The sequence below is a fragment of the Microtus oregoni genome, unplaced genomic scaffold, assembly GCF_018167655.1.
Source record: "Microtus oregoni isolate MIOR12 unplaced genomic scaffold, Mior012 000036F_ref0000092, whole genome shotgun sequence".
Taxonomy (NCBI): Eukaryota; Metazoa; Chordata; class Mammalia; order Rodentia; family Cricetidae; genus Microtus; species Microtus oregoni.
This window is the reverse complement of record NW_024543095.1, coordinates 17,943,272-18,015,360: the sequence shown is the minus strand read 5'-3', so window position 1 is coordinate 18,015,360 and position 72,089 is coordinate 17,943,272. Positions and strand designations below refer to the sequence as shown.

The following is a 72,089-nucleotide window of genomic DNA, read 5'->3' as shown; positions in this document are numbered from 1 at the left end:
GAAATTCCAGGACAAAAAATATTTTTTGCACCCATACGCAGACAAACACTCCCACACATACAAAGACACGTGCACACACAAACACACAGATATACACACACACAAACACTGAAATATTGGACCAGCACCAAGCCACAGATGACATCTCCAACTCTAACCTTAAAAGCTTTGACTAAGAGGAAGGAGGAAAAGACAAGACCTCCTGAGTAAATTTGGAGCATGGGAGTTATGGGAGAAGGTAGAAAGGGAGAGGGGAGTAATGGAGGGGAACGGAGAAAAATGTATAGCTCAATAAAAACAATAAAACAAAGATGAAAGGTGGGCGTGGCCTTCCTGGCATCAGTTCTCTGTGGAGAGAAGCAGACTCCCACTCCTGCATCCCACCCCTAACCCTGCAGACACCCACTGTCCTCATCATCCCTCTTCCCACACATCTGCCATGCTGGGCTCCAGAGCAATAGAACCAAGAAGGACTAGATAGAAGCAGATTGCTCATAAGTGAATGGCCCACGATTATGGAGGCCACAGAGTTCTGCAACTTGATATCTGCAAGCTGAAGGCCCAAGAAGGGCTCGGTGCCATTCCAGTCTGAATCTGATGGCCAGAGGAGCAGGTGTGAGCATCGTGAGCCTGAAGACATCAGGATCAAGAGAGCAATGATAGGGTCTCCGTCTAAACGGGAAGATTCGGGAGCAGGGACTCCGGGTCTCCATCTAAACCGGAAGGTCCAGGAGCAGGGACGCTGATGTCTGAGGATGGCAGGAGATATCTGTAGGCAGAGACTGCTCATTTATTTCCAGACTGCTCAGTCCCAAATAACCACACAGTAACTGTATTACTTACAATACTGTTTGGCCTATTAGCTTAGGCATATTTCTAGCTAGCTCTTACATCTTGAATTAACCCATTTTTATTTATCTGGGTATCATCACAAGGCTGTGGCTTACTGGGTAAGGTTCTGACTGGCATCTTTCTTGACTACATAGTGTCTCCTTGACTCTGCCTACTTTCTCTCTATATCTCTGTTCGAATTTCCTGGCTGGCTTTATTCTACTAAGTCATAAGCTGAAACAGCTTTTTTAAAAAATAATCAATGATAATAAAGCATTTTCATAGCATACAGACTGGAATCCCACATCATCTCCCCCTTTCTTTCTAAATAAAAAGGAGGGTTTTAACTTTAACATAGTAAAATTACATATAACAAAACAGGTATCAAGCAAGAAATATAGTTACAACATTTATGTCTATTTTATCTTTTATCATGACTAAGGAAAACTATATCTATTCTTCAACTCCATCGAAGACCCCAGAAGGATATAATATTACCTAAGTTAACAGGAAGTGTATTGTAAGCAACTTCCAAAACTCTAGAATTGACAGAGACATCCTGCTGCCTGGACAGTCACCCAAAGTTCTTCTGTAACATTGGGGCATCCATAATCAGCCTACAGGCCCATAGTGTCTATCAGACTTTTCCATGAAGCAGGAAATCTGAAAGACTGTTTTGCCTCTATTGGCAGTTTCTTCTGTGTCCTGCAGAATGTCTGGCAGACTCTTTCATGAAGCAGGAACTCTGAAGGACTGACTCACTTTTAGGCATGTTCAGCAATTATTTTTTATGTGGGTCCTATATGTCCAGCTTAAACAGCATACCATCAAACAGTCCAGGCAAGAGCAGTTTCTTGCACAAACGGCTAAAAAATTCCATAAGGAGCTCCTTTGGTGCCCATCATCCTCTTGAAGTAGATTGGTGCTTCCAGGAGCAGATGTGCCTCATTGTCAGGAAAAGTATTAAGATCTTAAAACATTTTAAATGCCATATTGTTAGTCTTTGAAAGGTTTAAAACTTATCCATCTGAAATATATCTCTGTACATCCAGAAAACCTAACTAACATGACTATAGCCTTGACTATTATAGATAATTATCTATTAACCTATATTTCTCTTTTTCTTTTTTTGGATTTTTCGAGACAGGGTTTCTCTGTAGCTTTTTGGTTCCTGTCCTGGAACTAGCTCTTGTAGACCAGGCTGGCCTCGAACTCACAGAGATCCGCCTGCCTCTGCCTCCTGAGTGCTGGGGTTAAAGGGGTCAATTTTGTTATATGTATATTTCTTCTCTTGATTAAGATATTGTTTTCATACAGCTCATTTAAAAATGCATAATTAAGAAATACAGGTTAAGCTGGGCGGTGGTGGCCATACAAATGCAAAGTATTCATCTCTATAATATATCCCCCCTTTAAATGTACATACACATTTATAAACAATAATTTATGGAATTTGGGTGTTGTTCTCTAGACTACTTCCTGCTGATTGGGGCACTGTTAATCAGGTCTCTACCCTATAAGATAGGGTAGACATATATAGGGTAGAGACCCGATATAGGGTAGAGACCTATCATGGCTCTTGACATGAGACAGAAACTCCAGAAACTCTGGTTTTTTTTTTTTTTTTTTACCAACAGGCTTGCAATTGGAGAGGGACCGAGCCAGAGTCCAACTTCAAAACCAGTTCTATATATTTATAAATAAATGTACATTAATACATATTTAAATATAAGAGTAGAATAATTTTACTTACGAGACCTATTTGATTTTTTGCCAATTTTTATTGGGTTGTAAATAGTTTTCATCTGTTAGTATTTAAACATCCAGGGTCCCTTGAATTTTTTGAAGATGAGTGTTTTCCTGCAGAGATAAGAAGAGAACCCTGCCCCCGTACTATATGTTTTTCTTACCACCTGTATGAATATCATCATTGTGGATGAGCTGTCATTTCTCCTTTCCAAGAGGTTTCTCCTCTTTAAATCGAGAGACTACGCGGGCCTGTGAAGTTTAAATCCACGTGGAGAGGCAAACGATAGGGTGCGTGGGGACTTGAAGTCAATCTGAGGTGTCTATTGGGAAAATATAAAGAACTACAGCAAGAAAAGCTGGCTCTATGCACAAGGCACAGGCCGCTGCTGAGGGAGGGAGGGCTCACGCCAAGCTGAGCTACTGCAGGCAGGCAGCCGAGGGGGGGGGGGCTAAAACCAATCGTTGGGTGCCAGATGAAGGAGAAGGCGTAAGTCACAAACAATCCCACACCAGTTTGGAATTATGATTAATAGAATGGTTATTTATTTAAAGGAGGAAAAACTTACAGATCACCATCCCAGACAACAGCCCTCTGCGCAATCAGGAAGGGAGTCTAGTTGCTGGAAGCGGAGCAGGAAGTAAGAGAGAGCGAGGAGGGAAGTGGCCGCTTTTTTAAAGAGAGAGACCACGCCCCAATGGGCTGGTATCTCAACGGCTATTGGCTGGAGGAGCGGAGGGACCTTCTGCAACATGTGTGTGTCTAAAATTTCTTCCCAATCTCTCTCAGGTTTTATTTGGATGTAGTTGGGCCATGTTGGCATGCCATTTTGTAGGCAGAGATTGCTCACTCGCTTCCCAACCAAGCGCTCAGACCCAAATAATTACACAGAAACTGTATTAATTACAACACTGTTTGGCAAATTAGCTTAGGCATATTTCTAGCTAGCTCTTACATCTTGAATTAACCCTTTTTATCCATCTGTGTGTCGCTATGAAGCTGTGACTTACTAGATAAGGTTCTGGCTGGCAACTTTCTCCTTCAGCAGCTACATGGCATCTTCTTGCTTCTGCCTACTTTCTCACTATATCTCTGTTTGTATTTCCTGCCTGGCTTTACTCTACAAGCATTGGCTGAAACATCTTATTTAATAACCAATGGTAATAAAACATATTCATAGTATACAGAAGGGAATCCCACATCAGATGTCCCAGCTCACGAACAGAGAGCAAGCTTGCACATCCTCCATGACCTTGTTCCATTCAAATCCAGCAGACTTGATTGCTGGCACATACTGCATTGGCAGGTCTTCTTCACCCAGTAATCTTACCCAGAAACACCTCATACCATTCTTTTGTTGACTTAGAAACTGTGATTTTGTTTTAGCTAACTGAACATCTCCTCACCTAGGCAAGGCAACCCTAGCTATCGCAACATGCAAAAGCTTTGCCACTGTGGTATAGGTTCATAGATGTATTCCTAGAGTACAGCCACTACATCCTTTGTAATTTATGTCCTGCAAGAAGGGCTGGAGAGATGTCTCGGTGGTTAAAAGCACTTGCTGCTCTTGCAAAGGACCCAGGTTCAGTTCCCATAGCCTTATACCCTCTTCAATCCTCCATAGGCACAGACACACGTGGTCCACACAGCTGGGCAAATACTTACACACATAAAGTAAAAAGAAATCCTAAAAAGTCCTACAAGCCAATCTTATTTTTATTTTATATGATCAAATTATAAAGAAGTTTAAAAAAGCTGGGCAGTGGTGGCGCATGCCTTTAATCCCAGCACCTGGGAGTCAGAGGCAGGCAGATCTCTGAGTTCGAGGCCAGCCTGGTATGTAAGAGCTTGGTCCAGAACAGGCTCCAAAGCTACAGAGAAAAACTGTTTCAAAAAGCCAGGAAGAAGAAAGAGGAGGAGGAAGAAGAAAAGAAGGAAGAAGAGGAGGAAGAAGAGGATGAAGAGGAGAAAGAAGTTGAGAGAAAAAAAGGGAAACAATTACCTAGGTTAATACTATTTCTTGTACTCTACTCCTTTCTATATTTGGATTTAATTCTGTTATTTTCCTTCTGTCTGAAAAAGAAATCTTTGGATTTCATGATAGCAGGGATTGAAACAAGGGCTTTGCACATGCTAGGTAAGCAATCCTGCCCCAAGTCTCTCCCCAGCCTTTTAGCATTTCCTTTTGAATGCCTGTTCGTGACATTTCTCTTAGTTTCCTTTCATTTGAAAACATCTTTATTTTGCATCCACCCTTTAGAGGACTTATTTTTTTTACAGATCTAGTATTCTGTATTGATATATTTATTTTTTAGTGATATCTTAACAAGTTCTATTCCATCCTCTCCTGCTCATGTTGTGTCTGACGAGGCAGCCGTGAGAAGACATTGTACATCTCCCTGTGTGTTGTGTGCTGTTTTTCCCCTGCTACTTTTGCAAGGTTTGTCCTTTGTATTTGTCACTTTGTAATTTGTGTGCAATACACTCTAAGACATCCTACTTATTAATTCAAAGTTAATACTTTGAATCTATATGTTTATACTATATACACAATTTCTAGATTTTTATAGATTTGGAGGTTCATGATTGCTCACATTTGAGAAATTCCGAGCTATTGTTACCTCAGCTTTTGCCTGCCCTATTATCTTTCTCATTTCCTTCTGGAATGTTAGACGTACATATCTTAGACTGCTTAATATATCTCAGAGGCTCTGTTCTTTCAATTAAAACAAATCTCTGTTCATTATATTGGATAATTTCTATGAATCTATGTTGCTCTTGTTTATGCTGCATTTGTTTAACTCTGTGAAGCTGTGACTCTTTGCCCATCTAAAACACCTGGTGGTCTAATAAAGAGCTGAATGGCCAGTAATGAGGAGGAGAAAGGAGAAGTGGGGCTGGCAGGCAGAGAATATAAATAGGAGGAAAAACCTGGTAAGAGAGGAAAGGAAGGAGCAATGAGAGAACAAGGGGAGGAGGACATAGAGGGCTGGGTACCCAGTCAGCCAGCCACAGAGTAAAAGTAAGATACACAGAAGTAAGAAAAGAAAAAGTCCCAGAGGCAAAAGGTAGTCAGGCATAATTTAAGAAAAACTGGCAAGAAACAAGCCAAGCTAAGGTTGGCATTCATAAGTAAGAATAAATTTCCATGGGATTTATTGGGAGCTGGGTGGCAGGGCCGTCAAAAGTCGAGTAAAAACCTAACAACTGCAGATCTATCTTCAAGGCTCCTTATTTTTTTTTTCTGTCATTTCCATTTGATGATAAACTTAACCAGTATAGTTTTTAAACTCACTGGTACCTTTTTTCCTGTTGTTTCTGCTATTAGCTAAAGTTTCCTGCCTCAACTTTTTACAAGCACATTTTTAAATTTTTAATGAGGACTTTTTTTTTTTTTTGGTAATTGCTACTTAAAAATTCTTCTGCTAATCCTACATGTAGCTCCCGGCTTTGTTCTCAGTCGATACACTCTTTTGGAGTACCTTCCATTTCTTGGCTGTGTCATATCCTAGACACTATGAATGCTAAATTACAGTGATTTGGGACTCTGTTTCCCCTTAGGGGTATTGGTTCGTTCCCTCCCTCCCTCCCTCCCTTCCTCCCTCCTTCCCTGTACTGGGAGTTGAACCCAAGGCCTTGTGCATACCACATACTTACTCTACTGACCTAGAATCCAAGTTCTTCTTCCTAGATCCCAACCTACCTTCCTCCTTTGTCTTTCTTTAGAGCAGACAAATATTTTTAATGAATTCAAACTACAAACTTTTGGCTAGGACTTAGGATCTCACTCCAGACCTTTTGTCCTCAGCTGGGCTCCTCTGAGTCTATTTTGCAATGTGTGATGTAGGAATCAGGAGAGAGGGGAAGGTTCAATTGGAGCATCCTCTTCTAACCCCGTGTCCTCTGTATGTCTAGTCCATGCGAAAGGCTCCTGATGAGCCCTACCCTTGATAACAGCCAAGCATTCGGCACAAGAAAGAACAGAGAAGAAAGAAATGCCACCAACAGCTTCACAGTGGCACTAACACCCCGGGGCTGCTGGCCTTCCCAGTACAGAGCTCAGAACACAGCTGATCCCCAGAAAAGAGCCAAAGCACCCCCCTTTTATCTCCAGATTCTGAGCAGCTGGGCCCCACATGCCAAGGCAGGAAGGCTTCTGGGTGTAGCATGATTAATAAAAACCCAGGGACAGAAATTGGGGTCCAACCTGAAGGTCAGAAAAACAAAACAGCCAGTCACTGGCTCTTACCTCTAGCTCAGTCTGAAATGGCGAGCCTGCCTCCAAGAAGCCTCAGAATGAGATTGTGTCTGTGAGCTGTCTTCTCCCGTCTAATAGTCTTCTCTAGGGCTGGGATTAAAGGCATGCACTGCCAGGTTTCTATGGCAAATAAGTGTGGCTACTGGGATTAAAGGTGTGTCTCACCACTGTGTGGTCTGTAAGGCTGATCAGTGCAGCTGTTTTACTCTCTGAACCTTATTTATTAAAAGCTTTATTTATTAAAATACAAACGAAATCTCACTACATCTTGGTCTGCCTCTCCCTCTCTACATCTCGTCCTGATCACCTGAAATCAACAGGAGTTGGTGGAAAACAAGGGCTTAGGCTGGTCAAGGGCTCCTTGCACTAACAATAGCTTTAGTGTTTCCGTTCTGGGCACCGAGAAATATGATTGGCATATGGTTCGTCTGGCGATCACCCATTGTTGGGGATGATGTGACCAGGAAAAAAAAAGCAAGCAAGAGTCAGGCCGTGGTGGTTTACACCTTTAATCCCAGCACTCAGGAGGCAGAGGCAGGTAGGTCTCTGTGAGTTCAAGGCCAGCCTGGTCTACAGAGCGAGTTCTAGTACAGGCTCCAAAAGAAGGAAAGAAAGCAGCACTTTTAGAAACCCTGGTTTTAGAGTTACAAATGAACTGTCCTATATTAATGAGGACAAAACTAATGGGAGCAGGTATCTGAAGTTGAGTATGGGCCTGAAACACTTACATCCCACACAAATTGGGTTCTGGGAGCCTCCTACTGAAGGCCCCAGCTGTGCAATGGAGCTAGGGCCCACAGTGATTGGTTGGTTGGTTGATTCCACCTGTTTATGCCTCTGTGGTGTGGGAGGTCCTCCTGTCTGTGTGTTGCTTTTATTGGTTAATGAATAAAGAACTGCTTTGAGCCTATGGCAGGGAAGAACAAAACTAGGTGGGGAAAGGTAGGAGGTATGCTGGGAGAAAAAAGGGCGGAGAGAAGCCATGGAGCTGCTGAAGACAGACGCTGGGCACAGTCACATGGCAATATACAGATTAATAGAAATGGGTTAAATTAATATAAGAGTTAGCTAATAATAAGCTAAAACTAATGGGCCAAGCAGTGATTTAATTAATATAGTTTCTGTGTGATAATTTCGGGTCTAAGCTAGCCAGGTGGCCAGGAACCAACAAGCGGCTCTCCTCCAACACCTCTCCTTGCTGTTCTGGTAACAAGACATGTATCTCAAAATGAGCAAAATTTGAATTGGTATTAGTTGAAAAACAGTTTTGACATCATAAAACACTTTTAGAAACAAGACCTGAAGGCCAGGTGGTGGTCCACCCATTTAATTCCAGTACTCAGGAGGCAGAAGCAGGTGGGTTTCTGTGAGTTTAAGGCCAACTTGGTTTACAGAGAAAGTTCCAGGACAGTCAGAGCTACACAAAGAAATCCTGTCTTAAAAATCAACAATAGCAACAAAAACTTACCTCTATTTCACTAGAGGAAGAGAGCTATGTTTGGGATAAGTAAGCCAATAGACTGAAAACACAGTTTCCAAAGAGCCAAGAGAAAGTGTACTACTGATGGAGGAGAACAATTCAGAAATATCACACACACACGTGCAAGTGTGTGCACGCACACACACATACACAAATGAAAATATAGGAACTCCATTGTTAGCTCTGAAGAAGTCCAGATAATAAAACATCATGTCATAGTTGATGTCTAAGTCAGTGTTCTATTGCTGTGAAGAGACACCACGACCATGGCAACTCTTACAAAGAAAAACATTTAATTGGGGCTGGCTTACAGTTTTATAAATTTAGTCCATTATCTTTCATCATGGTAAGAAGCATGGCAGCATGCCACAGGCAGACCTGGTGCTGGAGCAGTCCCTGAGAGTTGGATGCACAGGTAGCAGGAAGAGAAAGACTGGGCTGTAGGGATAAGTCCCGCCCCTTAGGGGGCGTGTTCGCCTCGGGCTAATGTCTTCCTATAAATTTGGCCAGCGTGCCCCCAGCGTAGCTTCTGCTTTCCTGGTCTCCGCTGGAACGGTGGTTCTGTAAGTCTCTTTCGACATTAAAGCTATATATATATTGTTACAATCTGTCTGCATTCGTTTACGCAGCTACACTGGGCCTGACTTGAGCATTTGAAATCCCACAGTCCACCTCCAGTGACACACTTCCTCCAACAAGGCCACACCCACTCCAACAAGGCCACACCTCCTAGTCCTTGTCAAGTAGTTCCACCCTCTAATGGTGAAGCATTATGAGCTTATGGGGGCCATTATTATTCAAAACACTACATTGGGAGCAATTACTGTTCAAATCACCACAGGTGAATTCTCTAGAGGAGCCACTCATGCAGAATTTGCTATTCAAAATACATTCAGGACTGGACACTAGTGAAAGGAAGGGAGAAGAAAAGGCAGAAGAGCTGAATCTCAACAAAAGCACAGGTTACTGTGGTCCTGCTGCCAACATCTGGGCGTCCTGCCTCTGGTACAGGATGCTGTGCCCTGGCACAAACACGACCTTGAGTGAGGCAACCCTATGAGGGAAAGGGGAGAGGTTATAATGGAAGAATGGACAGAACACTGAGAGAGCCCACAGCCAGGTGTCAGAGAGAACAACTGGACAGAGCGACAGGGCCTGGAAGGCAGACAGGTGCGTGTGCAGAGGAAGGAAGCTCTTGGTGGGGAAGGGAAGCCAATCTTCGAAGGAGCTCACGCTGACTGCCCACTGGGTTTCCTGAAGGCCAGGCAGGAAGCAAGCGGATTCTGGGAAGGGACCTAGACGGTGCAGTTCACATTCACAGATAACTGTACCCCGTGTTCTTGGACATTTTAATTTTGACAACCTCTTTGTCCAAGCCTCTGTTTCTCTTGGGCCATTTTCTGTTCTTCTTGTTAAATAAACAAAGGGCAGTTTGAAGGTAGGGCGATGAAGAAAAGAACCACTCAGGTCTTTTCCCTTCACCTCTCCAGCAGGTGACCTCCCACCAACCCCTGCTGCCACCCGTCCACTCTGCTGCTGCACCTCCTTGCAGTGTGTTTAAAGTCTCAGGACAGCGAAGTGAAAAACTGAAGACCAAACCCCAAATCTCTTCATGACTTTATCTGTTCTCCCTGCAGCCTGTGGACAAGCGTTTGCTTTCGTCTGAGGCAACGCTCAAACTTTTAAAAACCATTTTGTGGGGCTGGAGAGATGGCTCAGTGGTTAAGAGCATTGCCTGCTCTTCCAGAGGTCCTGAGTTCAATTCCCAGCAACCACATGATGGCTCACAACCATCTGTAATGAGGTCTGGTGCCCTCTTCTGGCCTGCAGACACACATGGAGGCAGAATGTTGTATACATAAAAAATAAATTTTAAAAAACCATTTTGTTTTATGCAATGGGCTCCTTGGCTGAAGGGCTAGACACAGGCTCCTTCTGTGTTCTCTGAGGTGTCTGGATAGCATTGGGCACGGGACATGTACTCGTAGGTTCTGGTCCTAAATCAAATGCAACTTCTTTGGGAAGGAATGTTCCAAATGCAATTAAATTACAACCATATATAAACACTTCTCGCTGCCGTGGTTTCCTCTTTGAAGGGAAACAGGCAGTCAATGAAGGGACGAGGGGGAGCTGCATATGAGGACTCAACTTCATTCATCTACAGAACGGGGAGCAGGGGCTTTCTTTCTAGCTTCTCGGGGTGGACTGAATGGTACAAGGACTTAATGGATCCAAGTCAGGATCTGTGACTCTTGAACCATTAAGCCTCAGAGCCCCTCTCAGGTCATTCAAAGTATTAGCAAGCCCTGCCATCTACCTTTAGGTTTGAGAAGGGGCATCAAATAAAGGCGGTGTGGTATCCTCCCGCCTAGCATACTTCAGGTGATTGAAAGTCACCGGAAACGGAGAGCTCCTCAGACAGGTGATTCACTGAATGGAGGACTCTGGGGGCGCCAAGAGCTTCTCGAGAAGCCCAGGAGGCTAAAGCTATTTCATCATCACATCGTCACCTTCTTTCTCTCATGAGCACACAGCAGAGTTTCCCAGAGGCTCTGTGGACTATGACATCGTTACAGTGGTATAAAATGGGATGAGGGTTTGTGCTCCATTGGGTTTCCTACAATTAAAAAAAAAATTAAATTGTGCATATATGTGTGAGTGTGTGTGGGGGGTAGGGACAGTATGTGTGCAGGCACCTGTGGTGGTCAGAAGAAGGCATGGATCTCTTCGAGCTGGAATAAGAGGCTGGTGTGAGCCACCCCACATGGGTGCTGAGAATCAAACCCCAGAAGAGCGGTACAAACTCATGAGTGGACCGTGTCTCCAGCCCCAATCCTACTATTTTTTAAGGTGGTGCACTTTCAAAGGTAACTCAGTTTGATTTCAGTATTTTGAGAACATTCTTAGTACCTTTCATTTTAACCTCTATAATTTCTGTACTTTGTCACTGTGCCAAAGTTGCTTGGTATTTATTTGGAAGCACCACCACCACCACCAACAAAAACAAACTTAATATTTTAAAGAAATATTTTTTCAAAAATTAAACAAATATAAAATTATCTAAACTTACTGCTTTAAGAGTCTGTAAGAAAATAGGAAAATTATTGTATATTTAACTAAGAGGTAAGACTAATTTTCTTAAGTCACACTAGTTAAGACTTAAGTCACACTACATTTTAGATGATGAAGACAAACTAAAAGCGCAGAACCCTTGGCCCAGGGAAGAGGGGTCAGTGTCGTGGAGAAAGCCGTCTTCCGTCCACCTCTAAGGACATTAGTAATTCGCCACATGTGTCTTACACGACAAACGATTTCAACGTCATTTTGAAACTGATCAGAGTTTGAAGGAAAAGGAATATGTCAAAGGTAGATACGATGAAATCTTTAAAGGCTAAAGATAGCTCCATGCTTTCAAACTGGAAGTGGAAAAGATCTTATATGTTGTTATCATATTGTACTGGCTAGGAAGGCGCATGCACAGCAAAGAAACAAGGGCTTGCCTGGCCGACATTGGTGCACGCTGGCTGCACAAAAAGCTATGAGAAAGACACCATTTGAAGGCGTAAGTCATAAACAATGCCACACCAGTTTGGAATTATGATTAATAGGGTGGTATTTATTTAAAGGGGAAAAAACTTACAGATCACAGTCAGCCCTCTGCGCAACCAGGAAGGGAGTCTAGTGGCCCGGTGGAGCAGGAAGTGAAGAGAGAGAGGAGAGGGAAGTGGCCGCTTTTTTAAAGGGAGAGAGACCACGCCCCAATGGGCTGGTATCTCAGCAGCGATAGACTGGAGGAGTGGGAGGACCTCCCGTAACAACCATTGCCAATTCTCTACAGTGTTTTAATATCACATTTCAGATTCCAGATAAACACAAAGATTCAGGTAGTATGTCATTCACAGATTTGCTCCTGTACCTTAAAAATGACCAACTGGGGCTCGAGAGGTGGTTCCAGCACCTAAGCAGAGCACTTAAAAACAGTGTATTCTCCAGAGGACTGAGTTCAGATCCCAGCATACATACCCAGTGACTCAAACCCTGTGTAAGTCCAGGTCCAGGGGTTTCAGACACACACACACACACACACACACACACACACACACTTAATTTATTTTGTTTTTATCCTTTTTTTTGGATTTTTTTAATTGATATTTATTGAGCTCTACATTTTTCTCTGCTCCCCTCCCCACTTCAATCCTCCCCCAAGGTCCCCATGCTCCCAATTTACTCAGGAGATCTTGTCTTTTTATACTTTCTACTTCCCATGTAGATTAGATCTATGTAAGTCTCTCTTAGTGTCCTCACTGTTGTCTAAGTCCTCTGGGATTGTGGCTTGTAGGCTGACTTTCTTTGCTTTATGTTTAAAAACTACCTATGAGTGAGTACATGTGATAATTGTCTTTCTGTGTCTGTGTTACCTCACTCAAAATAATGTTTTCTAGCTCCATCTATTTTCCTGCAAAATTCAAGCTGTCATTATTTTTTTCTGCTCTGTAGTAATCCATTCTGTAAATGTACCACATTTTCCTTATCCATTCTTCGATCCAGGGGCATTTAGGTTGGTTCCAGGTTCTGGCTGTGACACACAAAGCTGCTATGAACATAGTTGAGCACATGTCCTTGTGGCATGGTTGAGCATCCTTTGGATATATACCCAAAAGTGGTTTTACTGGGTCTTGAGGAAGGTTGTTTCCTAATTTTCTGAGAAATCGCCACACTGACATCCAAAGGGGCTGTAAGCTTACATTCCCACCAGCAATGCAGGAATGTTCCCTTTTCCCCACAACCTCTCCAGCATAAGTTGTCATCAGTGTTTGTGATCTTGGCCATTCTTACAGGTGTAAGATGGAATCTCAGAGTTGTTTTGTGTTTCTCTGATGACTAAGGATGTTGAGCATTTTCTTTTTTTTTTTTTTTTTTTAGTTTTTCGAGACAGGGTTGAGCATTTTCTTTCTTTTTTTTTTTTAGTTTATGGTTTTTCATAACTGCTTTCTTTCTTTCTTTCTTTATTTATTTATTTATTTAGGATTTCTGCCTCGTCCCCACAACCGCTTCCCATTTCCCTCCCCCTCCCCCGATCAAGTCCCCCCCCCCCCCCATCTGCTCGAAGAGCAATCCGGGTTCCCTGACCTGTGGGAAGCCCAAGGACTGCCCACCTCTATCCAGGTCTAGTAAGGTGAGCATTCAAACTGCCTAGGCTCCCACAAAGCCAGTACGTGCAGTAGGATCAAAAACCCACTGCAATTGTTCTTGAATTCTCAGTATTCCTCATTGTCCGCTATGTTCAGCTAGTCTGGATTTATCCCATGCTTTTTCAGACCTAGGCCAGCTGGCCTTGGTGAGATCCCAATAGAACATCCCCATTGTCTTAGTGTGTGGGTGCACCCCTCGTGGTCCTGAGTTCCTTGCTCGTGCTCCGTCTCCTTCTGCTCCTGATTTGGACCTTGAAGTATATGCTCAACTATGTTCATGGCAGCATTGTTTGTAATAGCCAGAACCTGGAAACAACCTAGATGCCCTTCAACGGAAGAATGGATGAAGAAAGTATGGAATATATACATATTAGAGTATTACTCAGCAGTAAAAAACAAGGACTTCTTGAATTTTGCATACAAATGGATGGAAATAGAAAACACTATCCTGAGTGAGGTAAGCCAGACCCAAAAAGAGGAACATGGGATGTACTCACTCATATTTGGTTTCTAGCCATAAATAAAGGACACTGAGCCTATAATTCATGTTCCTAGAGAAGCTAAATAAGGTGAATCAAAAGACAAACACATAGGCATCCTCAGGAATATTAACCTTCATCAGGTGATGAAAGGAGACAGAGACAGAGACCCACACGGGAGCATTTTCTTTAGTCTCTTTCAGTCATTTTAGATTCCTCTGCTGAGAGTTCTCTTTTTAGGGCTGTACTCCTTTTTTTTTTATTGGATTATGTGATCTTTTGGTGTCCAATTTCTTGAGTTCTTTGTATATTTTGGAGATCAGACCTCTGTCTGATGTAGGGTTAGTGAAGATCTTTTCCTATTCTGTAGGCTGTCATTTTGTCTTGTTGACCGTATCCTTTGCTTTACAGAAGCTTTTCAATTTCAGGAGGTCCCATTTATTAATTGTTTCTCTCAGTGTCTGTGCTGCTGGAGTTATATTTAGGAAGTGGTTCCCTGTGCCAATGCGTTCAAGTGTACTTCCCACTTTCTTTTCTATAAGATTCAGTGTGGCTTGCTTTATGTTGAGGTCTTTGATCAATTTGGACTTGAGTTTTGTGCATGGTGATAGATATGGGTCTATTTTCATTTTTCTACATGTTGATATCCAGTTATGCCAGCACCACTTGTTAAATATGCTTTCTTTTTTCCCATTTGCTATTTTTTTGCTTCTTTATCAAAGATCAGGTGTTCAAAGATTACACACACAATTTTTTAAAAATCTCGAAAAACCAAAAAAAAAAAATCTGTTTTTTAATCGACAAATTGGCTGGAAGTCGTGGCACAAGTCTTTAATTCTAGCAATTGGAAGGCAGAAGCAGGTGGATTTCTGAGTTTGAGACCAGTCTGGTCTACAGAGTTCTGCTTTCTGCACCCTTGTCAGGTAGTTCACAAATACCTGTAACTCCAGCTTCTGGGGTTCTGCTGCCCTCTATGACCTCTGAGGGGACTTTCACACACATATGAACATGTATACAGACACATATACACACACAAATCAATAATAATTTTTTTAAAAGTCGTTGATAATACAATAAAAATTCTTCACTAAATTTCAACTCTTGAGCACACATCATCTTGCTATTTAAGAACAATGTAGATTCATATATATGTATGTATATATATATTTATCAAATTTTTTTGTTGTTATTCAGTCTTTGTTTTTTTTTAGGTTATTTAGTACTTGTTTGTGAAACGGTCCTACTATGTAGTTCCAGCTAGCCTGTGAACAACTCCCTATGCACTTCCCTGTGTAGGCAGGCTGGCCCCGATCAAGCTCATAGACATCCAGCTGCCTCCCAAGTGCTCGGATGAAATGGGCGATACCACACGGGGCACGTTTTAACCTGTGGAGAGTTCCCATAAAACATCCATCGATCCTGACCTACAATGGGCGGCTCCGAGAAACACCCGTGGGGTTGTGCAGGCTGCGAGCTGAGCATCGTTTTCATCTGAAGAACAGGTGTGGAACTATGGCTATCTGCTGGGTACATTGCCTTTTCCCCTTAATGATGCTCACGGAGAACAGCTGGTAGCACGGGCAGACAGGACAGCAATTATGTGTTTTATCTGCTGGGTACATTGCCTTTTCCCCTTAGTGATGCTCACGGAGAACAGCTGGTAGCACGGGCAGACAGGACAACAATTATGTGTTTTTCAGGAAAAGGAAAAAAAAAGAATTTTGGAAAACCTTCCTTCAAAAATAGTGTCTCAACATTTCAGATCCGTGGAGCTGCTCTCGGATGGGACTTCTCATATTGTCTACTGCAAAGGAGCGCACATGAGGAAGTACTCTACCTCAGTGAGCCAGTACCTCCCGGGTGATGGATGCATGCACTCTCACAGTCCCGGGCAGGGCTCAGCTCTCACTTGCCACCAACCCCTAAGAAACAACCCATAGCCAAAATTTTGTTCTAGCATCAACAGAGCATTTCCATAACTATTTGAAAAGTCTATTAAAATACTCCTCTCCTTTTCCAACGGCATATCTACATGGAGCCAAGTTTTCTTCATATTTTTTAAGCAAGGCAAAATATTGGAGCAGCTTGAAGAGAGAGACAGATGAGACTCTCCAGCTGTCTCCCACGAAGGCAGATGCTCGGGAGACGGGCAGAGATGCAAACAGCCCTGCTCCTCTCGCCGCAGTTCGCCTAAAAGAGGTTCTTCCTCCCCCAAAGGTTATCCGGGTCGCATGGTTTTTGAGTTAGCACATATGTCTCCTGTTTTATATTTTTGTTTCTAATATAGTAAATATTGGTAGATAACTCTTCAAGCCTGGGTAGGGAGTAATCGATTCTATTATAGACTACCATGGGGCTTTTACAGGAAAGTATTTAAGAAATGCTGTCCTGGATGGCTGGGAACCTGTAAAGGCTGGGAATGGGCTCAAGTGATTGGCTGGGAACCTGTAAATGCTGGGAATAGGCTCAAGCGATCCGCCATATGGGCATCCCTAGAGAAGGAAAGGAATTCTCCCCGATTCCATGAAGAGACAAGAGGAACAGACATAGGTGAAAAGCCACATGGCTGTCACCCTTGACTCCTTTTGGTACAACTGGAGGGGACTGAGCTGAGGTTTGGCCATGACTGGACCACTTCTCCTTAGAGAAGTCACTTAATTGGACACAGCCAGTGCCTGTAGACATGAAAAGGGACTTTTATGTAGGGTTAGGAGGTCCCAAATGGGTATTAAAAAATACTTAGTACATCTAACCAAAAGTTTCAAACTGTGTGTTTTATTAGCCGTGAGATTTTATTCTTTCATCCCAAAGCAGAACAAAATAATCATAGGATTAAAAGCCTATCTGTGGTATCACACCTTAAAGAACTAAAGTCACCAGAGAACAGACCAATGATAAAGAGACGAAAGAGCCACTGTCACCCATCCCTTTCCTTAAGGCAGTGGGGGTTGATGCCCCTTTCACAGGGGTCATCTAAGACCATTGAAAAATACAGATATTTACATTATAATTCATAACAGTAGGAAGATTACAGTTGTGAAGTAGTAATGAAAATAATTTTATGTCTGGCAGTCACCACAGCGTGAGGCACTGTATTAAAGGGTCGCAGCATTAGGAAGGTTGAGAACCACTGCCTTAAGGTTTCTGGTTGATGTATGTGAACATGGCATTAGCTAGTGACTTCTCTTTCCTCTTCCCCTCTTCTCCCCCACTCCTGTCTCTTTCATCCCAGGCTGGTTCCGTACTCACTATGTCGCTGAAGATGGCCTTGAATTTCTGGACCCCCTGCCTAGATTTCCCTAGTTCTGGGATTAATGCTGTGTGCCATCATGCCCAGTTTATTCAGGACTGAAAACCCAATCAGGGCTTCATGCATGCCAGGGAAGCACTTTACCAACCCGCTTGTACCCCAAGGCCAGCACCAGCTTTCTTGAACTGGGAAGAGGATGGAGTGATTTACAGTGGACTTGAACTTGGCTTCTAAGGATGCTGAGTGGAGTGGGGTGGAGTTCCTTGTTTACCTTGACTGAGCTGAAAGGAGAAGTGCGTGTCTTGCGCTGATCTGGAGAAGTGCGTGCCTTGCGCTGATCTGGAGAAGAAGTACGTGCCTTGCGCTGATCTGGAGAAGTGCGTGCCTTGCGCTGATCTGGAGAAGTGCGTGCCTTGCGCTGATCTGGAGAAGTGCGTGCCTTGCGCTGATCTGGAGAAGTGCGTGCCTTGCGCTGATCTGGAGAAGTGCGTGCCTTGCGCTGATCTGGAGAAGTGCGTGTCTTGCGCTGATCTGGAGAAGTGCGTGCCTTGCGCTGATCTAACTGTGCCCTCTTACAGTGCAGGCCTGAACACAACACAATAGCAGCAGAGCTTGGAGAAGACTGAACTGGGAAGACTCCAAGCATTGCCACATCTCTATCAGGATGCAGAAATGTGAATTTCCAATCCTGGTCCTATTGATTCCAAAACAAATTCTTCTACTTGGTGGACAGCAAAAAACACTTTGTGAGCATTAAATAAACTGATGAACAGGATTATGGTGTGTTTTACTGTTTCCTACTAATTTTCTAAGTGAGAACTTTTATTCTTCCAATGAAGATCAGAGACAATGTTCTAACATTCTGACTTCTGTCCTTCTGTAAAACTCCGTATTAAAAGCACACAGTCCACAAAACTACAGGTTCAGTTTACTTTTAGTGAAGCCTGTTGTAGAAGGAAGGCTGGATGCTTGGTTAGGAGCTCTGGATTCCAGTATTTTATTTTCATCAGGGGACTGATATGTGCAGATGGGCACAGGAACACAGAAAACAGCTAACATGTGCCAGACACTGTGCTGTGCTCATCTCCAAGACCATCGGCTACCGTGTCCACAGCCACTGCTGGGCAGGCAGGAGAAATCAGGTCTGTTAGAAGCAGGAGACCGACTGGTGAACAGTGGCTGAGTCACAACCCGTTCAATCTGCACAGCTATTGAATAATGTTGAGATCTCTGGAAGAAAACTCTTTTCTACCATAACAATTAAGGATCACAGTTGGTATCTCCTTGGTAGAGCCCTAGCCTCAAATGCACAAGACCTGGCTTGGAAGCCAGAAGCACAAATTTTCACAAGTAAGTTGCTCTGACACACTAGCTGCTATTTGATTATACAATGTCTTTTTTGGTAATGTCACAGAATTCTAAAAATCACTGGTGGTGCTTTGTCTTTCCTCATCTGAGGTAAGGTCCAGATGTGGGTCTGTGAGGAGAGCATCATTTGGTTATTGACAGGAAGGAGAGATGGCTCAGAGGTAAAGAGCACCGGCTGCTCTTCCAGAGGTCCTGAGTTCAATTCCCAGCAACCACATGGTGGCTCACAACCATCTGTAATGAGATCTGGTGCCCTCTTCTGGCCTGCAGGCATACATGCAGGAAGAACACTGTATACATAATAAATAAAAAATAAAATCTTAAAAAAAAGACCATATGAATGGCAAGCACCTACCTAAATCCCAGAACCTAACCGATGCCATAGCCCCACCTCCTTAGGATCTTATAAACACACAGATCATTGCTGGTTTGCATTAAAGATTAAATGACACTCAGTACCATGTAACTTCGAATCTGAGATTTCAGTTTTTGTTGCCCTACCTACATGAAGGCCAGCCTTAGGGCTCTCCAGAACCATTTGCCTTATCCTTGGATTTCCTCATTCTCCATAAAAGTCTCCAAGTTCCTTATTTTCTGCATCTTTTTTTAAAGCTAACTGGATGGTCAACTTCCTGCTCACGCTGCAAGAGAGAGCACAGTGCCCACCTCTACCTTCAGTCCGCTGGATCTCTTCACTCAGTAACCGAGGGTCCAGCAGAGGCCAAGTTTAATGAATGATTGAAGCTGTAATCACAAACCATTTAAAATCACACTGCTCTTTGAAAATTTCTCCATTTCCAACACACCGTGTCACTGTTTACTGAAGTCCTACGTTGCTTCAAGGTGTTAGCATAGAAGAAATTATTTTCATTTTCTGTGTTTGTTAAGCGCAAGGGCACACACACGCAGATGGCTGGTTTTGTGTATCCGAATTCTTAAGTTATCCACAGAGCTTTGAAAAATAAATAACATACATACTTTACAAATCTCTTGACTTATAAAAAAGGAATATTATTTGGATACAAATGTACAGGAATAAGACTGGGGAAGACACAGGCGAAGAAGGGAAACATCAGAGATCGGTCCATTTGCTTGCAGAGAACACGCGACCCCACACTCCCGATATTCGGGCAGGAAACACACCTGTGACCAGCAGCAGTGGTGGCACACGCCTTTAATTCCAGCACTCGGGAGGAAGAGGCAGGTAGATCTCCAGAAGCTCGAGGCCAGCCTGGTCTACAGAGTGAGTTCCAGGACAGGCTCCAAAAATTCCAGAGATACTTGGTCACGAAAAATCAAAACCCAAACAAATAAAAAATTCCAACCAACCAACCAAAAAAATATCCACATCTCTGTTCTTTACATGAAACCAACACCTAAGTGACTTCCAAAATTCACATACAGCATGTGTGATAGCTGTGGTTGGTACTAGCTGTCACCCCAACAGGGTCTGGGGTCATCTGGAAAGTGGGGCCCTGTGCTTATATCTGAGGGATTATCTTGATTGGTGCAGGGAGACTATCCTAACTGTGGGCAGGAGCATTCTCTGGGTGGGAATCCTGGACTGCAGGAAAGCAGAAAGTGAGCTAACAATGGAGGGCGCACACTGAGCGTCGGCATTCCTTCTGGGCTCTGGCTGCAGGTGGAATGCCACCGCTTCCTCGGTTTTCCTGCCACTGTGGAGTGTGCACACTGAACTGTGAATGAAAACCCTTCCTTCCTCAGTGCCTTCTGCCAGCTCATTTTATCACAGACAGGAAAAGAAATTAAGACGCATTGGATTTCAAGGGAAAAAAAATCTTAGTCCGACTTAAAAAAGACTCTAATTGTAATTGACTAGCTATGGCCGTCTAGGTCACTGTGGGTGCAGGCTGGCCTGCAGGAACCACTTCAGAGTGCTTTGCTGAGCAGCGGTCACAAGTTCAGAGTGCATGACTCAAACATAGTGATCGCTTTCACCTAACACGCGCACACACGCAGGTGGGCACAATGGCCAGGCCTATAATCCCGGGACTCAGGAAGCAGAGGCAGGAGATCCCGAGTTCCAGGCCATCTGGACTACCTAGCTGAGTGCCGCCTCTAAATAAATAAGCAAACAAACAGGTGTAATCACATTTGAGATGAACAGAGAACAAAGACAATAAAATACGATGTCGATGGATGAGGAAGAAGTCAACAATCTACTTCCTGTTCTGCTTCTAACCCATTTCTGTGAAAAGCGGAGCATGGGTGAAGGACGACAACAAGGTCACTGTATGTACAAGCATCGGACACAGATTCCTTCCCCAGAGAACTAAGACTCCAATAAAGTACCAATGACTAAAGTATCAGGATGTTTACAGAAGATAAAGGGCACACAGGTGACCAGAGAAGCCACTGTGCCCCAAGTGGGGGATGGGCTTCTCAGGCTGTAGACCCGTGAACTTGACATGCTCCTAGGCCACAGTCTGGGATGGAGCACCAGCAGTAGAGGGTATGCATTGGAATTTTCACGACCCAGCCCGGGGTCACCAGGATAATTTCTGTCAGATTAACCTGACCTTGTTTCAGAGATTAAAAAAACAAACAAAAAACATAAATGGGAAAATTAGGGAAACATATTGGACATGTCCTTTAAAAAAGGATAGGTAATAAAATTCCCATGGTGTTTTTTGAGGTTAGGATGGCAGAATCAATACAAATGGATTTTAATTCACTTGTTTAGAATCTCAAATATCTGTTTGGTAATGGGCAACCATCCTAGGCACTGAAAATAAAAAAACAGCAAAGGCTATAGATATGGTCTTGCTTCTCAGGGGAGAAAGTCACTACTCCAAAGCTGAAATAAGCAAGGTATTGACAAGCTTTTATAATACTACTATGAAGGAAACGAAGGCAGGGTAGAGCTGATAATGGGGGAGCAGCTCCGTCAGTGGGCAGGGTCAGACTGCTACAGAGTGGGAGGGATGAATGGCGCTCCCTCGCCCTGAGAAAGAGTCGGGGAGATGAGTTTCAGGAGGGGACAGGAGGGGCATCTTCTTGAGGTAGAAAAGGCACTGGAGTGTTGTCCCACTTGGAAGATGACTGGGGTACAGGACAGCAGTAAAGGGGAGGAGAGCAGGGTCAGACAAAGTTCGAGAGGTTGGCAGGGACACACCAAATCACAACATGGAGACTATGAGTGGAGGCTGTTATGGCTCGCCCTTTTGACACATATGCTGATGGTTTAGAATCTACTTTTGTTATTTTTTTTTTAAATCTATTTTGTCGGGCTGGAGAAATGGCTCAGAGGTTAAGTGTACTGGATGCTCCTCCAGAGATCCTGAGCTCAATTCCCAGCATCCACATGGTGTCTCACAACCATTTGTAATGATAACTGGTGCCCTTTCCTGGTGTGCAGGCAGAACAGAGTATACATAATAAGTAAGTAAATCTTAAAAAAAAAAAAGTACTGTCATCTTGGAATACAACTGACGAGGACAAGCCAGTGGTGGTGGCGGCGTACATCTTTAATCCCAGCACTCAGGGGCAGAGGCAGGTGGATCTCTGTGAGTTAGAGGCCAAACTGGTCTACCCAACAAGGGCCAGGGCCATGGCCAGGATAGCCAGGACTGTTTCACAGAGAATTCCTGTCTCAATCAGTGCCCCTAAAAAGAAGAGGCCAAAGGAGATACTAAATTTGAATTTAAAAATGAGAATGCCAAGAGTATAACAAGTAAGAGATTGGCCTCTGGCCTAGACTCCTGTTTGAAGCCTGTCTCTGGCATTCCCGCAGTGACCTCGAACAAGGTACACTGCTCCTCTAAAGTAGGTATGAAAGACAAGGGGAGGATTAGACACAGGCAACTCAGATACACCCTGTCCCGTGGCATCTGCCACTATGTCAGGTTAATCAAGGCCTGCTGTGCCAGAAACCGTTCCTGAGCTTCCCTGCCTGGTTTATCCTCGCATGCTACCCAGCTTCTAAAAGAACTGGTTATAGATCAAACATAGGTCCTCCTTCTTATTCTGCTATTACCAGTAAGTGATGTTCTCAGATTATCTGATTTTTCAAAAGATTGAGAAGTTTAGGACAGTCAAATTCTAGAAAATAATTTGAGACTTTTAGATCTCTTACCAGGAAAGAAATTGCTAAAAGCTGAGATGGTATTTCAAAGGTACGATTTATGAATTGTCAATGTTAGATTTACTAAGCCAACTGTTTCTTTACTCTTTCAGAGGGATTAAAATTCAATACTGGCTCAATTACACTTAAGGGCACAAAATATTTGTAAGACAATAAAACTTTAAAAGTATCACAGTTCAGCTGTTTAAAAAAATGACTTTAAAACATTAAAGAATGTTTTAAGAGAACCAGAAATAAAATAATGTATCCTGTAAAAGAGTCAGGATAAAAGCTCCGTATAAGTGAATAATTGCATCCATTTCACAAAGAGGGGGAAAAAATACAAAACCATTCAACATAATGACAAACTTACATTGTTAAATGACAAAAAGAGACTGCCTGGTAACTGTGCACAACCAAGCACTGCTTCCTGCACCAGGCCTACCTACAGCTCCCAGGAATTCTGCTTCAGAAGTGCAGCCTTGCCCAGGCTCCTGCAGCAGGTGAGGACCATAGCATACCTACGCCACTGGGAAGTTCCTACTCAGTCCCACGGGGGGGGGGGAAAGGGATAGCTCCACCCCACCAAGACATAGTCCTGTCCTGAGTAATGTAAGACCTCTACTGAAAGAAGAAAAGCAACTGAACAAAAAGAGACGGTCAACCAACAAACTACTCCAGACCGGAAAATCCAAGTCCAGAAACAAAAGCAAAATAAAAAAACAAGACTTGATGCTTTCAAAAGTGACTAATCCCAACATGACGACATCATCTTGACTCCACTCAGGGCAGTTTTGCTTTCCCTTGTTACAAGTCTTCCATGTGTAATTACTTCTTATCTCATGTATTTCAATTCCCGTTGTATTTATCCATTGGTCCGTGTACCACTCTACTCTCAAGAGAGGTGATGTTCCTCATCTTTGCAATTGATGCTTATTTCCAAAGGCCCCTCCATAACTAGACAGCACAGTCATCGAATGGTTTGCCCATGACTTAACAGTGACATAAGAAAACCTAAGACTTGGTGCTGGAGAGATGGTTCAATTCCCAGCATCCACATAGTGGCTCACAGCTATCTGTAAGCCCAGTCCTGGGGACTCCAATGCTCCTCTGGTACACACATGGTACACAGACATCTAAGCACACACTCAGAGTGCAGCTAAGTACCAGTGCTCTGCAGACTGACTCAGGATCCCATTGTCCCCTCTTCTATTCAGTGTGTCATGCATAGTTTATTACATTCAGCCCTTGTCACTAAAACACCGGGAGCAGTGGAGGTGATTGTTGTGATTACCTCTGAAAGATTGGAAAATAGGAAGGGTACAGGAGTTCAGACCGTTTAGGTTTTTGTTTTTGCTTTTTTTTTCTTTTTAACTTCTTTGAGACTAGGTCACATTATGTACTGCTGGCTGACCTAGAACTCTCTATGTAGATCAGGCTGGCCTCTGCTTCCCAAGTGCTACCATGCTTAGCTTGTTTAGAATTACATAAGCTTGTATTTATAATGTTAAAGTTTGTAGAAAAATAGGTACATAAGCAAACCTGACATGGAGAGTTAAAATTCAATGCAAGGCTTGACTATACTTTTTGAAAACAAGGCCTCTATTGAAGGTATACGGTTAAAAAACAAATAAACAAACAAACAAACAACCGAACTGATACTGTATATCAAGAAACTAAAATGTTACTTCCCTCACAGAAATACTTCATGCATAGGAAAACCATGTTCCCTAAACTGTATTCAAGTACCCAACTGTGCACTCAAGTCTCCCATTGGGGTCAGAGAACCTCAGAACTGTACACATCCAAGGCAAGATTTGATCCACTGTCCAATTTGTTTGTTTTTCTAAAATCTCGGCCAACAGCGTCATTGTCCTCGTTCCTATCAAAATCTGAGTCATTTCCTTTTCCAGACAGATTGTCTGCTGACTTGTTAGGGTGCACTAGCCAGCTTTGAACTCATCAAAACCCTCCTGCCTCCACCTCCCTAGTGTTGGAATGACAGGAATGTGACGCCATGTCCCCCGCTTCTCTTCTGCACAACACCCATTTTTTTTTTTTATTTGACAAGAACTTTTTTTTTTTTGGTTAAGAAAATCTTTTTTTTTTTTTTTAAATTGAAAAAAAATTTCTGCCTCCTCCCAGCCTCCCATTTCCCTCCCACTCCTCTCCCCCTTCCCCCACTCCTCTCCCCCTCCCTTTCCAGTCCAAAGAGCAGTCAGAGTTCCAAGGTCCTCCCCTCTCCATCCAGGTCTAGGAAGGTGAGCATCCAAACTGGCTAGGCTCCCACAAAGCCAGAACATGAAGTAGGATCAAAACCCAGTGCCACTGTCCTTGGCTTCTCATCAGCCCTCATTGTCCGCCATGTTCAGAGATTCCGGTTTTATCCCATGTTTTTCCAGTTCCAGTCCAGCTGGCCTTGGTGAGCTCCCAATAGATCAGCCCCACTCAGTGGGTGGGTGCACCCCTCATGGTCCTGACTTCCTTGCTCATGTTCTCCCTCCTTCTGCTCCTCATTTGGACCTTGGGAGCTCATTCCGGTTCTCCAATGTGGGTCTCTGTCTCTATCTCCATCCATCGCCAGATGAAGGTTCTATGGTGGATATGCAAGATATTCATCAGTATGGCTATAGGACAGGGCCATTTCAGGTTCCCTATCCTCAGCTGCCCAAGGAACTAACTGGGGACATCACCCTGGGCACCTGAGAGCCCCTCTAGGTTCAAGTCTCTTGCCAACCCTAAAATGGCTCCCTTAATTAAGATATATACTTCCCTGCTCCCATATTCACCCTTCCTTTATCCCAACCATCCCATTTCCCCAAGTTCTCCCCATCCTCACCTTTTAACATTTCTCTCCCCATCTCCTCTTACCCTCTTCCCACCCCACTCCCAAGATCCCAATTTTTTGCCCGGCAATCTTGTCTATTTCCATCCATTGCTGGTGGGAATGCAAACTTGTGCAACCACTTTGGAAATCAGTGTGGCGATTTCTCAGGAAATTCGGGATCAACCTACCCCAGGACCCAGCAATACCACTCTTGGGAATATACCCAAGAGATGCCCTATCATATTACAAAAGCATTTGTTCAACTATGTTCATAGCAGCATTATTTGTAATAGCCAGAACCTGGAAACAACTTAGGTGTCCTTCAATGGAAGAATGGATGAAGGAAGTGTGGAATATATACATATTAGAGTACTACTCAGCGGTAAAAAAACAATGACATCTTGAATTTTGCATGCAAATGGATGGAAATAGAAAACACTATCCTGAGTGAGGTAACCCAGACCCAAAAAGATGAACATGGGATGTACTCACTCATAATTGGTTTCTAGCCATAAATAAAGGACATTGAGTCTATAATTTGTGATCCTAAAGAAGCTAAATAAGGTGAATCCAAAGGAAAAAATATAGTTATCCTCCTGGATATGGGAAGTAGACACCCAATTGTTTTGCCACCAAAATACACCCTGACACAATCACCAAGCCTCCCAAGCTCCCACAGTCACACCTAATAAAATCCCCATCTTCTCCACTGCCAGTTCTCCATCCTCCAAAACAATGGCAAGCAACCATGCCACTCCCCTACCCAGAATCCATCAGGTCCAGAGAAAATCTAAACTCCTTAAGAGCACAGCCCTAAATGGTCAGGATTTTTGCCAACTTCGGTGTCTTACATTTTCCCAGCCAATTTGTGGGTGTTTTCTCTACATGTGAACTCACTCCTGTTTTGGGAAAATAGCTTTTATTTTCTCTTCATCTAGGATGCTTTGCTTTTTAGTCTTGGTGTTTTTTTATCCCACCATTCAAGGTTATTATTCCTCAGTGATCCTATCAACACCAGACTCTCCTCTCAGGTTCTGCCTCAGCCTGCTTGGTTTTTGAGACTGTATTTCTTAGCTGTCTTCCCTGCTAACAAGCAGGAAGCCCCAGAAGGAAGTAGTTTACTTTGTATTTTGATATCTACCCATTCCAACGACTGGTACATGAGCCGTCGGTGAACACTGAGGAAAGAATGACAGAGGTATTTAGTCAAGATTCTCAGGCATGAAAACAACTGCCTCGGTGGACGCAATGGTAACGGCAGATGCTATGCTGCCTGCAATCTGTCAATCACCTCCCACAGAAATCCCACTCAGGACTCCTGGAGCATTTCTCCATTCTCTTCCACGGCTGCTGTTACAGTAGGAGAAAACCCCACCCTCTTATATTGGCGATATCCCCGTCCCTCTCCCCATTCCCAGTTCTTCTGGTACCTAACATTCTCCCTTCTCTGGATCAAGTCAGCCTGTGTGCACATTTTCACTGTGTTTGACGTAAGCCAAGGAGGACACGCAATGGAGTATGGCATACGTGAACAAGCCTGTGTGACTGGTCTTAGGTGAACACTCTCAGAGATGCATCTGCTCTGGGTCTTAGGATTCTGACTCACTCACAGGTCAGGACTCTCCCAAAAGGGTTTTTTTTTTTTTCTATTTTCTATAAATATAAGATTTAGGGCCAGCCTTAATAAAAAACATCACCAGGCTAGTGATAGTGCCAGGAAGCAAAGCAGTTTTAAGAGGAGAATAAATAGCAACCAGATCAAAATGTTAAAAAAAAATTATAAACCTTGGATTTGGTCAAACTGAAGCTTGAAATTTAAGTACAATTTTTATCCAGCTACTGCCAGTCATCAAAATGTCTAATGATGTTCGAACAGATTGGTTTGTAGAGGATGATTTGGGCTCAATATTTTGTCTAAGACTATAAATTTAATTTTGACTTACAGTTGTATTTAAAGCAACTATTTCTTGAATTTTTTTTTTTTACTGTTTCAAGCCAGAAAATAAAATACTGATAAATTCTCTCTCTGTGAAGTGACTGTATTATAGAAAAGACAATGGGCAAACTTTATGGAAAATAACGAAATCTGAATGGTACAATACTCAGGATCTACAGAATAAATAATCTTAACTTAGATGGCAGTATTACTGTTTAAAATATCACCACTGTGGGTGTCTAAACATGCATCTGTATAAATGCATATTACAGTGCATATAAGTATGTATACTGCAGACATAAGAGAGGGGAGAGAGGGTGGAAGGGAAGGGAAAAGGGAATGAAGAATGAGGACACGAACTGAAGCATCCCCCTTAATGTAATTATGTCCACTCCCTTCATGTAAAAATGTACCACAACTTTGGAAGCATTTCTTGATTTGGAATAAAATGCGCTACCCCCAAAACATAAAAACACGAACGTCGTCAAAAGGCTACAATGGGATTCAGAAAAATACACAGTGAAGAAAGACTTCGGTGCACTTTCATGCTGGTGATTTCTTTTTTAAATGTAAGCTACTAATATTTTAACAAAAAAATTTAACCCCAAAGTTGCATATTTATATTGTACATAAACTGAAACGTGCCTTTTAGCACAGTGTAACACATGCTTACACAAACTCAAGTCACACACTTAAAACAATTTGCATAACACAGGAGAACTTCTGAAATACATAAAAGCATTAATATTTTCTATAAAACTCTAGTGAGAACATCAGTTTGCTCCACGCATATAAAACCAGCAAGTCTTTCCCCGCGTTTCCGTGTTCTTCACGGCATCACTTGCTCACAGTTCTCTCCGATACTCAGCATGGACTGCCTTTTCCTCAAGAGGTTTACTTTCCAGGTACAGTATAAGCTCAAGAAAACAGACCCAACAATTATGCAATAGAATTATGTCATAACAACTTAATTGCACATTATGCTTTGAAAGTAGGTTTGGATGAAGTTCTCAAACACTTTGGTATATGTTCTTCAGGGACTTCTACTACAAGTAACAGAAAAACCTAAGTTCCTTCAATCCCCGTTTTGCATTAAAATGGACAAGTCTTTGGTTAAAGGTCCACATTTTGGGCATTTATCATCAATTAAAATGGTCCCCAAACCACTAAATGGTGCTGTGTCCCGGTTCACAGACCTCATGGAACCTGTTTCTGATGCAGCTGGATGCACTAATGTTCCTCTGCTAACGCTACTGCCAGCTCCAGTCTTTGACTAGCAACAGAGAAATCACCAGGGTTTCACTCCTGAGTTTTCTGTCGTAAACTGTACACCAATTTGCAGTTAACTGCAGACACTTCCACAGAATGGATTAAGGTTAGAGCGCTAGAGAGCATTCACTTTAGAGTTAGCTTATTCTGACAGGTCAATATTAGGTTGTAGATGAATCTGTGCTAACTACAGGAAGTTGCCAGGTAATGCTTATTGTAAAACCCCAAACCATTCCATGTACAAGAGAAACTGTGGCAAATGTATAAAGCAGCAGATATTACAAGGCGAACACCAAACATACTTTATTAGCACAAGAAAGCAGCCAGAACAAGGCACAGCAAGCAGAGACAGACGCTAGCAGTCAAAGGGTCAGTGCTGCATACAAACATAGCGTTTCTTTTCAGTAGCCCCGGCGATAGCCAGAGGGATATAAAACAGCCTCTGCAGCAGCTGGCGTGGACCCCAGGAGTGCTCACCAGCGGGCACAGAGCAGTCACAGACAACAAGAATGGACTTGGTTACTGTAGTGCAAATGTCTAGGACAGAGCCGAGAACTCAGCCCAACACTGAGAAGCAACACTAGACTCTGACAATACTTCCTAAAGCGCTCACTCAAGTTGTGTTACGTACTATTCTAAGTGACAAAAGGTGCCAAGTGACGTTATTTACAGACATCATGGTTGTACAGTACCTTTTAAATCTGCAATTTAGGTTTTCTTTGAAGAATTAACTGCACTAAAATGCTATAAATTGTACTTAAGTAATTCAGCTATGAGCTTACAACAAAGAGATAAATACTGCTGTCCAAATGATTAATTATAGTTTAACATAACTTGACATCAGCAACCAGTGGAGTCACTATTATCTGATATGTCTGGGCATCTGCTAGTCTCATTTCCCTCCGGGTTCACAAACTCAAGGGCACAGGAAAAGATCCAATTTTGATGAAACAATGTGTGGACTGCTCATGTCAACTTAGAAAAAAACCCACTCGAAACTCCAACTGTGTGCCTGTACGGAGTCACAGCACTCACCACAAATGAATACCGAGGGCTTTGAAACAAGACTCTACTACTAACCTTTCAGTCTGAAGTTTTAAGAACATCTTAGAGACCTTGGTTTACTCGTGAGTCTCTTTCTCTGAGGAGAACAGGAGACTAGCCATAAACCACATTGACACTGCACAATGCCCTACGACCAGAAAAATTGCATTTTTTTTTTCTCGAAAAGGCAGGCAGTCTTTTCTTTACTTATTTGTTTTGGACTTTCGAAGCTTGATTTATAGTTAACTACAAACATCACTACTTTTGGAAGGTTATAGAAAAATTCTTAGAAAAAATAATTTCAAACATTAGTCACACTGTTGAAATACTCATCCAATATTAATAATTTGTTCTTCAGTAAGAAATAGAACTCTTCATAGCAAATGCCCCAGAGCTGCCTCACTCGGTCGTCACAGCCATTTAAAACCAAACCGCTTGTTAACTAGCTGTGTCTTCCCAGCCCGCACACCGGCAAACCATCTGCTGATTCTAGGCACCTTTGTCTGTGTAACAGAAGATCCTATTGGATAGAGGCTAACGACTAAGCTCACATTCTAGGTGAAAACTCCTAGCAGCCGACTCTGTGCTTCCTATGGCTGTACTGTCTGATGCACACGAGAACAGACCTAGGTAATGCCCTTTGGGGACAGGGGTTACTTTGCCTTGACTGGTTCTCGCTCTAACCAGCGAACCCTAACTTTCTGTTTATAATGATACTCTTTTAAAAAATCCTGTAACACTGATGGCAGAGGGAGCCCACCGATCCCATCATAGGTAGTGCATCTGCAGATCACCGCACGGCAGATATACTGCAGGCTGAAAGGAAAAGTCCTATTCAGTGATATCGTAAGCAATGGTTCAAAAAACATGCAAGAGCTGGGGTCTTTATAGTGTTCCAGAAGCCCAGTGACAGTGGAGGAGTGGAACACACAGGGGTCGTGGGCATCGAAGCTAAAGTTGTGGTTCCACTGTTCGATTCGGGCGTGCAGAGATCTGTTGTAGCGGCGGAAGCTCACGGAGAAGAGGTAGTCCTCCTGCGCAGAGTCCCTGAGCAAAAACGTGCCTTCAGGTTTCCCTTCCAGAAGGGCTTCTGCTTCATACCGGTCCATCACACCCCAGTAACAGGGATTCCCTGTGATCTGAAGCAGATCTGGCACAAGGCAGTGTATGTAGTCGATCTGCGTATGAACCTTCCAAGCTCCCTGTCTGCTAACGTGTGAGTGGCTATCCCCGGACACCTGACGCTGCTTCTGCCTCCGTGACTGCAGACACAGGGTGGTGGAGTCCTCTTCCGAGTCACAGTTCGTTTGTGGAACTGCAGAACCATCTCCACTAACTTCCGTCATCCCAGGGGCTAACTTTGGTCCCAGTTTATACAATGGATTGACCTGTGCAGTAGCTTCAAATGTGTGTATTTGTGCATTGGGAGGGGGGTCCACCCCTTCTTCGATACTAAGCCGTCTTCTCTCTCGGAGCCTATCTTCTTCATCTTCTGTAGACACCAGTGAGGGATCAAATGTATCAAAAAATGTTGAGTGTGGGCTCACAGGAGCTGTATGCTGTTTAATCAAATGCCACTTTTGCGCTAAATCTGAGCCAGCAGGAAAAGGGCATTTCTCCAGCATTAATTCAGAAAGATGAATTTTTCTCTTATTGGAAAAGAGAGGCTTTGACTGCTTGCTGTAAGTTCTCATGGGGAAACACAAACCCACGGTGTCCTGGAGCCTCTGCCTCAGAGAGCGGCTCCCGACTGCCCGGCTGGATACACTGTCCATGTCGTGCATGGAGCTGACCCCATAGCGCCGCTCTCGCCTCTGAAGGCCGCTCCGAGTTCTACCAAACTTCTTCTCAGTATCCAGTGAGCTCTGGGTCTTTGTGGAACAGGAATGTTTCTTCTTCCCTCCCCACGGGGCATGTCGAGAGTAGGAGTCTCTTCGCGCGAGCCTTGTTCCTGGGGTGGCACACGAGTCGCTGTCCTTCTCGATGCTCATCTCCACAACCTGAGGGATCTCTGCGGCACAGTTCTGGTTTCGTCTTGAAAAGGCCTTTGAAGGGCTCAGTCCCAGCTGTAAGGCAACATTTTCTCTTAAGGGACTGCTCTGCTGCTGGGGAGCGGGCTCGCCCAGACGGATGCTTTTCTCGTTGACAGACAGACGCCTGCTGGAGCTCATGTCCACAGTCTCGCTGCGGCTTCCTCCTTCATGGCTGAATAGAGCCTGGCACCTGTGTTTCAAGTTGTTCCACATTTTCCCCACTTTATCCATTGATTAGAAGAGCTAGAGAAACAAACAGAAAACAGAAAACCCCGTTAATCTGAGAGGCCTGGGCAGCTGGAAAGGCGCTGCACTGGGAAACACAACTGGGTCAAGAACTGCCTGACAGGGCACCTACAGCAGACCACACTCTGGGCAGCAGCGAGGTCCTCAGTGCACTCAGGCCAACCACACTTTCCACCACTTTCAGAGAGAAGTCAAGTTAACTGAAAGGAAATAAGCTCTCCCGAACTATGCCTTCTTCATTTCTTAGCATTAATTAGGCATCTCCCTGCTCATTTCTTATAGAATGGGCTTCTGGATCAACGAGGTTCTGGCTCTGAAGGCAGCACCAGCATGGAAGGTGCTCTCGGAGGACTATGTGAAAGCCTGTGGGTGAGCCTGCAGGAGGCTCCCAGGAAAGCCAGTCGGCCAGGTGAATTCAGTCCCAACACTGACACCCCTGTGCTTTGACTGCCATCATCACTCCATCTTCTAGTTAAATTCAGAGTTCAGTGCTCGGCTCACAGGTCTAATTTCTGCAGCATTCTTGGTGACTCTATTACCTTTTCCAACACCCCAGCCCTATCCTAGCTTTTCCTTTTCATTTCTTTATGGATTTAAAAAGTTTTACCCAATTCATAGTTTCAAGTTCAAATTCTGGTAGAAGGCTAGTTTGGTTTGAGGCTCATTATGTAGCTAAGGCTAGCCCTGAATTTGTGGTAATCCTGCCAAAGCCTTCTGAGTCCTAGGATTGTGGGAGGAGACCGCCTCACCCTGCTCTAAAGAGAGTTTAAACTAAGAAATATCGCCATTAGCCACACTCTTCTATTCCTGCTGCCCATTCCCAGAGATTCAAAAATAAATAAATAAATAAATAAATTCTTAATTAGCTGTTTCTGTAGATATTTTTGTGTTTCTATATAACATGTCTGGATTATTACTAACTAGCCTTTTAGTACCAGAGATTATCTGGGGACTGTAATTTGAAGATGGTGGGCTTGATCTTTCGATCATGGTATCAATAAACATTTTCCTTTAACCTTCCTTCCACAAAAGAGCTAAAGCCCAGACCCTAAGAGAGAGATACATGGATCTAATCTACATGGGAAGTAGAAAAAGCCAAGATCTCCTGAGTAAATTGGGAGCATGGGGATCTTGGGGGAGGGCTGAAGAGGAGGGGAGAGGCAGAGAAGGGAGCATAGAAAAATGTAGAGCTCAATAAAATAAAAAGAAAAGACTAAAGCCCATTTTCTGGCTAAATAAGTATTTTTTTTTTCACCACGAGAGCGTGAATGTTGTCTAGAGGTAGACCATTTCCTCTCTTACACCAATGGTTCTTTTTCCTAGAGGAGCTGTCTCTCATTTGCTCAAGCTTCCCGGTATCTACTAACTGCTCAGCAGACAAGGCTTCAGCACCGTCCTGACTCCTTTATGTTGCTCCAGTTTCTTTTCCTTCTATAATAAACCATTCGATTTCATTCTTGTTTTTCAGTCTCTCAGGATAAAATCCTGGCTCAGAAATAATCTATCCTGCCGGGCGGTGGTGGCGCACGCCTTTAATCCCAGCACTCAGGAGGCAGAGGCAGGCGGATCTCTGTGAGTTCGAGGCCAGCCTGGTCTACAAGAGCTAGTTCCAGGACAGGCTCCAAAGCTACAGAGAAACCCTGTCTCAAAAAAAAAAAAAAAAAAAAAAAAAAAAAAAAAAAAAAAAAAAGAAAGAAAGAAAGAAATAATCTATCCTGGCAAGTTTGGGGCATCACCCCACTATTTTCCTGTTTCAAGTTTCTCATCTTCTCTGTATGACACGTGCTGACTCTCTGAAAGTAAGACTGCCACTTCTCAGTGTAGAAGTTTTCAAGTTTCTCATCTTCTCTCTATGACACGTGCTGACTCTCTGAAAGTAAGATTGCCACTTCTCAGTGTAGAAGCTTCATGTTCCCTGTGCTAAGCCTTTGACTGTCCGGGGCTCTTCTCCTCCCTTCTCAATAGAGTATATTGAAATATCCTTCCTTTTACACGTTCTGGCAGCTTCGGCTTCAGTTTCCAACTTCTGCAGTGGAGGTGCAGTCATCCTGAACAAATGTGGCCTGTGACCAGGATTTGATCTAAAGATGATTTTAAAATACTTTAAATTTATTTTTATTTGCAATGTGTATGTCTGTGTGTGTCTACATGTATGTCTGTGTATTTGCATGTGGCTGGTACCCACGGAGGCCAGAAGACGGTGTTACTGAGACTGATGTGAGCCACCATGTGCCACATTGTTAGAACTTTTTGGGGTTGGAGTAGACAGGCAAGACATGGACCAAAACAAAAGCCCCCAAAAAACATTTCCCAGAAATTATAAGTAACATACATACAAAATCAAAAATTTTTTTTCTGGTTCTTTTCAGAAAGTTGACTGAGCCCTAGTTAGACCCTAAAGCTGTCAGATAACAATGAGGTACTAGTCTAAACACAAAAGGAGTTGTCACACTCAGGAAACTCCAAAGTTGAGCATTTTTCTGTGTTTATAGATGTTGTTGCTTTCTAAAGGTATTTTCCTATCACGTAAATTATATAGGAAAGGTGACTATTTTACAAAGAAGCCAAACACAAACCTGTACATCTTTACAGACTGCTGTTCACAAGTGTCACGGGCAATCAGGATGTGCAGAACATATCTATGCTCACCAGGGCACACACGTATTGTCTGACAAAACTTTTCCTGGGAGACCCACCATATACACCTACTGAACCCAGAAAGGAACTGTTAATCACAGAACCGAAGTCCAACTTGGTAGCATTACTGGGGTTACTTATAGGAGCAGAAGTGACTCAGAGATAGCAGCATGTATCCTGCGGTTAGGAGTCAAGGAATATCAGAATCACACTGCACACCAAACTACACAACAGGATTTATTAGGAAAGACACAGAAGGTGGTTGCCTCGGCTCTGGTGAGATGCTGCAGAGAACTGAGTAGGAGGAAGGCTTATAGCATGGGGTTTTCTAGGGTGGAAATTTCTGGGGTAAGGATTGGTGGGATTTTAGGGGCTTGTGCATTTTCAAAACCAGGAACTGAGCACAGACTTTTACCCTACAGGCAAGGGGCTACTAAGGAGCAGAAATAGCTCAAAGACAGCTGCATCATCAAAGCCCAGCCCAGCATGGGTGACAGCTCATAAAGCTGGGAACCCGGAACATACTGCACAGCCTGCAGGCAGCTCAACAGGCCTGAGAGTGTTCTTTCCAGGTGCCTCAGCTGGTCTAAACCTCTTCCAGGCAGCTGGTCTGATCTCAGCTTTCACTGAAGCTCGCTTGTCTACTAAGTCTTCTCTGCAGCTTGACTCCAGTCTTCTGGGGGCAGAGAGTCAGTTTTTATTGCTTACTCTGGCAAGGAGGGGTCCAAAAAATCTGGTCAGTTTCAGGGACTTCCTAAAGCTATTCTGAGTTATCTACCTTCCTGCTTAAGGAGATTCCTACAGGATGGGACGTTTTAACCTCAGAGGAAACTGTTAAGACGATATTCCATCCCTTCCTCCTGTTCTTACATTTTTTCTGCACCCCCCCCCCGCCCCCAGGCAGATGATCCCTGAGTTTTGGAGAATGACTACAAATGTCCTCCTGTGGCTAAGAAATAGGCCACCATGTCAAAGTAACAGTCTCTTGTTCTCTGGACTGTCACCAGTTGGATATAAACACGCTTAGAAGACAGCTTGGACAGTTTGACAGGCACATGGCACCCATCTAGAAAAACCACAGAAGTTGCTTCCCCACTGGGATCTATGACTCTCCAGGCACAGGTTTTTGTTCTGGTTTACAGTACCAGGCTTGAACTCCCACTTGTGGAGCAGGCTTTAAGTCCAATATGAAGGCTGCTGTTCTTACCCACGATAGGCAGGCCACTATTACACAAGCAAGCACACTCTGCCAGGCATTCTGATGTTTCAGCATGACGGGTCCACAGCCAAGCAGGGATGTTTGTGACAGTTCTCCACCAGTGGCCTGCATGGCCCCTTCCGGTACTGTGAAAGACAGTCAGTAGGGTGGGGGTCTCCAGTTCAGTCCTTCACGTCCTACAGGGAAGCGTGCTCATGTGGAATCTTCAGCAATAAGGCTTACTGTCTAGCTCTGGCATACAGACAAAAGCAGTAGCTTTAAAGGTTTGTGGAGCCACAGGGGCTGCCCTGGCCAACAACTTGGGATTTCTGTTCAATAATCTTATGACCTCTGGGAGTGTCCTTTTCCACCCATGTAGTATATCTTTTGGATTTTTTTCTCCTTTTAATTAACCCAAGCCCAGTAGGGTTGTAAGGTGGGCAGAAGTACCAGTGCACCTGGGTACTCTCTCTGGGTGTCTCTCAAACCACTCAGAGATTAGCATTACATCATCTCCATAACAATGTCTTTTCCAGAGGATATGTAGGACAAGGCAACATCCTAAACCACCATCCCATAACAAATGGTGGAGGTATACAGATAACCTTGGTGAAGCGTCTCAAAGTCTGCCGTCACCTGTTCTCAACAAGTGACAGGTGACCCCAGAAGCGCACAACTAAGAAGGCACTAGAGTTAAAAATAAGCAACATGGCAAGGCTCCATCCATCTGTATCACTGCTTCCTCCACAGATAAAGGTTGGGTACAAAGCATGGACAGGCAGAGCTAACTTAGTTCCCTACAATCCTTACTCCTTCTCTCTGAACCCTTGTGTTTCCATATCCTGGAGTCCTTCCAAGGAGCCTCCCTGTATTTCTCCATACCTAAGGAACTCAGGCCAAAGGGGAATGTGGTCTTTCTTTCACCTATTGCACCTGCTGGCTCTGGGGCAGGCAGGCCTGGTTTGTGGATATAGCTGTAGCTTCTGCCTCCTTGTTCACCACACAGGGCTGCTGGGAGAGTTCCCAACTGGGCAAACCATGTCCACCCCTAACAACTTTTTTTCTGGAGGGAAACATACCCTCCTTAGTCTGGGGAAATCACTATCTACCCTGGGACATTGATCATTTTCACCTGTATTGTTCTATCATGGATGTCTTCTCGGGCTTTAAAGGCCTTCCAGAAGCCCCTGTACACACAATTTGACTTATCAAATTTTTCCTTAGGAACACTGGCTGAACACAAATCTTGTTACATTTGTCTTTGAGGAACCCTGGCAGACCTCCTCCTATGTTTTATCATTTTCCTTTCTGTTTCTTTATTTTTGGTTTTTCAAGATAGGGTTTCTCTGTGTAGCTTTGGAGCTTGTCCTGGCCTCGAACTCACAGAGATCAACTGCCTCTGCCTTCCCAAGTGCTGGGATTAAAGGTGTGTGCCACCACCGCCTTAACACCTCTAAGGTTGTTTTCTTAATCAATGAACACTTTTTACATACTGGTTTAAGTTACTGACAGCTTAAAATTGTTTCTATTTTATAAAGATCTTGCTCCACTGAAGGGCTCAGCAAGACCCCCTAAGCTCCACACCAGTCTGGAGGTTCCCACTGATCCAACTGCGTCTTAACTCCTCTGTGGTGAACACAGTTCTATCTTGCTTGGTTGAACTGGGATTGAAACACAGCTTCTCCTTTCCTAGTTTCCTCCAAAGTGTCTATCCCTTCTCTATAGTCCCCCACTCCATGCTATTTGCAGGGATCTCAGATGGAGATAACCAAGTACTTCCAATGGCTCTAATAAGCCATTCTATCGAGTTCTATGAACTTCCTTCATACAGTCTCACAGGCTTTGCCTTAAGAGGGATGGGTAGTTGTATCACTCAGTTTTTCTGCCTCCAAGCAGTCAGACTGATCCCATCTGCTGCCATGTTCCACAGCTCACAAGCCAGGCTGAGACAGGCTCTTTATATGCTTAAATCTTCCCTGATTCCAGCAGCTCAGGTGCTAAGTATTTTCTGGCCATTCTAGCTTCTTATACAGGACCATGGGTAAGGTCCCCATCTGCATGCTGGATCAGATTTTTGCTTTATAGACTAAAGACTGGATTTGAGGGCTCTTCTACCACTTTTACCACCTCTCATCCTTTCGTTCTTCTACTTTACTTGCCAAGCCAGAGGCTAAGATGGAGGATGCTGCAGCATCTCCTTGTTGCAAGTATTCCTTTACACAAACAAGGTCCCGCCTGGCCGCTATCTTGACCTCAGGTGCATTTCTGACTGCACACAACGGAGGCCAGGCAACTTGTGCTGTTGCTTGCTGACAATCTTTGACCCTCTTGCACTAATCTCAAAGACTGTTTTCAGGGCAACTCCATGTTCACATGGTGCTCCCACTCCTCAAGCAGGCACACTACCCCATACCACATAGATGAAGGCTGCCATCCTGGGCTTCCTCCCACAGACACTCCTAATCCTGATGGCTCAGCCTTAGTTGTGTGTCTCACTACCCAGGGTGAGACTCACGTAGCTGCTGTCCTAGCACAAAGGCATACTAACACACCAGTCAGGAAAGGACGGCACCATCAGAATTTCCTCCACGGTCACTCATCCTCAGGAGCATGCCCTGCTATACACAGCCAAGGGTAAACACTCACTCTTCTCTACCTCATCTTTGGTCCTGTTTGGGAGGGTGCCAATCATGTTGTGTGACTAAACTTTTCTTGAGGAGACCCAACACACATCTACCTTACCTCAGATATCAAAACAGATACCACCAAAGTCCAACTTGGTGAAGCATGACTTTTACTGGGGTTACTTACAGGAACAGAAACGACTCTTAAGACAGCTGCATCAGCAAAGCCCACCCCAGCACAGTTTACAAACCTAGGAAGCTAGAGCACACTGCACAGCCTACAGGCGGCTCAACATAGAAAGTGGCCTTTCCGGGTGCTAAACCTCCTCCAGACAGCTCAGCTAGTTTCTGCTTCTTCTAGAGCCAGTCAGGTCGCACAGTCTTCTCTGCAGCCTGGCTCCACTTATATGAAGGCTTTCAGTTTTTATTGTTAACTACTGCTTCCTCTGGCAATGAAGGGCCTAGTGAATCTGATCAGTTTCAGGGACTTCCTGAAGCTTTTTTGAGTTGTTTTCCTTCCTGCTCAAGAAGCTTTTCATAGGATGGGATGTTAAAACACCAGAGGAAACTTACACAAGGTAGCTTCTAGCACTGAAGCCCTGGGGGTTCCACAGATGGAACAAACAAGTCAATTCCTTTTTTTTTTAAATTTCATTTTCAGAATAACACTTTATATGTAATATTTTAAGATAAATTTAAAATTACGTTTATACTAATGGTTCCAAATTTACAAAGTGTATCATATTTTATAGGGAAAAATAAAAGTTGGCTTTACTCATAATCTTTAAAAAATTCAATTGACAAGAAGGGGCAATTACACTGAAGGCATTTTTAGAGCCATAATGTAAAGACTTAATACTATAGAAGCATCCTAAAATACATACATGCATGAAATGAATCTATATAAGGTCACTATCTAATGGGGAAGACAAAACTATAACTAGACATTTTATGTCACCAAGTAAAATCCCTATTGCTAGGAATAGTTATGTTTAGATGGGTAGGTGGTCATAGACCTCAACCCTCTAAAACATTACAGACTATTTCCAAGGCTACTGGTTACACTCAACAACCAATTGTTAAGTTCTACTGCTGAAGATACCACTTACTCATGACACTGAACACAAATTGAGCAGGTACCTAAGAGCTCCTCTCCTACTGGCAAGTCAGTTCTTTTAATATGGAGACTCTCAAGACGGCACTGACAAAACTTCCCTCTTTGAGGAAGAAAGTGGGCCCTACTTTGCTCTGCTTTTGTTTTTAATGTGGAAATGCTGTGTGAGTGTGGAGTGTGTGTGTAATTTAAAAAATGCTGATAGTGACTTATTGTTGAGGCAAAAATCAAGAATGCATTTCAAATATCTTAATGTCACATTTGAGTTTTTGTGGCTAAATTTCTGGAAATGTATTTAGTCTAGAGCAGAAATCTTTTGAGATGTACATTACAATCCTATTGCCTTGTGGTTTCTCAATGAAGTTGCACGGGCTCAGAAGAAAAGCACTAAATGCCAAGTATCTACCAGAATGAAAGTGCGTGTCTGCTACAGTCTTTCCCGTTTCTACACACGCTAAGCTATCCAAACCAATTTTCTAGATAGTTATTACTTTCCTCAAGGAGTCATAATCTGAAGCTGGTTTTATAATGCTTTTGTAAGTTAAATGGCATTTGTTGAAAACTTCTATTTAATAAAATAATAAATCAGAATTAAGGAAAATCAGGTCAAATTCTATTACTACAAAAATTGACATAAAAAACTAACTAGTACAGCAAAGGCTCTCTTTATACCAAGTAGTACCTACTATATGTTTTCTATAAAACAGACTAATTGAAATAGTTTGCAGGAGTGCATTGCAATGGGACTTATGAGAAAGAGATTTCATAAACCCTGGGTTTTATGAGAAATAGATTCAGTAAGTTTTAAGACATTGTATGCTACAGTTGGTAGGAAGACTCCAGCCCAATGCCAATCTCTCCTCTGCCGCTTAGAGCCAGCCTCTGCTCAGTAGATCCTCTCACAGATGAAGCACTCCCATGACAGTAAGGACACTGGGTCTTGTGACCGATTAAAGTATTTCTGTCAAGTCAGTTTTCTGCTAATCTTCACGCATTTTAGTGTTTAGGAAATAATACAATATGTTAATACTACCATTAGGGCTGACCCACAATTCTAGGGATATATGGCTGTCATATTTCTAAACATTTTCGAAGAACTTGAGAACTATATAGAAAACCTTATTTTTAATTACCTAAACACTATGTTGTGACTTGGTCTGTATATTTATTAGACGCCTATTTATCACCGATGCTACTAACATCAGGCTGAAACACATGCAACAGACCTACATAAAAGTTGTTTCATGAGTTTAAATGACCACATTATTCAAGCTCCCAAGTTATACTACTACAATGTACACAATGTATCAATAAAGGGGCTGTATGTTCACTCAAAACACTGTGGAGCCCTGGCTGAGTTATACTGTTAGTTATGATGGGTTCCAAACCACTTATATTAAACTATAGGACTTAATTAATGGTGATTAATATAATGGAATGTTGGAAGACTGGAAATCTATATTGAATGACTGTGGAATACTCAATGATTATAGTTGAATGAATTGAAAAATCTTATAGCAAAGACCCATTAAGTTTCTAAATTTAGAATGTATCAAGAAAGTCTAGTTTAAAACCCCAAACTGGCTTCTTACACGTTAAGTTCAGATAGAGTTCTGTAAGATAAGGTAGAGACCTGCAAAGAGATATCCTCATCTCAACATAGGGCCAGCTCCCTCCGCAAAAGCTGACAACAATGCAATTACATTTGCTAAAATAAGAGCTACATTTTAATGTGTGAATCATTTTATTAAAATCCACAAAGAACTGGTCCAGGCTGTGTCAGATAAGAGACTTCCTCTGCAAACATTAGGTCTAAGTGATGGCAACATTAAATAGTACCAAGTCTTAACCATCACAGCAAGACAGCCCTTTGGAGAGAGTGAGTAGAACCGCTGGGGAGGAGACAGTCAGAATTTTGTCCTGAAGAAGCGATGAAGAGGAATGAATTAGGACAGAGAGAAGGATATGTAAATGTTCTGAACATGAACAACTGCTGAAGTGAGAACGGCCTTGGGGGGTGAGACAAAAAATGTGCTGAGAAGAGGCCAAGAAGTAGGCTTTGTAATCCACTCTACAAGAACACAAGACTATGCTGGTAGCACACTGGATACAAACACAGAGGTCTAAACAGGAGCTGAGAGGTGGTGGTACACACCTTTAATCTTAGCACTTAGGAGGCAAAGGCAGGTAGATTTCTATGAGTTCAAGACCAGCCTGGTCTACAGAACTAGTTCTGGGACAGTCAGAACTACACAGAGAAATCTCTTCTCAAACAACAACAACAACAAAAAACCCCAAATTAGACAAACAAAAAGATCAATTAAGAACAGAGAAAGAAGCCGGGCAGTGGTGGCGCACGCCTTTAATCCCAGCATTCGAGAGGCAGAGGCAGGTGATCTCTGTGAGTTTGAGGCCAGCCTGGTCTAGAAGAGCTAGTTCCAGGACAGGAACCAAAAAGCTACAGAGAAACCCTGTCTCGAAAATAAAAAAAAAAAAAAAAAAAAAGAACAGAGAAAGAGAGATATTCACAAGTCAAATCTACAGGGACCTAGGATGCAGAATGAAGTGGGAGATGTCAAAACAACTTGGGTAGATTTCTAGCTTGCGCAAATGGGCAATAAGATGCTTTTTCAGAGAAAGGACAAGTAAGACAGAATAGCGCCAGCAAGTTAGGGCTTGGAGAAAGATAATAAATTCAACTTTTGAAATGCTGTAAATGAGATTATTAGACAACCATGTAAGTGAACTCATCAGTCCATACAACATATATTCATATAATAGAATATTATAGGAAGGAGATGATTTCTGTCAGTATACAAAAATCTCCAAAATAGATTAAGAACAGATTAATACCTACATTATGAATAAATTTATCTTTCAAATAGTCTCTAAAATGTATTGTTTAAACATACACATGTGATGGAGGAGGGTCTAGGTGTTACTTTCATTGGTTAATAAAGAAACTCCCTTGGCCCTGATAGGACAGAAAATTAGGTAGGCGGAGTAGACAGAACAGAATGCTGGGAGGAAGAAGCCGAGTCAGGCAGTCGCCATGCCTCTCCTCTCCAAGATGGACGCACGTTAAGATCCTTCCTGGTAAACTACCACCTTGTGGTGCTACATAGATTATTAGAAATGGGTTAATCAAGATGTGAGAGTTAGCCAGTAAGAGGCTAGAGCTAATGGGCCAAGCAGTGTTTAAAAGAATACAATTTGTGTGTTGTTATTTCGGGTATAAAGCTAGCCGTGTGGGAGCCGGGTGGCGGGAAGCAGCCCGCTGCTCCTCCTTACTACACACATGTAACAAAAGTATAAAAATTAAGAGTATGTTAGCAAAGTCAGGACAATAGCTGCCTACTGGGAGAAAATACTGAGAATTAAGAGAGCCACCCGGGAGGTTTCTAGAGCACTGGGTAAGCTTCCTTTTCTTAGGCAGGGGAAGGGGCTCATGTTTCTTTCTTATTAACTATATTCTTTGGATATTCCTTCAAATTTATACATTTTCCTTATATACTATGTAATAATTTAAAAATCACATAGTGTAACGATTATGCATGAGCGGGATCTTGGTGCGGGTGGGTCCAAACCAAGCAGGACATGCCATGCAGACAGAGCTTAAATGGAGAGTTTTATTGAGAAAAAGGGAGTGAGGGAAGGGGAGAGAGGTTGAGAGAGAGAAAGAGAGGCAGAGACCTGCTTGCCTCTTCAGAATAACAGAGGGGAAGAGAGAGCGGGAATGGGCAGAGCTTATCTTGTCTCTTAGCGGGGCCTTTTGCACCTGTGTATGGACTACATAGTGACTTAGCAGCCATAGGATGACCCTGGGCTGGCCAGGGCACTTCCTAAGTGCATCCTGACAGATGGCAGGCCACCATAATGCCTGAAATCCTAATTCTTAGGTAATATTTTTTTAAAAACAATAACACAACCAGATATCAACTAAGAACTAGACCAGCCTGGGCTAGATAAATAGCAAGACCTTATCTCAAAGCAAACTATTTGGAAAATAGTATACTGATATTTTGCTACACTTTTCTATATGACCAACTAAATGATATCAAAATGCTCTTTTAAACTTGGTAATTATCCCTCACATAGCTTCTTCAAACACAGTGATGTGGGGTTGAAATAAGGCAGCTAAATCAGGTGGAGGATAAAGTTCTTGCTGTGTGCCATGAAGACGTGGGTTCAGGTCCCCCTAGGGCCCACATACACACTAGTGCAGTGGTGTGTGCCTACAGCCTCAGAGCTGAAGGAGACACAGGCAGATTTGGGGGAGGGGATCAGTAGCCATCTAGTCTAGCAAAATGGTGAGTTCCAGGTCCAGCAGGAAACTCTGTCTCAAAGAAAACTGTGGGAGCAAGAGCAGACACCTGACATGGACTTCTGGGGAAAACTGTGGGAGCGAGAGCAGACACCTGACGTGGACTTCTGGGGAAAACTGCAGACACCTGATGTGGACTTCTGGGGAAAACTGTGGGAGCGAGAGCAGACACCTGACGTGGACTTCTGGGGAAAACTGTGGGAGCGAGAGCAGACACCTGACGTGGACTTCTGGGGAAAACTGTGGGAGCAAGAGCAGACACCTGACGTGGACTTCTGGCCCCACACTTGTGCTTCCTACCATTAAAATGTGTCAAAGGCAGCAGACGCCCACTTCAAAGGAAACCCCTGCCCTATGAATCGATATTCTCACAAAATGAATCCAGACTAAACAGTGTTATTTAGAGCCCTACTATGGATAGCCTTGATTTTTTTTCTGGTAATGCTGGGGCAGGATGTTGGACCCAGGCCTTGTACACAGTAGGAAAGTATTCTTCAGTGAGATCATTCCCAGCCATGAACGTTCTGGTTTCTATTCTCTATATCTACTATAAATGTGTTTGCTACCACACGCCCAGCTTAAAGAAATGATAGCTAAGACGTTCTTGTATTTCTCTATGCAGGTCAAGGGAGGGAGGGAGGAAGGGAGGGAGAGAGAGAGACTGACTGACAGAGACCTAGTGTTACATAATAATATCCCTCAGCTACAGGAAGACAATTTAAGGTCTTTTTTTTTTCTAATTTAAAAAATAGGTAATTTTACATTTTTCATTTCTTAAATTTTATCTAATTCTAACTTGCAGTGTCCAAGTGGTAGGAAGTTCTAGGCCCCCCCACCTCAAACCCTATTCTTAGGTCAAACAAACACTTTGACTCTTGACTCAGGCAACAGAATAAAAAAGGTGCAGGCTAGAAATGGTTAAGCACCGAGGGCTGGGGAGGAGTCTAAGTGCCTTTGCTGTAAAGAGGCTGACATCTCCATCAGGGTCTGATGTGAAGATTAGGAACCGCATACATAAAGACTGTGCTCCCAGAGCACACACAGCAGAGGCTGGCCGTACTACAACACTGCCTTGTGTCTTCAGGGTTTTCTTTTCCTTTTTAAAAAACAATTTTCCTTTGCTTCTTCTGGGTCACACCACAAACATAAGCATCTTCCTAAGTCTAATATCTGCCAGACTGAGATTTCTATCAATCATTCAAGTGCCCACATTACTTCCCAGGGAAGGGTGCAGAGACTTCAGTGTTCCCTAGCAGCTGGAGCTACAGCTCATCTCCAACATAACTAGGGACGGCTAATCTGTAGAGTCTTGGACAAGGTCCAGCAGCATAATCCCTACTCCTTTGAGTTTTAAAATTCCTTTTTAGTCTATAAAATGCTGCTACAGTTTAAACTGTATTCTACGATACTGTACATTTAGAAAACCATAAAGTCCTAACTTCATTCTCTATGGAGAAGTCTCTTGTGTGATGTACTAACAAACATACCAGTCTCCCTGGCAGATTCTAGGCTCTAACGCAAATAACATGTGTTTTAGATTTAGCTGGACCCAGTGTCACAGTCAAGCATTCATTAGCTGTGTGAGATGTCTCAACTTTGCCATTTAAAAATAGGAACAATTACCACCTCTCTTATGAGGATAACATGATATAAGGCAAATACAGCTTGGGGTTCTAACGTGGCAGCGTCTGATGCACAACCAATGCAAGAGGAGATGGCTGTGTTAATAATAGAAGCAAAAGGCAAGGCTGCTGCATATCCAGGAGATTACTGGTGAGGTACTCTTGCCTTTGTTTCCATCTGCAGGGAGGAAGCAAGCGGTTTCACTGAGCACTAGATCTAGGTGTGATTAGTAGTACCATCAGTCCTGCCCGCTATAAGGTCATTCACCCCAGGGCACAAGACACCAAGGCCACCTCACATCTCACTTCACACCAAAGGGCAGCTAAGCAAGAAAGCATATGGACAAAGCAAGCAACTTTCTGTAGAAGAATTCAGGGAGTATCTTAAGCCCAGAAAAGTGCCTAACCTGGGAAACTGTTTCACAGTGAGCTCACTGAGCCCTTCCTGCTAACTCACAAAGAAACACCGTGGAATGAGTGTGCTCCAACTGTTTCCTTCCTTCATAACGCCAGTGACCCAAAGTGTCAAGAGAATCACCTGAAAACTCAAGAGCTTCTGAGGACACATTCCCTTTTCCCATAAAACTACTTGGATACATTTACCACTCATTCACACAGTTAAGGACAACACTCTTCTGGCCCACATTTAATTCTAAAGAGAAATAATGAGCTTCAAGTCATTTGACAGCTTGCAATAAATCAAAGGAAGAGACCACTCAGGTTTTTTCTTTTCTTACTTACTTACAGGTGATCTAGCTTCTCTCCCACATAAGAAAAAAGTAAATGTAAATACCTTCAACTTAGTTTGTTCTTCCAGGAGCTGATTGAGAAAGGTATTGGAAAGGCTAAAAGCCTTAATATGATTGTCTTAATAAGTGTAGAGAAATATACTAGCTAAAATTACAGATATAAATCCCAAGTCAAATATCTTACTTTATCCATTAATACAACAATTTTATTCTGAAACAGGACAATCTAAAACCTTTAGTCTGTTAACAGAATCAAAATAAAACTTGACCCATCCAATGCTGAGAAGTAACCGAAAATCACAGCTTGTCAAGACTATGTAGACCTTGCTATGTAGATGAGGCTGGCCTCAAATCACAGAGGCCCACAAGTCTGTGCTGGGCCAGTTTTCAATCACATTTGACAACAAAGGTTTTTCTAAAGACCAGCCATTTCTTTGAGCTCTTTAAGGTTAAATGTGTATGCTTACAGTTGTTCCTAACAATTTCTGACAAATCTCTGTCGTTTGTTCAAGTGTTTCCCTCTTTAGCCTTGGGCTGTAGTTTCTGGACCTAAGTTCAGAAAGATTCTTTGTGACATGTGCCAGAATTATAATGTATTTTGAAAATATGTAAAGGAATAATGAAGAAAATAAAAATTACCTATTATTCCACCCCAACAAAACAAATGTTTGGGGTAAAGCAGTTATACACTTGGAAAGTTGACCTTGTTGTTTACTAGAGTGTGTGATGTTATTTAACAAAAATGGAGAAATGCCCTGTATTATGGATTTACCAGATAACCCAAACACAGTAGCTGCTTCTATCTGCTTTACCCCAAACATTTGTCCCTAAGTGTTATTCCCCAACCATATGTTAGCAACCACAAAGACATTCATCAGTTTTTAAAATTCCTATGACCTTGACAGAGTTAGTTAAAAGACTAGCTAATCAAATGTGAGATATTTTTATGAGGGCAGAATGGAAGAAGAAACTAGAACGAGGGAGGCTTGTAGTAAGCACACACACGCAGGCAGGCAGTTACTATGAAGAAGATCAGAACTTACCAAGCTCCTCCTTTTCAAAGTTTTCTACTACCAGCAGAAGCCTAAATGGAAGTCCTCAGTCTAAATTTCTCTTCCTTTCTCCTATCGCCTGAAACTTCTAAAATATTTAGAACTTTTGACCAATTACAGTAAATATCCAAATACTGGTTTGTCAACCACTCACCATCCTTCCTGAAGTAGAAAGGGACAAGTTTTCTCAAAACCCAAGCAGGAACTGTTGTTAGGAATGGTGAGAACTAAAAGGATTAGAATAACAGGTAAATCTGCCACTTAAAAAAAGTGGTAACAAGCTGAGCGTGGCGGTACACCCCTGCACTTCCAGCACTCAAGAGGCCAAGGCATCAATCACATCAACTGCTACAAGGCAAGATCTTGCTTAAAAAAATTAAAAATGTTAAATTTATACTTGTAAACATTAGAGATGGAAGGCATCTCAAAGTGATGGGGAAACCTACTGAGCCAAAATGCATTAGAAAGAAATCAAAAGAAAATGAGGACCAGAAAACCTAGCAAAGCTGGGACTGTTGTCTGACGCCTGTAATTCCAGCACTCCAGAGGTTGAGGACCAATTTTATCCTACTGCCTCGATAAACAGCATGACCAAGGTCACTCTTAACAGAGTTAAGTTAGTTTGGGCTGACACTGAGGGGAACACAGCCCACCGTGGCAGGTAACCCTGGAAGCCCGCCTCGAGTGACTCGTTCCCTCCAGCAAGGCCCCTTCTCCTTCACCTCCCAAGCAGTGCTGTCCATCAGGGACCAGGTGACACTGGGGACATCTCACACAAACCACTGATGTAGATTTAAGACTTCTGCACAACCACACATGCCCTGAGCAGAACTAGAAGGTAGTAAAGTAGTACAAACATTTCAACATACGACAAAGAGTTAAAATAATTAACTCATTAAGGGGAAAACCCCAGAAAAATGTGTGTAGAAAAAAAAATCACAAATCAGATGTATACTTGATAAATATGAAATAAGGTCATTAGATATGAATTTATTAAAGATGGCAATTAAATAGAACTATTAAGTTATAATAATAAGAATTTAAATCCACATAACATTTTGTATCATATATTAGAACTTCAAAACTATGCAGAACTTTTTTACTTGCTGATTCACAAACATACATTTATCTAAGAAACTAATCAGATAAGGATTTAAGATTTATACACAAAAGCCATTCGCCACAGCGTAGCAGCCGAGTGCTCCAATGGTGTGTAATAGGTTCTGTTTTGAGGTGCTTTCTTGGACTGGAATGCCTGCTTCAGGATCATCAATTATCCTGGAAATGTTCATGATATTAAAAGAAAATTAAGAATTGTGCATCTAAGCTAGTTTTAGTACCAAAAGCACCTATACACAAACATTTAAAGTCCTTATTGTGCATGTGAGCACAAGTATGATGTGTATGCGCAAGCCAAGGACACGTATGTGGTGGTCGTAGGACAACTTTGGTAGTTGGCTCTTTTTCCTCCAGAACATGGACTGATGAATCAACCTAGTCCCGAGGGTTGGGCAACAGCACTTGTACTGCACAAACTACCTCCCTGGCTCACAAATCTATTTAACAAAACTTACTGATAGAGCTGAAGGGATGGCTCAGCAGTTAAGAGCTCTTGCTGTTTGTGCAGGCCAGATTCATTTCCCAGCACCCATTTGGCAACTCACAAGTATTTGTAACCCTAGTTCTAGGGGATCCGATGCCTTCTGACCTCCAGGCACCAGGAATATACGTGCTATACATACAAACATGTAGGCAAAACAGTTATGTACATGAAATAAAAATAAATTTGAAATATCTTTAAACTTATAGACAAGGAACACCACTGTGAAGATCTCTGCACAGTTACTGATTACTATAATTTCATTTTTTCTTTCAAAAATATCTAAACATTTGATTCAATGTTTATTAATTTTTAAGTTGAAAAAGTACTATTTAAAACAAGTAGATCTTGGGAAATATCAACCTTATAAATCCACAATTATATGTAAAATACAGAATAAATAAAAGTATAAAAACTTTTCAAAGAAAAGGTGGGAACAGAGAAATTAAAGAGATTAACAAGGGGTGAGAGGTAAAGGACAATTAATGGAAAAAGTAATGAAGATTCCAGTCCCTGCGATGTCAGCTTAAGTCTCAAATAGCCCCAGGGTTTAGTGTTGAGTTACAGTGAATTGGCAAATAGGATATATGCTTCTAAAGAGGCCAGCACTGAATTGTATTCCCTTGTATACAGATGAGATGCCGGAGAATATGGACAGCAAGGACAGCCCAGGGGCTAAATGACAAGTCCAAGACCCTGCCCCAAATAAAACAAGCAGAAGGCTCTCGTTCTCCTGGACATTTTATCTACATCTTGTAGACTCTAAGATGCTATTCTGTTCTGAACAACACAAATTTTGTCCCCATTCTACATATCACTAGTTATGTGAAGAAATCAGAATTCCACTCCTTTATTTAGATGTAGGAAAGAAAACCTCAGTTTTCTGGGAATGATGAACTTCATTTAATAAAATTCACCTAGTTCCTTAAATTAACAAGGGATACCCCCATTTGTGTACGTGTGTGCACATGGAGACCAGACACTGGTCTTCCTCAGTTACTCTCTGCCTTACCTTTTTAATGATCTCACATTGAACCTGGAGCTCAATGACTTAGAATGGCTGCCAGCAAGCCTTGCAAATCCTGTCTCTGCCTCCCCGGTACCTGGGTCACAGGTACAAATTCCTACACCCTGGTTTTCCTTTTCCTTAATATGGTGCTAGGGATTCAGACTCAAGTCCCCACACCCGTACACAAATGACTTGCTCAATTTACCTGAGTGAGCAATCTACCCAGACTCCCAAGTTAAAAATTTAATAAGAGTTTTATCAATGTCTCCCTGCCACCCCCCCTCCCCGCCCCAAACCTTCTGCTCGGGTGTTTACAGTGTGAGTGTTTGAAGGCGAAGTCTTGCCTCCTTGAGGAAGCTAGATGTGTCTGGGAAAGGCACCTCTAGGTCACACAGTCACTCTTCAGCCCACCAGTAACGTCAAGTCTGTCCCAATATGGTATTCCTCATTGTACATCACGTTCACAGTGTCTAAATTAACAATCCCACAGTTTGTAAAAACGTCCTTTTCCTCCACTCAATACCATCTATATGGCCTTATTCAACAGCCCTTTCCTCCAATGTCTGTCTCTCAAACAGACCTTTCTTTCCCCGTTTTCACAGCCAGTAACCTTATGGAATCTTTAATTTTTCTTCTCTCTCTCTCTCTCTCTCTCTCTCTCTCTCTCTCTTTCTCTCTCGTTTTTATTGAGACAGGGTTTCTTTGTGTAGCTTTGGAGCCTGTCCTGGAACTAGCTCCGTAGACCAGGCTGGCCTCAGACTCACAGAGATCCGCCTGCCTCTGCCTCCTAAGAGCACTGAGAGCAGGGATTAAAAACGTGCACCAGCACCTCCCGGCTAGCTTGTGGAATCTTTAGAGGTCTACTTCCCTAAACTTCTCTACCATCTGAGTGGCGGGTTTTCCCAGCCTCGTGTAGCACAGACCCATTCCTCTAAGAACACTCAACAGACGAAGCACCTGGAGCCCAAGAGTCCCTACCGCCACCCACGATGCTCATTCACAGGAAAACTAACTTCTTATTCCCCACCTGCCCTTCACCATTGAATTCATTTTCATATCCACATCATGTTCTGGTGTCTCTGTTGATTTTTCAAAAAGAATTTATACTATTACAATTCATTACTGTCTTTTCAGAGCATTTCAGAGATACCAAATTCTTCTCCACAGGAAAAAAAAATCCAAAGTGGAAGGACAGTCATAACTTAAAACACCTGGTGAGGGATTGGACTTTACAGCAAGTTTTAAAGGGAAAACATGAAAAGGGCATCAGAGGCAAGCACTTGGGCTCTGGTCTTAGCTCAGGCTCCTGATTACAGCTATGGGTTGCTAAAACCTCAGAGGACTCCTCTGTCTGCACCTGATCTGGACAGACTCGTTAGCGAGAGAAACCCACTGCTCTTTGCACTGTGTGCCTACTAGAAAGAGGTCCAGAAACAGAATCTTCTGGGCATGAGGCAAACCACTGATGATCAAATTTTCAATGATTACTGACAGTAATCTTCTACCTAAAAGCAAAGGAATAAAGTTAATTTCATTTTCTTACCTGCTGGAAAAAATTATTCTCTTTAACGCCAGAGAAATTTCCATAAGACAAAACCATTAAGCTGTGGCTGCCTTCTCCTTCTTAGTGTCTACTCCTGGTAAACACAATTCCCAATGACCAGGAAAGTATGGACTGCATCCTGTATCTTCATGACATAATCCATCAAGCTCTTAGAACCTGTCTTGTGAAATGCCCTGCTGGGTTCCCCATTTCACCCTGTATTCACCTTTCGGATGGTAACTATCATCACAATTTCAATGTTATCATCCTTTATACTTCAGAAAGTGTAACTGGAAGACCCAGTAAAAACGTCCAGCAAAGTTCTTAATGTACACGATGTTTTTATCTCCATGGTCCTTAGCTTCATTGTACTTTAAATATTTTCTTTTGAAAAGGTATCCTAAGGAGAAGGCTTACATTTGGAGGTAACAAACATCACCAATTCTTTAAAACAAACATTCTTGACAAATACTGATAGAGCTTTTCTGAGAGTAAAACAATCTGTGCAAAGCAGCACCACTAGAGAATATGCACAAAAATCAAGCAGTATTAGCATTCTGTAACAGACAGTTTGTCAGCAATATCTGTAATAAAAGACAAAGCTAGAACAGATTTAAGTTTCAGGCTGAACCTTCTAAGCAGAAGAAAACAATCTTCTTTCAAAAACGCACAATTTCATGTATGTAAACAATGTCTTGATCATATCCACATTCCAACTCCCTACCTCCTACGTCCCCTGGACACCTGACACATCCTTCAGCAAACAAATAATCTTAACAATTACTAAACAGCAGCTAAATAAATGCAAAGCACTACATTCGTGACTTTAACTACCTGATTTAGTTCTCACGACTATCTTCCGAGATAGGGGGCTAATGACACGGGCTGGTAGTTCAAGCAACTAGGGAAGCTGAGGTAAAACGATCACAAGTTCAAGGCCTGCCTGGACAACAAAATGAGTTCAAGAACAGCCTAAGCAGTTTAAGTGAGAGCCTGTCTCAAAGTAAGTAAAACAAGGTTTGAAGAGCTGGTGATATGGTATTTTACACCTTGGCGCTAAGGAGACAAACTCAATCCCAGAACCATAAAACCAAATAAAAATCTACACAGCAGCTGCTTCTGATGAGAAAATTGAGGGGCAAGATACTAAACAACTTGCCTACAACTGCATAGCTCTTCACAAAGTCTACCAATAAATAAAGGAAACTGAACCACTGTCTCCAACCTTGAAGACAACAAGAACAAGTTGTGAGAGCTGGCAGACAAAGCTGATACAAAAGGTGCAGCTACTAGACCATTGTGCTTTGACACTGTGCAATCTTAATAAAAAAAATTGAGAAATAAGCTGTCTCCTATATTAGTCTTCTCTAAATTTGCTTAAGCCAAAATCTCCTCCCCAAGGTCCTTGGACTCCCCATAGGGCAGGGAACCCGGTCTGCAATTGGGGGAGGGGGAATATGGGAGGCGGTGGGGAGGAAGAGACAGAAATCTTTAATAAATAAATAAATTAATAATAACAATAAAAAAAAAACCCCAAAAACCAAAATCTCTTCCCCATACACAATGAGCTTCTGGATCTGCAGGTGCTAAAACCAATCCATTCTAGAGTACTCACACCGAAGTAATTTCTGGTCCAGTGGATGAAGGTGCCACCCTAGAGTCTACGTCATCAGCTACATTCATTTGTTTGATCTGTGTCTGGTTTTGGTTTTTTGAGACAGGGTTTCTCTGTAGCTTTGGAGCCTGTCCTGGAACTAGCTCTTGTAGATCTGCCAGCCTCTGCCTCCCGAGTGCTGGGATTAAAGATGTGCAGCCGGCTTCTCATCAACTACATTCTATCATCTCTCAATATTAAACATTCTCCATTCTAAGATGGTCTATGCATGGCAAATATATATAAATAACTTTCTGAAGCATCTCCAGGCCATGTGCCTGAGGCGCTGGAGACAGACTTGGGGTCCTCTACTTAGAGGATGAAGGTGAACTATAGCTCAGTGAGAAAGAAGGGCGTGCCAGAGTGCAGGGCCCTAGGCAAAATCTCCAGCACCAGAAAACAAAACAGAGAAACCGAAAGGAAAATGAGGGAGTCTCAGAGCAGGTGAATGCAAGTCCAAGGTCAGCCTGGGCTTTGCTAATTAACAAAAGAAAAAAATTAAGAGAACTACACTTCCATTCCCAGCAACTGGAGTAAATGGGACTGGCCAGACCTCCTTCATGACAAATATAAGTTTAGGCCCTATATAGGGCCCCGAATTATGATGGTGCAATTTAGGCTTTTCTGACTTTACAATGTCAAAAAAAAAAAAAAAGTCTCCCATTCAGCAGAATCTATACTTGCAAGTTTGGTCTTTTCTTGGGTTAGCAACACTCAGGGACATTCTTCCCATGTTAAAAGTGAAGGCAAGAGATCTGGAATTATGAGTTCTGGAAGAGTCTTCCCGGTGGTGACGGAACAAAAGGACACTTTGGAGACAAAAACAGATGACACGAAACACAATCCCTGAAAGGAGGACAAGGACTCAGGTGGGGCTAAGCAGCCACAGCTTATGGCCTGTGGGCCTAGGACTGCAGCAGCTGATTGCCTGGAATCTCAATACAAGAGGGAACCAGAAGGCCAGGGTGCCTGACCTGAGTGAGATGCCAAAGCTCAAGCAGAGGTTTGTGGTCCCGGGAGAAAGTATGCAGGGCAGATCACAAGAGGAGACTCTGAAAAGACTGCAGAAACAGGGATTAGAAAGTAAAAATATTACAGATTTCTTAAAAATACTTCCACAGAAAATATACACAAGAATTAAATAAATATATATAATATATATTATGTGTAATATATATATATGTGTATATATATACCGTTGCTACAGAGGACCCAGAACTCTAACATAAAAGAAAATACTAATAAAATGAAAGACACCATCATGAACAGGCAAGCCACAGACTGAGCCACAGAAAAAGCTAAAATTTAGTAACAGACAACCAGCTGTTTTGAACAAAGGAAAATACGTGCATGACAGAGTACTCAATTATCAATAATTGCCACAAAGGTAAAGTTCAAACCACAAGAGCTACCCCCACTAGACCACAGTGGGGACAAACGATGTAAACAGTTCTCAGACTGCCTGCTAATGAGAGGGTATGTCAGTCAGTTTTGTGTCCCTGTAACAACTAACCCAGGGAAAACACCTTAAGGCAGTAGTTCTTAACCTGTGGATCATCACCTCATAAGACTATCTGAAAACACAGATATTTACATTATGATTCATAATGGTTAAAAAAATTAGTTATGAAGTAGCAAAAAATAATTTTTGGGTTGGGGGTCACTACAACACGAGGAACTGTATTAAAGGTTCGAAGTATTATGAAGGATGAGAACCACTGCCTTAGGGAGATCCATTTGTTGTTGGTTGTTTTATTCTTTTGGCTTTTGGGGGGGGGGGGTGGTGCCACACAGCTCCCAAATAAATCACACATGGTGTCTTACTCTTTCTTATGAATGCCCAGCCTTAGCTTGGCTTCTTTCTAGTCAGCTTTACTTAACTTAAATTATCCTTGGCCTCTGGGGCGTTTTCCTTGTCTTACTTCTGTATCTTACTCTCACTCTGCTCCATTGCTGAATGGACCCTTCTAGCTGCTCCTTCAACTCAATCTCTCTCTTTCCCTCCCTCCCCAGATTTCTCCTATTTATTCTCTTCTCTCTCCTTGATCCTGTCTCCTGTCTTGCTTTTGGCCAGTCAGTTCTTTATTGAAACAATCAGGTGTTTTATACAGACAAAGTAACATAGTGTCACAGAGTAAACCAAATACAACATAAAAGAATGCAACACATCTTCGCATTATTAAACAAATGTTCCATAGCATAAACAAATGTAACACATCTTAAAATAATATTCCATAACATACAATTATTTTATTTTATTTATTTATTTATTTTTTTGGATTTTTCGAGACAGGGTTTCTCCGTAGCTTTTTGGTTCCTGTCCTGGAACTAGCTCTGTAGACCAGGCTGGCCTCGAACCCACAGAGATCCACCTGCCTCTGCCTCCCGAGTGCTGGGATTTTAGATTATGGTTTCATCCCACCATGGCCAGGAGGACATGGCAAAGCAGTATATACAGTTAATGTCATCAGAAGGCACCTGACAGAGACCCCCATTCTCCTCTTTTAACATCCAGAAGCTAGAGGATAGTGATGCCCACATTCAGGGTGATCAACCGTAAACAGTTCTCCTGGTAGATGAACCTCCTCATCTCTGGGGGCTTTCTTGATCCAATCAGGCTGATAGGTTAACCACCACAGACTGTAAAATGGTAAAGCCACCTCAGAAGCTGTCTATCTCAGCAGTTCCACTTCTAGGATTCCCTGAGGAGAAACAGGAACTCTGCCTGTGAGAAGATACAGTCTCCAATGCTCACTGCAGATTGTTATTCACCACCGTCAACAGCTGGGAACAGCCCTTCCACAACAAATCACACAGTATCATTCCAGCTTGCAGCTGGAAGAAAAACAAAGAACTACCATCATGTGTAACACAGGAGAACCTCAAAACATCACACAAGAGTGCACGCTACCATCACGAGTAACACAGGAGAACCTCAAAACATCACATAAGAGTGCATGCTACCATCACGTGTAACACAGGAGAACCTCAAAACATCACACAAGAGTGCACGCTACCATCACGAGTAACACAGGAGAACCTCAAAACATCACACAAGAGTGCATGCTATCATCACGTGTAACACAGAACCTCAAAACATCACACGAGTACACTCTATCATCACGTGTAACACAGGAGAACCTCAAAACATCACACAAGAGTGCACGCTACCATCACGAGTAACACAGGAGAACCTCAAAACATCACACAAGAATGCACGCTACCATCACGAGTAACACAGGAGAACCTCAAAACATCACACGAGTGCACTCTATCATCACGAGTAACACAGGAGAACCTCAAAACATCACACAGGAGTGCACGCTATCATCACGTGTAACACAGGAGAACCTCAAAATCACCCAAGAGTGCACTCTACTATACCTCTTTAACACAAATTCTACAGCAGACAAACTTAATCTTTTTTCTGTGTATACTTGGTGTGAGCACCTGTGCACGTGTAAAGGCACATACTGATCAGGTACCATCCTCTATTGCTTTCCAGACCTGAAGCTTGCTCTTTTATCACGACTGGCTGGTCATCAAGCACCTGGGACCCACCTGTGGGGTTACAGTCACGTACAGTCACACTTGGCTAAGAGGTTAGCGACCCAAATTCAGGTCCTCACCATTGTTTAGCAAGATTATGCCGAGCTACTCTACACAGCCTTCAGAATCATTTTATAGTGTGTGTGGGGGGGCGGATTAAAACATTGACTGAAGGGAGGGGAAAAAAGAGAAAAAATCTGAAGGAGCACAGGGATCCTTTGGACTGATGGGAACTGTGAATTACATGATCTATAAATAGTCAAAAGTACAGAGCTGAAGGTGGACTATGGTGGCTCAGGCCTGTAATGCCAGGGTGGAAGGTGGAGATAAGGGATCAAAGACCGCCTGATATATGAGACAGGTTAAAAAACAAAAAAGCATACCAGGCGTGTTTGCATTTTACTGCATGTATTTGTTCTTCTGGTTCTTCTCATGCTTTTTTTTTATTTTTTAACAGGAAAACAATGACCAAAATCTGTGATTCTGTCTTCTTCGTGCCTGCCCACCCTTTAGAACGGTTCTTTCCAATCTCTGGACTGAAGATCGTGTGTATCAAGATCACTGGCCCTCCTCTAACTTACCAAACCAGAATTTCAAAACCCATAATACTCTCAAGTGCAGGAGCTTTTAAGAACCAATGTTACAGTGATGCATAATAACAGGATGAAGAGAACACATGGGATTTAGATTGTACACAGACAATCGGTGCTGTCTAGACTACAGACAGGCATCACAAACAGAATAAATCTAACTGCTATTTTAGTGCTAAACTGCTTTTTGCTACATTATCTTCTCTGTTCACGTTTAGTTTTCTACTAAATTGCTCCTGGGAGCCCCAACTCCAAATTTTAGTTTTCAGTCATTGACCTATTCTAATTTCTCACTAACCCCAATTCAAACTGCTTTCGTATGGATTAAGAATGCCCCCCAGGGCCAGGTGGTTTTATCCCCGCAGAGGCTGAGGCAGAGGCAGGTGAGTTTGAGAGTAGCCTGGTGTACAGAGCTAGTTCCAGGACAGCTAGAGCTGTTACACGGAGAAATGCTGTCTTGAGAAACCAAAAAGAATGTTCCCCAGTCAGGAACATGGCAGGAAAACCCACAGAAACTACTAGCCTTGCTCAAGGAACTTGAGAGTCCTTCTGATAACAGGAGCAGAGGCTGTCTATCCCCGGTGCTTTGACGGGCTCTTGGGAACCTAATCCTCATGCTGGATTGTCTTGTCCAATCTGAATATTAGCGGCGGGGGAGAGGGGTGCGTTTGGCTTTACGGAAGCTTGATATGCCATGTTTTGCTGAAGCCCACGGGAGGCTTGCTCCTTTCTGGGAACTTCTGGGCGATTATGAAGGAAGAGTGGATTGGAGGGAGGGGGTGAAGGAAGGGGGCAGGGAGTGAAAGGCTGTGGTTAGGTGTAAAAAAAAAAAAAGTTTCCTAAAGGCCTAGGTGTTAAGGACCTAACCTCCAGGTAGCAGAAGCTTCAGAGGCAGGTCTGGGGAAGGTCCTTAGAGGTCACCAAGGGCTTGCCCTCAAGGGGAATTGTGAGATCTGATCTCTTTTGCTTTCTGGTCAAAAGATGGGCAGTTTTACTCTGCCACTTACTTCCACATGATGTGTGGTATCTCTACAAGCTCGACACAATGGGGTCATCAATCACAGACTAGACTTTCCAAAACCATGAGCCAAAGAAACCTCTTTATAACAAAATAATTTAGGTCCTGTGTTACAATGACAGAGAGCCGGCCTTCATCGTCAGTCTCCTCTAATTCCTGACTTTATCTTGGCACTGTGTCCCCCGCCCCCCCCAATCAATGTCCTTCCTTTCACTGCACAGTCCTGTCTACTTCCTTTAAGGCCAAACCTAAGTTCTTCTTCTCCATTCAACTCAATCACCACCAGACTGTGCACTTCCTCTCAGCGCCTGAAGCCCTTGCTTCTGACAGATGTACTCATTTCGCTGAAGCCCTGCGTCTCCATCTTCCTGGAGAACCCTCCATTGTGGGGGGGGGGGGGGCTGCTGCAAACTCCCAGCACTCTCCAAGGTCCTCCTCTCAGGGCCTCAAGCATTAACGGGCTGCAGGGTAAGCTCCAGAGGAAGAGGAAAACGCACTGGCTCAGTTCTAGAGTTGAAAAAGCCTTCATGCTTCCTCCATGTCTGCTGGGAGGACCAACAGCCCAAGGCAACAAAGACCCTGAACAAGAGCAGATTTATGGCCAGTGGCATTTTAATTCCCAGCACTTGGGAAGCAGAAGTGGGAGGATCTCTGTGATTTTGAGGTCAGGCTGGTTTGCGTAATGAGTTCCAGGACAGCCAGGACTATAGAGAATAAGACTTTTGAGTGACGGTAACAGGTAAATATTTTTAAATGTTTATATTTTTGTTTCCATGACTTTTTATTCTGAATGCATTATCACTTAGAAACTATGGTTATTTGCCATAGTTCATGATTTTCAACAATAAACTAATGCCTCCCAATTGTATATATACCATGATCAGGCTTTGATCTAGACCTGATGTCAATGACATCTTGACTGTGTCCTTACTTAACTGTGTATACTCAAGCTCAGCTACTTCTACCACCTTCAGAACCAACCCAAGGACTGAATTTCTTGCATTTCCATTCTACCACAAACTCCTTGATTCAGACTCCTTCGTATAGACTCCTTATTTAAATGGCATCCGTGATCACGATCTCCTGGTGAGGAGCCAGACAGGCATGTCTCATTTACTCACTCGTCTTGCCATAGAAAATAAGTACTGAGTAAGGTCTCCAATCTTCTTCCCTCCAAACTATTCTTTTTATTATCTCTATGACCACTTTTCTAAAATGTTGGACAGTCCTACTTCTCTACGTATACAGCCAAATAAAAATTCAAGCCACTCCAGTACGACACGGAAGACTCTACCTTGGATCTACTCTTAACTTCTTCATTTTTTTATACTCTCAGAAAACTCAAACTTTACCCTCCTTTAAGCATACTATGCCCTTTCATTTTTAATAATACAGAGTAAACAGTTACCCAGCCCAGCTTATTTTATTCTTATGAGCTCCCTTATAGTATTTAAAGCCACTAGCTAACCCTGCGCAGAAATGAGTGAAGAAACAGACAATACAGCTAACTTTCAATTAGCTATTTTCACAGCCATATTAACATCTGCATAAACTAAAAAGAAAAGTGGAAAAGATATGCTTCAACTATATGCTTTCTTTCTTACAGTAACGACAAACTCTGTTTCATTGTTAACTTGCAGATTTATGACTTTCAATGCACACTTAATTCAAACTTGTTCATATTTGTCTCCTGGACTAGGGGGCTTTTTTATAATTTTTTAAAAGATTTATTTACTTATTTTGTTTACAGTGTTCTGTCCACATGTATGCCTGCAGGCCAGAAGAGGGCACCAGACCTCATTACAGACGGCTGTGAGCCACCATGCGGTTGCTGGGAATTGAACTCAGGACCTCTGGAAGAGCAGTCAGTGTTCTTAACCATTCAGTCATCTCTCCAGCCCTGGCTTTTTTGTTTTGCTTTGTTTTTCAAGACAGGATTTCTCTATGTAGCCCTGATTATCCTAGAACTTGCTCTGTAGACCAGGCTGGCCTTAAACTCAGAGATCCACCTGCCTCTGCCTCCCAAGTGCTGGAATTAAAGGTGTGTGCCACCACCGCCTGAACTTTTGCCCCCCTTCCCTAGTGTGTTTTCTACTTGTTTCTCCTGCCTGTCTTCCCTTCACAAGAGCATCACTAGTTCTTTATGCAACATTCTTATGTGCACAACACTTAAAATTTACAAAATATTTTCATATACACTAACTTGGTTACTATAAAATCACTTCGACATGTAACAGTATAGATGTGTATATATAAATAACCATGTAGAGGACTGGAGAGATGGCTCAGGTTAGGTTAAAAGGACTGACTGCTCTTCTGAAGGATTCAGGCTCAATTCACAGCAACCACATGGCAGGTGATAATTGTCTATAACTTAAAGATCTGGCACCCTCACACAGACATACATGCAGGCAAAACACCAATGCACATAAAATTAAAATGAACAAATTATATTAAAAACCATGTATAGTGACAGCTGTTTTGGTACTTTCTTGTGTTTTATCTTAGCTCTGAGACCATTCTGAGCTTGGTGATTCATCTAACAATGCTGTAATCCCCTTGCGTCCATCACCACCTGCCCTGCCCAAGTCTTCTTTAGTCTAGGATAACTTCGGCCTGCCCCAATGCGACCCCAGTGCATTTCCTACTAAACAACACTTCAAAATTAAAGTCAGCCAAATTAATATTTTAGGGGTGACCAAAACCAACCTTCTAATTTTAAAGGGCAAACCTTCATAGCAAAACATCCCTATTTTTTCTTGAAAATCATTTTTCCTTTTTTAAAGGCATTTTTTAATTTTTTTATTTTATGTGTATATTTTTATTTGTGTGTTTTGCCTGCATGTTTGTCTGTTTGTGTGCTATATATGTCCATGGTACTGAAGAATGCCAGAAGAGAGCATCAGATTCCCTAGGATTGGGGTTATAAATGGTTTATGACCTCTACTAGAAATCGATCCTGGATCCTCTGGAAGAGCAGCCACTAAGCCTAACCACTGGGCCATCTCTCCAGCCCACTTTTCTGTCTGTTCAAAATTTTGTTATGGCTATGTCGCTCTTAGGCTGGAGTCAAACCTGTGCTCTTGCCTCAGCTTCTGAATGTTAGGATTATAGGCCTGTCTTTCCATGCTCCTAAAGGCCCAAAAGTCAGGGGTCTGAGGCAGGAAGATCTTGAATTCAAGGTCACACTAGGCTACAGAGATTCAGGGACAGCTTGAAGCTAGAGTTACACACAGACAGACGAGAGAGAGAGAGAGAGAGAGAGAGAGAGAGAGAGAATATATATAATTTAAATACGACTTACAAATTCTCAAGGTACTTACATATACTCCTTATGCAAGGAGTTAAAAGTACTTCATAAGCCCTAAATTAAACTATTAAGAGATGTTTTTAATATCCTGAGATATATGCAGGATTAATGATCAAAAGACTAGAGCCCTGGTTCCAAATCCACCACATAATAGCTGTCTTTGGAAAGTCACTAAATGTCCTTGAGTTAATTCATCTGTATAAATTGGATAATGCCACTTACCTTTCAGAATTGTTAGCAACTGAAGTGAAAGAACAGCTGTAAAATAACAGCTAAAAAATGGTGACCTTTTGATAATTACTATTATGTACAATATTGTTTTTGTTTTCAGAACCATGTCCAACAACTCTCAATATATTGGACTTCCTGGTCCAACAGCAACCATGATAAACGCCTTCAAGGAAGCCATCTATATAACTTTTGGATCCCCTTCCCGGGTCACAAGTCAGGTCCTATAAATAGAATCTGGAGTATCTTCCTCCATATGTATTATCTCTATGCTTCATGAAAACTCACCACAGGATGCTCCTCAAACTCCTCCTTGCTGGCTTGGCCTAACTACCTGGCACCAGCTACACATCTGGCAACTTTCACTACAGTCTTTTCAATCACTTAAACATGTAAAATGAAACGTCCTTGTGCTGATGAAAGTGAAGCACAAGAGTCACTATAGCCGTGTGCAAACATGAGATGCTCTAGTTAATGTTTAGATATCCTTTAGATCAGTTTCCTAGGGGATCAGCTCCCAGGATCCCCCTATATAGAATGCACAGATGCTCAAGTACACTTATTCAAAATGGCGCAATATTTGCATATAATCTATATACATCTTTCCATTTCCTTTTTTTTTTTTCTTTTTTAAAGGTAGGGTTTCACATAGCTTAGGCTGGCTTTGACTTTCACATAACTGAGGATGACCTTGAACTTGTTATCTTCTTTCTTCGGCCAGGTTTAAAGACGTACCTCTCACACCACTTTGTGTGCATGCTAAGCAAGCACTCTACAAACTGGCTGCAGGCTCGGCTGCTCTATAATACCAATAAAAGTAAAAGCAATGTGAATCGCTGTTATAGTGTATTGTTGGAGGAAATGACAGGAAAAGAGTCCATACATATTCATTACAAATATGCTTTCTCCCATAATATTTCCAGTGCAAGGTTGAATCTAAGGAAGACGAAGAACCTGGGACTTAGAAGGGTAAACTACACTTACAAGACAATACAGCAGAGAAGGGCCAAGTGACTGATGTTTACATAGTACCCTAAAGTACAGTAACAAAGAGGCTTGGGGAGGTGGTGGCAACAAGTCCAGGGAGGCTGCAGCAGAGCAATGCAGTTAATAACAGGTTGTGTTGCAAGGCAGATAAAGACTCCAAGGAAGGTGCTGAATGGGTGACAGCCTGTGGCAATCTGTCTGAGAGAGGTGTAGTCCTCTAATCTCTCTTCCATTGGTAGGATCTTTCCTAGATCCCCCCCTTAATTTAAGGACACAAGAGAGGCTCACAGAAGACTCCTTTGCATCACTGTTTACTAGTGTAGATTGCTTTTATAGATGAAATTTCGTCTACAAAAAGACAGCTCTTTAAAACTATCCCAGTGTCGACAGTTTTTCTAAATATGCCAAAGAAGTGTATTTTAGGGTGGCATATTTTGGTTCTCCACAGTGTTAAAACGCATATATGAACATGTGGAAATGGAATAGTGTAGTTATGGTCTCTGAAATCATTTATCTGAATTGTTCACCTACAGATCAAGGCAGGCAACTAACCTTCATTTAAACTACCCAAGTAAAATTTACCCAGTATCACCATGTGCAAACAATCTAGACTCATTACCCTTCCAAGATCACCTCTGCTCTATCCAAATTCAAAGGCCCCTTTCCTCCTGAAAACTAAGCCAGCTGGCCAATGCAGATGAAGAGTTTATTATGTTTTATACTGTCCCTCGTATTCTCAAACATCCATACTGCGGATAAGACAGCATTCTGTTCCACTCAGCCCATGGACTCTAATGACAGACCATTGTTAATATTTACTAGCACACATACTCTCTTCAATCCAAAATAAAAAAACTGATCTAATGTCTATTATACCTTAATGATAGTATTTTTGATAACTTCTAAAATTATATTTAACTAAATAATGTATTTACATAATTAGAATATGTGAAGATATAAGAAACCCAAAGAAAACCTGTTTTGCTTCTACAGATTCCAAAAATATGTCATGAATCCAACAAGTGTTCTATAAACCATGATAACATCATTTTGTTTATAATAATCAAAAGATTGGGAGCTGGTCAATTTTCAAACATTAAAATTCTATAAAAGTGGAAGACAACTATAACCCTAACAATTTTTGATGGTTCTAGGTGACTCTCGGGTAACTTTAGTGATTCTGAGCCTGCTAACAATAGATAATAATTGTTACCATCTGAACAGAACATGTTAAACCACAAGGTCATAATACTAGCTGGGCCTGAGATACAGCAAATTAAAAGAACTCTACATCTTGAAGTTGGAATTACACAAATTTATCACTAAAACCTAGCAGTTTAATGAGCAAAGCTACAAAACCAATTCAATTGATAAGGCCGGTGAGGTGGCTCAAGAATGATCGACTGCAGACTTGAGCTCTACTCCCAGGACTCACACAGTAGAAGGACTCCTGCGAGCTGTCCTCTAAGCACGCGTCAGCCCAGGCATGCACTTGCTCATACACACAGTGCAGTAAATAAGTAAAATGTTGATGAGAAATTAACTTATAGAAAATAGAATTCGATGATTTTTATCATGATTCCATTAGCACAAAATAGTTGCAATCAACAATGGACCTTATAAACTTGATGTCCTTATCTAAACTCACTTAGAAAGCTCTAGAACTCAGAATTTCTTCAGAATACCTGCAAAGCAGCAAAATACCTTTCCATTCTAGAATAATGAAACTGGAATGAGGGTTTCTCGGAGAAAGAGAATTTTCTTCCCAGACCCAATGTTTGGTACTAGGGTCTATTAAAAAAAAAAAAAGCAATAAACAGATGAGCAAGAGAAAGAGGAATGACACACAAATTTATAATTTGCATGCATGGGTGCCACACAAAAGATGAAGTAAAAAAAAAAGGCCAGAACCGAGTAAGTAACTGGTGGAGTGCTGACCTGGTGTGCTTGAGGATCAGGATAGATTCTCAGTCAGCACTGGGGATTGGAGGTGGGGCAGGCTTACAATTTTGAATGACAGAAAGAAACAGGGGCTTGAGAAACTAGGAGTGAGGGTAATAGGTTATGGGAAGGTGAATAGAGGAGATGCATTTCAGAAGAGAGACTGTCTCATACAGGCAAAAGTATCTCAGTAAGAGCCTCAAAAGACATGTGGCATCCTCAGAGTATATGATACTGTGGTAGTATGGGAGAAGGTGGATGGATCACCCATTCTCTCCTAAATCCAGCTAGGGCAGATAAAAGAGCCCCCTAAAAGATTTTCTTTCCAGATAGATAAATTTCTCCCACACATTAGGACAGTTTTACAGAGCTACTCTTTGCTTGAACGGCCACTCAGAAGAACCACCTGGAAACATGCCAAAAGAGCACACTTTGGGGGAGCACTATTTAAATGTCCCCCCACCATTCAGAGAAATGTACACATCAACTCTAACTTGATATGTAGATCCAGTTAATGTCCATGATAAGCCGAGACTGAACAAAAAAACATAAGCATGCCATTTCCTCCAAATGCCCATTAAGGCAAATAACTGTTTGTATATTTATCTAGGATTTTTTTTTAAAAAAAAAAGTCTGGAAGAATGTAATAATAGCAAGGTAAAAAGAAAGAGCACACATCCTAATTAAACCTAACAAAACACAGAAAATAATGCCTAATATTTATTGTGCCCTTATGCACATAGAATCCTCACCAATATGCTCTAAGATAGGTACTTCCTTTTTCCTTTCTTTGAAATGGGATTTTACCATGCAGCCCTGGCTGGCCCTTAACCAGCACTTACCCTGCTCCCTGCCCCTACCTTCCAAATGCTATGATTATTGATTACTAGTGTACCACACCCAATCAGGGCAGCTTCACTTAAGTGGCTGAAATACAACTCCTGTCTCTGTTACAACTATAGCATAAAATATGTTTTCACAATTATGTAATTCTACTTCCTTTTAAAGAAACTAAAATCCACTTTAACATAAGAAATACACCACACTTAGAAAATAATTTTCACACAATTCACTTAAAAATACAAAAACCCTTTTGAATTCTAAAAGTCTCAACTAATTTTAGCACAAAAATAGAACATTAGTTTAATCTAAGATGCTCATTTAATATTTTAGTCTAGATGAGTTTTGTCTCGAAAGGAAACAATTAGCATCTTCACTGGTAATGCAGCACAACATTTTTAACTTTTAATAAAAGCTTGTGCAGTTTTGCATCACGTATAAAGCCTTCAAAGTTCTCTATCGTTACAAAGGAACAATATCACAAATAAGCCAAAAATTATTTATAGTTGGCACTAGAAGGCTTTAGAAATAAACAATACAGATGTGATAAAGTAGGAAAATAACTGAACACTCCAGAGTCAGGCCCACCAATCCTGGCTCCGATAGCAACTAGCAATTTAGTCCCTTCAAATACTCTAGGCCTTGGTTTCCTAATCTACAAAATAATCATCTCCACCTTCTCCTCTTCCAGCTCTGAAAGAAATGACTCACCGGCATCTCTTCCCCAAGCCTCTCATTCTCATTTTGTGTAAGTTATTACCATTACTTCACAGCCAGTAAACTTGCTTGAGGTCCACACTCCTAGGAAACGGCCCACTCCAAACAAGGTGAAAAGGGAAAGAAAGCCTCCCTTCCCCACTAAGGGTTTGCCACAGATGGTTCGCGAGGTGAATGATGTAGAAGCCATTATAATGTCAAAAGGTGTTAGGTTTCAATATTTTAAGCTGCTGTTTTTTATGCCAGTACATTCTCCCTAAGGACAAATAGTAAAATTCAAGGACAATAGGAGAAAAATATATAATTATTCATTACTTATTCAAGTACTTAGAAGGTCAATTAAAAACATTAGCACCTTTTTGCAGAAATGTCTGAATTAGCTGGCAAGATCTGCTCCAGAATTTCTTTCCCTAAATCTTAAGTACTCTCTAATCAAATGAGTTTTCATATTGTAAACCACAGACAATTAAACAAATGTATGAAATAAGTAATATATAGATGTGACGTAAAAAAAGGCTAAAGACTAATCATGCTTACTCCTTTCAATGGAAATGAAAATGGTAATATGCCTGCAGGACAGCTCCAAAGGTGAACTCTGGACATCAGCCATTGCCTCATGTTTGTGTCTCGCTTCCGTTTCTAAGGCAGTCTCAAAATCGGACCATGAATACGAGACAATATATTAAGATTAAAGTACGCATCCGACAGAGATTCCCAGCTGTTAGAGCACTCTTTCTAATACTAGCATCTTTCCTATTTCAATACTGAAAGAAAAACCATTTTAAAACTTCTATAGAACATGTAGCTCAATTTTACACGGCCTTGTAAAGAAGCAGGGAAAAGCAAGCATGATTTATTAGTCTTCTAGGATAAACGTCAGAAAAATCACAATAGTACAGTCCAGCCTAATGTTAACTTTGAAAGAAGCAAGCCTCCAGTGTGGATGGAGAAGCTGCTACAAACATTTAAATGTGTAGTTTTAAGAATGTCCAGGAAAACTGCTAAGTACCCAAACCCATCAAGTACATACAAACAATTGAAAATCCAGGATCACCGACAAAGTCCAACAGCAAGCCACCTTTTGCTTGGAACGCCAAAATGTCAAAACCTCGTGACTGATTTCCCCAAGCCTTCAAATTGAGAACCAAACCAAGAGGTACTTACGCTGTTTCTTAGCATCCTTCTGTCAATGCAACTCCCTCCTCACAAAGTCAGTCCGCTTCAGCTACTCGGATGCTCAAACCCAGCACCAAAGCATCGTTTATTAAGAGTCCAAGAACTTGAAGCGGGGTCTTCCTTGCGACCACCTCCGCATCCTGTACTAACCACCCCAGGTTAACCCCCAGGAGATGCTCCAGTCTTTTCCCGCATCCACGCTCCCCGGCTCCTTCTTTCATCTCCCGGTAGACCTTTTACCGTCGACCTTGAGGACCCTCAGGTTGGAGCTCTGGAGCTCCAGGTGAACTAGCTGGTTCCCTCTTCCCTTGCATTGGGTACCCGACGACCTCCCCCACCCACCCAGTCCCCGAGACCCCGATAACGAATGCCCTCCAACCAGCCCCAGATGACCCCTTCTTCCCCTTAGGTGCCCTGACTCCAAACGAAAAGCAATTCCTCCGAAACGTACCGAGAGCCTACTGCGCGCAAGCTCCCACTACGCGCGGTCCCGTGCGCAGGGGCTCAATGCCCCGGCTTGTCTTCCTCTTCCCGGTCGCTCCATCCCGGCCCAAGGGCCGTGCCGCCTCGCCGAGGTGCGGAGGCGCCCGCCCGAGGAGGACTGCGCCGGGCGCGGGGACCCGGGCAAGGAGAGGCTGCCGCTTGCGGGCGCTGGGCGACCGCGGGGGACACTCGGCGGCCGGGGCACGCGGGGCGGCCTCATCCAGGGCACCTGCGGCCAGGCAGGACGAGCCGGGGCAGCGCAGTCAGCGACAGGGCGAGTCCGAGCGCTCGCCGAGTCCCGTCCTCCGCTCCTGCCCGGCCGGCCAGCGCAGCCTCGCTTCCTCCGGACGGAGCCCGGAGACCCCAGCTCGGCCGGATGCCCCCGCCAGCCCCCACCCCTTCCCGGCCGCCTCCCCCTCGTCACCCTCTCCCCTCCCCCCGCCCCCCAACCCCCCACCGGAATGGAAAATACCTCCCGGGGCGGGGGGGGCGGGGCCACGCCTCTCTGAAGGGCAGCCTACCGTGACCAATGGCAGGCGGAGCTCTGGAGGGGCGGGATTCCCGTCGGCCAATCCAGAGGCGGGTAGGTGAAGGCCCGAGGAGGGAGGCTGGGAGCGAGAGAGGGGAGGCCGGCGAGTCAAGGAGGTCCAGCCGCGCGGGTGCGTGCTGTGCGCGGCTGCCATTTTGGAGTAGGGCAGCTGCGACAGCGGCCCAGTTCGGCAGAAAAGGGAGGAGCCAGTCAGGTGGGAGAGAGGCTGTCACGTGGGCGAGGTGGGCGGAGTAAAGCCGGCTAGGCCTCGAGGGGAGGGGGCGAGGCCGGCGAGTCTAGGAGTCTTGCCGGGGGTCACGTGGCCGGGGCGAGCGCTCGCGGTGGGCGCGAGGGTGGAAGGTCAACCTGAGGTGCGGGTGGGAAGTAGCTTTGTTCGTTTGGACTCCGTTAGAGAGACTGAGAGGAAATTGCTGAATGGAGGTGACGAGTGCCGGGTAGGAAAATGTGAATGAGTCTCCCCAGCTCCCTCCAGCATGGAGCCATCCAAGTCACTGAATTCCAATATTCACGGGAAACCGGGCACCTCATTGAATTCAACTCTTCCGTCCAGCCTCTCAGCTGCCACGAAGATGACTCATACCCGGGGGGAGGGGTGTTGTAGCTCCCTCTTTTCGCCTGAACTCTATGTGAATCGCCCCCGCTATCGAAATGGCTGCGAGGACAGAGAAAAGTGTATCTGGGTGATTGTGATGCCCGCGAGACTCCTCAGCTGGCCTTTTAGAAACCTGGTCACCATTCATAATCTAACCGACCACTTGTTCTTAGAGATACCTGCGATCGCTTTCCAATACTCTTCCCGTTTACCTCATGATTGAAATACAGTCTTTTCCTGCGAATCTACTGATAGTGGTCCTCCTTTTATCAGTAACATCTTTATATCAAAGTTCAAGGGTCACATTTTAGTCCTGTTTATTTGGAACAGTCTCACAGCCTAGGCTGTCTTGGAAGTCAATGTGCAGCCCAATCTGGTCACTATTAGTCGTGTTCCTACTTTAGCTGCTCAGTATTGGCATTAGTGACCACTTAGTCTTTAATGTCTTGCCGTGGAGACTGCAGACTACATTTTTCTTGAAGGCTTTTCTTAGATTCTTTCAACCCCGACCCTGCCTTAGCACTGTACACCCTCACATTGTCCTTTTCAGTTATTTTTAGTGTCTGTTCTCTATTGACTCTTTGAAAGTTCCAGGGTCTGACCCTCAGACCACACTTTGTATTGTATACTAGCTGATCTAACCATTCAGCTAGAATCAACAGTTGGTCAAGGGGGTCCAGATGTGCTTACGTAAGGGACTTTTAGACCCTTGACTTGTCTATTGGAGTAATATCCCCACACTGGAACTCATGCCTTCTGAAGTCCACAAAGCCTGCCCCTCCTATTGTCCTCTTCCCCAGAGCTCCGAGAACCCGAGAACCATCCTCTATCCACTTTCTTACTACTCCAGCATCTGTATCTGCTATAGTTTGGATCTGCGATGTTCTCCATAGGCTTATGAGTTACTCTTAGTCCCTGGCATAAAGGTGATGGATTGTGGGAAGCTTTAGGTTATTGGGTGCCCTCACAGTGCATTGTGAGACACCCCCCCCCCCATCTCTTTCTTTCCCTTCCTGTCCATGATGTGAGGAGTTTTGTTCTGCAGTACAGCCCTGCCCTCTTCCAGTTAGCTTCAGCTGATCAGTCTTCCATTTGGGAACCCCCTCAGATAACTGCTGCCTTGATCAGATTGACTCATGGTCATTTTCTTGATTGATCATCATGTAGAAGGCCCAGGCAATGTCTGCAGTGCATTCCCTAGGCAGTGTGCCTAGGCTCCATAAGAAAGGTAGTTAACTGAGTGGGGACCTAGGAGCAAGCCGGTAAGCAGTTTTCCTATGATCCCTCCTCGAGTTCCTGCCCCAACTTCCCTTGATAATGAACTGTAAGATTAAATAAACCCTTCCCTCCCTGAGCTGTTTTTGGTCATAATGGTTTTGACCGCAACAAGAGACAAAGGAGAACGTGCCCCGATGTGCATGCCCTTCACCCCACGAAAGGCCTGTAAAGAAGAAGCCCACCGATCAGTATTGGAACTCCATAACTGAGCCAGAATAAACTCGTTCCCTTCTTAAGTTGGCTGCTGTAGTGACATTAAACTACCTGACACACTAATACTTCTCGTGGTGTTACTTGGACTATTTGCTAAATTCTCTCCATCGCCACTGTCACTTCCTCTTTTGTGCCTTTTAATCATTAGGCCAATATTTATTGAGCATTTTTAGTATTGGCTCAAGATTTAATGGTCAACAGAACTGACAAGGCTGCTGGATGAGGCAAGACAAACAGTATAAAGTAATAACTAGGTAAGCCGGGGATGACATGCATTTCAAAAGCTAAAACAAGGGAGGCCTAGCAGACCCTTCTGCGATTGGTAACCAGCTCTTGACTGCACTTGCAGACTGCACTTGCCCTGTGGCCCTCTTGCTTCTCTTCAGAGCGTACTGCCTTGGCCTTTCACCTGGCCGTGGTTCATTTATCTACTGAGAGCTTGTCCTGTTTCCTGTTACTGCTGTCTAAATGAAAGTCTTCCACATAGAATCAGATGGGACACTTGAGGGTTTTTGTTTGTTTGGGATTTTTTTTTTAGAGGTGATGGTTTGTTTTTATTTTTGTTTTTTCAGTTCGTTTTGAAATGGGGTCTTACTCTGTAGCCCTGAAACTTATGATGGTCCTGTCTCATCCCAAGTCCTGAGCCACCATGTCCAGCAGGAATAATGCTATACTTCTTTGTGCCTGTACAGTGCTCAAAGTAGGTGCTCACAAGTGAGTGTTAAGTGAATTGGTGAGTCGCCAGTGCTTGAGTCCGGCTACCACGAAAGCAGACCTACCCAAATTAGAAGGCAAGGCCAGTGAACTCACTTAGTTGAGTGTGCTAGAAGTGATGTTTAGAGGTAAGAGATGGGATTATGAATGATACCACCTGCTTTGGTACCTTCTAGGCCTGGGATTCCATGATGTTGTACCCCCTCATGTGACAGCATTTGCTTTATAAATACTGCTTTACTGCCAAGTGCATGTGGGCAACTTAAAAGTACTCTTTGTTTCGCATGATGAGCCCTAGACCCGAAGAGCGCTGGGTGAGTTGCCAGGATGGGCCCTGCAGGAGGCTGCAGTCACCACTTCACTTCGGATCTCCAAGCCCTTGGGTACTGCACCCCAACAGGGAACAAGCTGTTGCCAGTTCCGTCATAGTCTTTGTAATTAAATCCAAGTCTGGCAGAGGGCAGTGCATAATTATGAAGTATTATTATGGTTTTTATCATTATTAGGCACCCAGCTGCCCAGCCCAGGAAACCACAGTAGTAAAACACTGAGAACCAAGCTCCTCTCCCAGCTGGCATGAATAAATACCAGGTGTATTGGCACAGAGTTTTGCAGCTCTACATTCATCAAGATGAGACCTTCTGTCCCCTCCTTTTGGCAAGATACGATTTTAAATGAATGGGAAAAGGAAATGCAAAGAAAGACCTTTGCTGCCACCTCTGAATCAAATTCA

The 72,089-nt window shown here is 43.0% G+C and overlaps 1 protein-coding gene across 1 annotated transcript; it reads right to left on the bottom strand.

Annotated features, from left to right (window-relative positions):
- Nucleotides 1-27,990: 27,990 nt before the first annotated feature.
- Socs5 (suppressor of cytokine signaling 5) lies at nucleotides 27,991-68,102 on the bottom strand. Its single transcript, XM_041631066.1, has 2 exons — nucleotides 67,978-68,102; nucleotides 27,991-32,041 (listed from the first exon to the last, which is right to left on the bottom strand). Exon 2 carries the CDS (start codon nucleotides 32,027-32,029, stop codon nucleotides 30,419-30,421), a length of 1,611 nt encoding a protein of 536 aa, XP_041487000.1. The 5' UTR covers nucleotides 32,030-32,041; nucleotides 67,978-68,102; the 3' UTR covers nucleotides 27,991-30,418.
- Nucleotides 68,103-72,089: the final 3,987 nt, after the last annotated feature.

Excerpts from the sequence above, each read along its gene's own strand:
- Socs5 (XM_041631066.1), bottom strand. The coding sequence starts at position 32,029 with ATGGATAAAGTGGGGAAAATGTGGAACAACTTGAAACACAGGTGCCAG.